This window comes from Salmo salar, chromosome ssa13 (assembly GCF_905237065.1).
Source record: "Salmo salar chromosome ssa13, Ssal_v3.1, whole genome shotgun sequence".
Lineage (NCBI taxonomy): Eukaryota > Metazoa > Chordata > Actinopteri > Salmoniformes > Salmonidae > Salmo > Salmo salar.
Window position 1 is genome coordinate 12,980,731 of NC_059454.1, and position 60,852 is coordinate 13,041,582.

At 43.5% G+C, this 60,852-nt stretch overlaps 2 protein-coding genes and 1 pseudogene across 2 annotated transcripts; all 3 read left to right on the forward strand.

Annotated features, from left to right (window-relative positions):
- The first annotated feature begins 33,027 nt into the window (after positions 1 to 33,027).
- On the forward strand, positions 33,028 to 34,256 carry LOC106566470 (DNA-binding protein inhibitor ID-1). The gene is made up of 2 exons (XM_014134538.2): positions 33,028 to 33,515; positions 33,679 to 34,256. Exons 1-2 carry the CDS (start codon positions 33,171 to 33,173, stop codon positions 33,712 to 33,714), a joined length of 381 nt encoding a protein of 126 aa, XP_013990013.1. The 5' UTR covers positions 33,028 to 33,170; the 3' UTR covers positions 33,715 to 34,256.
- A 3,918-nt stretch (positions 34,257 to 38,174) lies between these two features.
- On the forward strand, positions 38,175 to 42,779 carry LOC106566471 (MRG/MORF4L-binding protein). The gene is made up of 5 exons (XM_014134539.2): positions 38,175 to 38,427; positions 39,835 to 39,956; positions 40,073 to 40,154; positions 40,458 to 40,532; positions 41,493 to 42,779. The coding sequence occupies exons 1-5, from the start codon at positions 38,292 to 38,294 to the stop codon at positions 41,693 to 41,695; spliced, it is 618 nt and encodes a 205-aa protein (XP_013990014.2). The 5' UTR covers positions 38,175 to 38,291; the 3' UTR covers positions 41,696 to 42,779.
- Positions 42,780 to 44,474: 1,695 nt separating this feature from the next.
- Positions 44,475 to 45,414, forward strand: LOC106566488 (elongation factor 1-alpha 2-like; annotated as a pseudogene).
- The last annotated feature ends 15,438 nt before the right edge of the window (positions 45,415 to 60,852 follow it).

The following is a 60,852-nucleotide window of genomic DNA, read 5'->3' on the forward strand; positions in this document are numbered from 1 at the left end:
CTGCCTGCCTGCCTGCCTGCCTGCCTGCCTGCCTGCCTGCCTGCCTGCCTGCCTGCCATGTCTGTCTGGGTCTCATTAGGGGAAAGAGTAGGAGAGCAGTGTCCTCTGGGGAAACACCCTAACCTCTATACAAGCACCAACACCTCATGGAATTCCGTAGAACACCCGGGGTAGATTCTCCCCTTTCGAGCGAGCTCACAGCAATCTATTATGTTAAGATACTGTATGCAGGTAAATTACTGGCAGTCATTCTACTTAACCTCATTGCAGTTTTGTAGGTTGTTCTTCATCACCTGAGGGTTGACTAAAAGCACAGTGACCATGACCTTACTGACATATTCTGTGAATGACTGCACAGAGGAGAGTCCTGTAGCTTCACTCTCAAGACATCGTCCTGGACAAAGGAAGTTTGGTGTCCCCACTGTTGTGTCAACACTTGCTCTTTGAAGAGGGCCTTTCATTGTGTCGTGTGACAAATGACCTCATAATGGCACTACAGAGCAATCTCAACGTTCACATCTAATTCTGCCTTTGTTTGATGTTTTGCTGTTTGTATTCTTATTTTTAACCAGCCCTGGTAAGAATACAAAAAATAGCCTTGTAATTTGCAATGGAGTATAAATAAGAAAAAGAGGTTATAAAAAGAACAGGATGAAAAAAACCTGACAAAGGAAGAGTGTAGAGTAGATATTATCTCCCCAGTGCTGGCTGCGGCGGCAGCTGCCCACAGGAAGTGGACTCCGGGCTTCAGGAAGAGAGCTCTTTAAGGCCTAATCAGCAGGGCGTGGCAGGATGTCACACACAACAGGAGGAAGTGAGGGCCTGCTGCCTGGCTCCAGTGGGTCTGGGGTACTGGGCAGGGGCTGGGCAGGGGGATGGAGAGGCTTCCCTCCCACTCAGGGTGCCTCTCTCACCAGGGAAAGGTCTAATCTCTACCACCCCAAACAGCAGCCTCTGTAACCGCATGTCTGCCCCCTCCCCTCCTCTTCCTTCAGTCCAGCTGTGGGTCATTACTCAGCGCCTCTTGTTAAAGTTGGTTGGCACTGAGGCCCGGCACTGTGTCGCCACCGTCGTGTTCGCGTGGCTCTCTGATGTGCCACAGACAGCCCAAGCCCAACCCAGAACAACCCAGCCCAGCTCAGTGCCAGCCCAGAACAACCCAGTCAGGCCAAGCCCAGCCCAAAACAACCCAGTCAGGCCAAGCTTCCCTGCCACATACGGCCCACACATTTCCCATGGGCTTGCTTGTCTGCTCACCAATACGACACATGCCTCATATCACCCACAGTGCTTTGTGGTGCAGCAATGAATGAGTAGGAAAGTGTACTGATAGGCTTGTGTCGTTATTATTAGTGGCTTGGGTCTTTTTTTAGTATCAAGGAATATTTCACATTCTCTGGTCATAGGAGAAACAACACGAATTTGTGCATGAGGCAGAAATAATGCAGTGGGACTCGCCTTTCGTCATCAGCTGGAAGACGGTGTCTCTTTTTGGTCAGTGTCAGTGGAGGAAAGGGAGAGCGTAGGGACTTTGAGAGGCGAACCCTCAGTCTGTTGCTCTCTCCCTCCGCTGAGACTGGCCATCAGATGCAGTCACCAACAGCCCAGTAAAATGTAAAGAAAAGCTCATATAAAAGTATGCTTCCTCAGCTGTGAATCACAAGTAATACAACAACTGATCTATTACCAGTGTGATCATTTAGCCTTCCTCAAATGTTGAAGATGGTCTGACCACTGATGTAAAGAATAATCAACAACACTCTGTCCAGAACCTTGTAATCTCAAATATACGACAACAGTCAGATTTGACTAGTGATGTGTACGTGGGAGAGGATGATGTTCACTGGGCCAGATGTGGGTCCCCCTGGGTCCCCCTGGGTCCCCCCTTCCCCCTATCCCTCTTCCTCCCTCCATCTGTCCTTGGGTCTATTCTCCACAGAGCCCCACAGCTGGGCCATAAAGGAAGGATCGTGATGAGGCCTCTCCTCTCCACAGGTCTTGTAACGGTTATCTGTGTTTTAACGCACCTCACTGCCTCCTCACTCTAGCCCAGGGGTGTCAAATTCATTTTGCTCTGGGGGCCGCATTCGGTCTTCAACGAGGTCTGGAAGGCCACACTGGAAATGTGTTATATTTCCTCGCCGTCAAAATGCGCTAAAAATTGTTCTCAGTCCGTTTTTGGAATTTTCGATACTCCCTGACTGTCTAGAGTTCTTTTCAGTGATTATTAGTGAGCTGGACCCAGTCAATAAACTGTATGAATGTAGTGATTATTAGTGAGCTGGACCCAGTCAATAAACTGTATGAATGTAGTGATTATTAGTGAGCTGGACCCAGTCAATAAACTGTATGAATGTAGTGATTATTAGTGAGCTGGACCCAGTCAATAAACTGTATGAATGTAGTGATTATTAGTGAGTTGGACCCAGTCAATAAACTGTATGAATGTAGTGATTATTAGTGAGCTGGACCCAGTCAATAAACTGTATGAATGTAGTGATTATTAGTGAGCTGGACCCAGTCAATAAACTGTATGAATGTAGTGATTATTAGTGAGCTGGACCCAGTCAATAAACTGTATGAATGTAGTGATTATTAGTGAGCTGGACCCAGTCAATAAACTGTATGAATGTAGATCCATGATCATTTATACACTGTTTAGATTTGGTTTTAGTCATTTCAAAGTATATTGAGTTTATCCACCCCCCCCCCCCAATAAAAATGTTGGGCCCCCTTATATTTGACACTCCCGCCCTAGCCACGTCACGCACAAGCTCTCACATCAAAACCCTTGTGCATTCACACTGAACAATGCCCAATGCTTTTACACAAAACCTTTTCGCTGTGACAGTTTACAATTTTGTGGTACCATTTCACCATCTCTACAATTCATTACACTCTCATGAGGGACGACGACTAGAGAATTAAAACACTCTCAAGAGAGACGACGATTCTCGAGTCAAAACACATAGAGAAAGGATAGTATCTCCTAGAAAGCGTGTTGAAATGCACAGTAAAGGGAGGAGGCATTTAGAGGAGGTGTTAATGGGACATTGACAGATCTTTGCTGGGCGGTTAGGAGGTATTTACCAAAACAACAGGAAACACACAAACAACTAACACATCCATAGTCTCACCATAAGGGAAATGGTCTATCGCCTCACCCACTGCCTCACCCACCCCTCCTCATGTCTCCCTTCTTCCATGGCTGTGGGAAATGGTCTATCGCCTCACCCACTGCCTCACCCACCCCTCCTCCTGTCTCCCTTCTTCCATGGCTGTGGGAAATGGTCTATCGCCTCACCCACTGCCTCACCCACCCCTCCTCCTGTCTCCCTTCTTCCATGGCTGTGGGAAATGGTCTATCGCCTCACCCACTGCCTCACCCACCCCTCCTCCTGACTCCCTTCTTCCATGGCTGTGGGAAATGGTCTATCGCCTCACCCACTGCCTCACCCACCCCTCCTCATGTCTCCCTTCTTCCATGGCTGTGGGAAATGGTCTATCGCCTCACCCACTGCCTCACCCACCCCTCCTCCTGTCTCCCTTCTTCCATGGCTGTGGGAAATGGAGGTATTCCAGCATACAGCTCCAGTACAGATTTCTGGAATTCTGCTGGTGGCCTTGACATATTCATTGGTGCCAGATGGCTAAGTCTCAGCCAATACACCTTCACTGCTATAGTCATGCCCATAGTCAGGCAGGCACTAGCAGGTCCCTCCCTCTCTGCTGTGCCTAGCTTACTGGCTCTCCAGGCTCATTTGCTTTATTGTAAAGGACCGGCAGAGGCACCCCAGCCTCCTCCAAGGGCCTCGGAATGCTTTCACTCCACAGTACAATGAGGGGAGTTTAGGTCCACAACTTTCCCAGCATTGTAATGGTAAGAGCTTCTCGGAGGGAGGAAAAACCGCCCATTAGCATTTGAAGGAGTTCCCAACATCTGAGGAAGAAGGAGTTCAGAGACAGAAACACACACAGAGGAATGAGCAGGGTCCCACTTTCTCTTCTGTCTCTTCCTTCTTTCACTCCCTCGTACTTGCCAACTCTTTCACTCACTCACTGTAATTCTTTACCCCTTCTTCTCTTTCTCTCTCACCCTCTTGTCTGTTTCTTGTTGTTTTGGAGGCTTTGCCATCTGTTGAGGGCCCTGCATTGGGCCCAGAGAAGCAGGGAAATGAAAGAAAGAAGTGTTTTTTTAGAGGGAAGATTGAAGTGTCTTAAACTTGATTTTTTTTAAGTGTTCCCAGCTGCACCCCTGATAACCGTGGACATTTATGGTTAAACTAATTGGTTAATTATTGACTGTTTAACTAATACTAATACTCAAATACTGATAAATCAAGCCACTTAAATTAATGTTAAAAGTGACAGCCAGTAAAGCACATACGTGTGAGCTACAAACAGTACAGATACACAATACATTTATTTAACCAGGCAAGGCAGTTAAGAACAAACTCTTACTGTCAATGACGGCCTACCGGGGAACAGTGGGTTAACTGTCTTGTTCAGGGGTAGAACAACAGATTTTTACCTTGGCAGCTCGGGGATTTGATCTAGCAACTTTTTGGTTACTGACCAAACACTCTAACCACTAGGCTACCTGCCACCCCTAAGTGTAATGTATACATAAGCACATATATCCTTATAAAGGTAAAATATATATATATATAGAACAATGTAAAGGGTCAGATAAATAACTAATGTAACCTGTTTACATGACCCCATCAAGCCCAGATAGTCTTATCCAACAATAACAACCATCAGCCATACATTAGGATGGATTTTCTCCACAGAGACCTTAACCCAGATCCATTTCACTTATTATAGCTGAGGAGAGAGAAAAGGCCTTTCACACCGCATGTAGCTACATAACAGCCATAGTCACAACAGGGAGGGGGCTTATGGAGGGTTCATAACAGCCATAGTCACAACACAGAGGGTTCATAACAGCCATAGTCACAACTCAGAGGGTTCATAACAGCCATAGTCACATCACAGAGGGTTCATAACAGCCATAGTCACAACATGGAGGTTTCATAACAGCCATAGTCACATCACAGAGGGTTCATAACAGCCATAGTCACAACATGGAGGGTTCATAACAGCCATAGTCACATCACAGAGGGTTCATAACAGCCATAGACACAACATGGAGGGTTCATAACAGCCATAGTCACAACATGGAGGGTTCATAACAGCCATAGTCACAACATGGAGGGTTCATAACAGCCACAGTCACATCACAGAGGGTTCATAACAGCCATAGACACATCACAGAGGGTTCATAACAGCCATAGTCACATCACAGAGGGTTCATAACAGCCATAGTCACAACATAGAGGGTTCATAACAGCCATAGTCACAACATGGAGGGTTCATAACAGCCATAGTCACAACATGGAGGGTTCATAACAGCCATAGTCACATCACAGAGGGTTCATAACAGCCATAGTCACATCACAGAGGGTTCATAACAGCCATAGTCACAACATAGAGGGTTCTTAACAGCCATAGTCACAACATGGAGGGTTCATAACAGCCATAGTCACATCACATGGAGGGTTCATAACAGCCATAGTCACATACATTGAGGGTTCATAACAGCCATAGTCACAACATTGAGGGTTCATAACAGCCATAGTCACATCACAGAGGGTTCATATCAACCATAGTCACAACTCAGAGGGTTCATAACAGCCATAGTCACAACATGGAGGGTCCATAACAGCCGTAGCAGACCAGTGAAGTGAAGTCTCTGCTATTTTATTTTGTGTTATTCCAGACCAGTGAAATCTCTGCTATTTTATTTTGTGTTATTCATATTTTGTCATTTATACGCAAGTCACCAGACTTGGTTGTTGTTGTGACACAGTAAAAGTGAAAGCTCTCCCTCCTCTCATCTCGTTCCCATACACCCTCTTTAGCATAGAGAGCAGCTAGCTAGTCAGGGAGCCACAGTCAGACAGGCTGCCTTCCGTCTCCAGCATAAGGAGATTGTTTACAGAAGCACCCTTTACAGCCCATAATGAGGCCTCATCAGTGGCCTTCACACACACCGGACTGCCGGCTTTACTGCCGTGCTGCCTGTGTTAACTACGGCCTGTAACTGACCCCAGCCTGTCACCTTTTTTTCCACTCCCTAGTTCCCCCAAGTTTACTCTTCAACATATCAGGGTTCCCCTCCCTCTCCTTGTTAGAAACGTTATAATAGCCATCCACAGGTTTAAGGACCGGAGCGAGACCTGCGGGCTGCCCTGGGCTCCAGACATAAACACAACATATGTTCCAGAGTGGTGCAGCGGTCTAAGGCACTGCACTGCACTGCACTTCAGCGCTAGAGCCGTCACTATAGACACCCTGGTTCGAATCCAGGCTCTATCACAACCGGCTGTGATTGGGAGTCCCATAGGGCGGTGCACAATTGGCCCAGTGTCGTCAGGGTTTGACCGGGGTAGGCTGTCATTGTAAATAAGAATTTGTTCTTAACTGACTTGCCAGGTTAAATAAATGAGGTGTTCACCCCTTCAAATAGTGGACTTGGCTATTTCAGCCACATAAAATTGAGCCCATAGACAAGCAGTAGCATGGCCTTACTGAAGAGCTCAGTGACTTTCAATGTGTCGTAGGATGACACCTTTCCAACAAGTCAGTTTGTCAAATTTCTGTCCTGCTAGAACTGCCCTGGTCAACTGTAAGTGCTGTTATTGTAAAGTGGAAATGTCTAGAAGCAGCAACAGTGAATTGGTAGGCCACATAAGCTCACAGAACGTGAGTGCTGAAGCGTGTAAACATTTACTGTCTTCGGTTGCAACACTCAACTGCCTCTGGAAGCAACGTCAGTACAAGAACTGTGGGTTTCCATGGCCGAACAGCTGCACACAAGCCTAAGATCACCGTGCGCAATGCCGAGTGTCAGCTGGAGTGGTGTAAAGCTTGCCACCATTGGATTTGGGAGCAGTGGAAATGTGTTCTCTGGAGTGATGAATCAGGCTTCACTACCTGGCAGACCGACGGATGAATCTGGGTTTGGCGGATGTCAGGAGAACGCTACCTACCACAATGCATTGTGCCTACTGTAAAGTTTGGTGGAGGAGGAATAATGGTCTGGGGCTGTCTTTCGTGGTTCGGGTCAGCGCTTTCTTAATGCTACAGCATACAATGACATGCTACACGATTCTGTGCTTCCAACTTTGTGACAACAGTTTAGGGAAGGCCCTTTCCTGTTTCAGCATGACAATGCCCCCATGCACAAAGCAAGGACCATACAGAAATGGTTTGTTGAGATCGGTGTGGAAGAACTTGACTGGCCTGCACAGAGCCTTGACCTCAACCTCATCAAACAACTTTGTGATGAATTGGAATGCTGACTGCAAGCCAGGCCTAATTGCCCAAAATTAGCGATTAGGCCTGGTCTCACTCTTGTGGCTGAATGGAAGCAAGTCCCTGCAGCAATGTTCCAACATCTAGTGGAAAGCCTTCCCAGAAGAGTGGAGGCTGTTATAGCAGCAAGATGGGGGCCAACTCCATATTAATGCCCATGATTTTGGAATGAGATGTTTGACGAGCAGGTGTCCACATACTTTTGGTCATGTAGTGTATATACACAGTATATAATAATAATACATAGAATTTAGCAGGTCCTGTGTGGCTCAGTTGGTAGAGCATGGTGTTTGCAACGCCAGGGTTGTGGGTTCAATTCCCACAGTGGACCAGTACGGGGGAAAAAAATGTATGAAATGTATGCATTCACTACTGTAAGTCGCTCTGGATAAGAGTGTCTGCTAAAATGTAGTAGAATATTTTATCCAAAGCGACTTATAGTCATGTGTACATACATTTTACGAACTGGTGGTCCCGGGAATTGAACCCCTTATCCTGACATTGCAAGCGCCATGCTCAGCCAACTGAGCTACATAGGACTTGTAAGACTCGTTGGATAATATAGACAATTTTAATAATGGTAATACAATAAAATACAATATTTGGCATATTGTGTCATTCTGAAGTAACAGGAGGTCCAGTCCTGAGCGTAATAACTTGTTCTGAATAATGTTACTTTCACATTAATCATCATAATTATTTCTTCGTGCTGGCCCCGAACCACACACTTTTGCAAACACCATCTCTTACCGAAGGCTGTTTGGTTGAATGGAGAATTGGTTTGACTCGTATAGGCTATTCAGTTAGAGTATTAAAATGTGAATTACAATAAGTGAAATGTTATATATGTCCTGTGCTAATATCAAGCTATGTCAAGGAAGACAACTGACAGAGGGAGAAACATTATACTGAGTGTGGGTAGGCAGGGTCATAGAGTATTGCTTCATCATAGGAAATGTATAATGCTACAACAATGTCCTTCATTCATCAGTGGCAGGAAGTGATCCTAGCGGAGAGAACAGGACATCTAAGTGTATTTGTGTGATACAGGTGGTTTCTACTCAAGTTACTAATTTTAACACACTCTCATACATCTCGCCACCTCTCCAGCTTTACACACACATGTGAAGACATTTTCTAAGGTAGTTTATGAGAGTGCTGAGGCAAATCCTTTAAAAATGTTGTACCGAATAACAGCATGTCCATGCACATGACTGATGGTAGCACCTGCTTTAGACTGGAGGCTGTTTTGGACAGGACAAAAGACAGGGAGGGGGGTGGGGCTGTCCCAGACAGATGGAAACATAGAGCAAAACAATGCCAGCAGTGACAGCTAAACATGTGTACCTGATCTACAGCTGCAGTGTGTGTGTGTGTGTGTGTGTGTGTGTGTGTGTGTGTGTGTGTGTGTGCGTGCGTGCGCGTGCATTCGTGCCTGCTGAAAGGAACATAGTGATCATTCACACTCAAACAGACATCATATGCCACAGGTGTTCAGTACAGAATGCAGCATTATGCAAACTACAAGTGACACTGACTCCTACACGCTGAGAAAAAAGGTGCTATCTAGAACCTAAAAGGGTTCTTCGGCTGTTCCCCTGAGAGAACCCTTTGAAGAACCCTTATTGGTTCCAGGTAGAACCCTTTTGAGTTCCATGTAGAATCCTTTCCAAAGAGAGTTCTACATGGAACCCAAAATGGTTCTACCTGAAACCAAAAAGGGTTCTACCTGGAACCAAAAAGGGTTCTACCTGGAACCAAAAAAGGTTATCCTATAGGAACAGCCGATGCTGAAGGGTCATCAATCCAGACAAGAACGCTAATCTGACCAAGAGAGCAGACTGTCCCCATGTGGAATGCCAGTTCACCCTGACCACTGCACCAAATGCTCCAGGTGTCTCTCATTTGGAAAGAGTGCAGGATAGCTCAGTGGGATTTCAGGAGTCTTTCTGAGAAATCACATAACAGGAGGAGTGTAGTCTGATGTGAAGACTAGCCTCTTTGTGTGAGTCACACTTCAGCTCATATGATGGATGGAGATCAGCTGATCGTGCCCTGCAGGGAAGCCCAGGGGTTGATATAGATATAGTAAAGAGAGGAAGGTACTGGTACAGGGTTTACGACTAAGAATGTCTGGTTGTAAACTCTAATCATGAACAGGAAGCCTGTATAGCAATATAGGACAGTTGAAAGTGCCTGTTGTAGACATACTGGCTGAAGTGTTTTGGACTGGTTCGCAGCTGCCTTGCGACATTGCTGGGAAGCCCCAAATGTTCCAGGAATCAAGAGCCAGATGAAAGTAAGCTTTTTTGTGTATTCTTTTCAGCATTCAGCATTGGGCAATGAGAGTAATGCTGGTAACTCACTGCATGTGGCTTGCCCTATCTTTTGGGATCCAAAATCCCCCTGGGCTTGTTTTTCACTAAGTACATAAAGGACAAAACAAAACCTTTCTAGATTCATGAGCAAGCCAGCATAAAGCATTGTATGACAGAGCATTTTGGCCTGTCAACAGTGTGACGTTGGTCCCTTTGATGTCTGATGCTGTTAGCTCTGTCTATTGGTTTCCATAGCAATGAGAAGAGCAAGGTATGGTGCCCCAGCAGAATTCTGGTTCACCATAATCTCGGTTAACCCAGAACTAAATCTTGCATAATTTGGTCAGATAAGTAGTCTGTCCATGAGAGATTAGGTTCAACCATAGGTACCACCTGCAAGGGCATACGTGACATCATGGAATAGTCCCTGTCTGGCACAGCAGGAATAACAAGAGATATCTAATGTGATGTCCTCTGAGCTGAGCTGATAAACACAAAGTTATCACCAATGGTCCAGATGTTGTTGCTGTTGACTCATCTTGCTACTTTCTAATTTGCCTGTTGCCTTGGCAAACGTGTGTGTGTGTTTTGCCTCTGTCCTGTTACGACACAATACCTGGTTTTGGCTCAGCCTCTTCTCATCGTAGGCTGGTGTTGCTGAGGGCTGTGTGCCTCAAGGCCCAAGGCCAGTCCTCAGGCCAGGGCTCTCCTCTCCTCTCCTCTCCTCTCCTCTCCTCTCCTCTCCTCTCCTCTCCTCTCCTCTCCTCTCCTCTCCTCTCCTCTCCTCTCCTCTCCTCTCCTCTCCTCTCCTCTCCTCTCCTCTCCTCTCCTCTCCTCTCTTCTCCACTCCTCCCTTCTCCCCTCCTCTCAGCCAGGAGCTGTAACCCTCCACAGATAGCGTCACTAAGGACCTCTGGGCTGCTCTGCTGCTGGCTGATAAACAATGCATTATGCAGAGAGTCATTGGGAATCTGTGTTCAGCTGTGCTCTTATTAATAGTCAAAGAGAGAGAGAGAGGTTAAAGAAAGAACTTGCTCTATTTTCGGGCAGTGTGTCAGCATGTACTGTACGATCTCTGATTCTTGAAGTGTCTTGGACATCCTGTCAAAGCTCTTGCTCAACATTGCCAAAAACACACACAGCCAACAATAGTGATGTCGCGATAGCTTCTCATTGTAACTATTCCTTAGGTTTGACTGAATATTCCTTAGGTTTGACTGAATAATTATTAGGTTTGACTAAATAATTATTAGGTTTGACTGAATATTCCTTAGGGTTGACTGAATATTTCTTAGGGTTGACTAAATAATTATTAGGTTTGACTGAATAATTATTAGGTTTGACTAAATAATTATTAGGTTTGACTGAATATTCCTTAGGGTTGACTGAATATTTCTTAGGGTTGACTAAATAATTATTAGGTTTGACTGAATATTCCTTAGGGTTGACTAAATAATTATTAGGTTTGACTGAATATTCCTTAGGGTTGACTGAATATTCCTTAGGTTTGACTAAATAATTATTAGGTTTGACTGAATATTCCTTAGGGTTGACTGAATATTTCTTAGGGTTGACTAAATAATTATTAGGTTTGACTGAATATTTCTTAGGGTTGACTATTTAGGTTTGACTGAATATTCCTTAGGGTTGACTAAATAATTATTAGGTTTGACTGAATATTCCTTAGGGTTGACTGAATATTTCTTAGGTTTGACTAAATAATTATTAGGTTTGACTGAATATTCCTTAGGGTTGACTAAATAATTATTAGGTTTGACTGAATATTCCTTAGGGTTGACTGAATATTTCTTAGGGTTGACTAAATAATTATTAGGTTTGACTGAATATTCCTTAGGGTTGACTAAATAATTATTAGGTTTGACTGAATATTCCTTAGGGTTGACTGAATATTTCTTAGGGTTGACTAAATAATTATTAGGTTTGACTGAATATTCCTTAGGGTTGACTAAATAATTATTAGGTTTGACTGAATATTCCTTAGGGTTGACTAAATAATTATTAGGTTTGACTGAATATTCCTTAGGGTTGACTAAATAATTATTAGGGTTGACTAAATATTTCTTAGGGTTGACTGAATATTTCTTAGGGTTGACTAAATAATTATTAGGTTTGACTGAATATTCCTTAGGTTTGACTGAATATTCCTTAGGGTTGACTAAATAATTATTAGGGTTGACTAAATATTTCTTAGGGTTGACTAAATAATTATTAGGTTTGACTGAATATTCCTTAGTGTTGACTAAATAATTATTAGGTTTGACTGAATATTCCTTAGGGTTGACTAAATATTTCTTAGGTTTGACTAAATAATTATTAGGGTTGACTAAATATTTCTTAGGGTTGACTAAATAATTATTAGGTTTGACTGAATATTCCTTAGGGTTGACTAAATAATTATTAGGTTTGACTGAATATTCCTTAGGGTTGACTAAATATTTCTTAGGTTTGACTGAACATTTCTTAGGTTTGACTGAATATTTGTTAGGTTTGACTGAATATTAGTTGCAAAGTAGATGACATGCGCTCGGGTGCCAAGCAGTTGGCATGTGCTCGGATGACAAGCAGTTGGCATACCAAGCGATGATACAGCCCATCAAGATGCTCTCAATGGTGCAGCTGTATAACTTTTTGAGGATCCATGCCGAGTCTTTTCAGCCTCCTGAGGGGGAAGAGGTGTTGTTGTGCCTTCTTCACGACTGTGTTGGTGTGTGTGGACCATGTTAATTCCTTAGTGACGTGGACACAGAGGAACTTGAAGCTCTAGACCCGCTCCAGTACAACCCTGTCGATGTGGATGTGGGCGTGCTCGGCCCTCTGTTTCCTGTAGTCCACTATCAGCTCCTTTGTCTTGCTGATGTTGAGGGAGAGGTTGTTGTCCTGGCAGCACACTGCCAGGTCACTGAACTCCTCCCTACAGGCTGATGGTGTTGGAGTCATTAGGAGGGGACTAAGCATGCACCCATGAGGGGCCCCAGTGTTGAGGGTTAGTGTGGTGGATGTGTTGTTGCCTACCCTCGCCACCTGGGGGACGGACTGTCAGGAAGTCCAGGATCCAGTTGTAGAGGGAGGTGTTCATTCTCACGTAGGTTCCTCTTGTCCAGGTGGAAAAGGGCAGTGTGGAGTACAATAAACACTCACACAAACACCCATGACTCATGCCTGCAAACAAAGCAAGACACATGTATAACATGACATGCATGCAGTCAAATGTATAGGCTTTCCAGAAGTAAATAAATCTCCTGCGTTGTTCATCGTAGAACGATATTGGGGTTTAATGTGAGCCAAGCCTGGTCTTGCTCTGTATGACAAATAGAAGAAAACCACTAGATTACTAGGGGGTTAATTGTGCAACAATTACAGCTGGTGTGGAACCAGGTTTATAGGCGGTCGGTTCCTGAGAGCAGCTGGTGTGGAACCAGGTTTATAGGCGGTCGGTTCCTGAGAGCAGCTGGTGTGGAACCAGGTTTATAGGCGGTCGGTTCCTGAGAGCAGCTGGTGTGGAACCAGGTTTATAGGCGGTCGGTTCCTGAGAGCAGCTGGTGTGGAACCAGGTTTATAGGCGGTCGGTCCCTGAGAGCAGCTGGTGTGGAACCAGGTTTATAGGCGGTCGGTTCCTGAGAGCAGCTGGTGTGGAACCAGGTTTACAGGCGGTCGGTTCCTGAGAGCAGCTGGTGTGGAACCAGGTTTACAGGCGGTCGGTTCCTGAGAGCAGCTGGTGTGGAACCAGGTTTATAGGCGGTCGGTTCCTGAGAGCAGCTGGTGTGGAACCAGGTTTACAGGCGGTCGGTTCCTGAGAGCAGCTGGTGTGGAACCAGGTTTACAGGCGGTCGGTTCCTGAGAGCAGCTGGTGTGTGTGTGTGTGTGTGTGTGTGTGTGTGTGTGTGTGTGTGTGTGTGTGTGTGTGTGTGTGTGTGTGTGTGTGTGTGTGTGTGTGTGTGTTCGCTATATGAGGGAACGCAGCTTGGTTTATTATCAGTGTGTGTAACATGATGTCACCTCAAAACCAGTGGAGCAGGTTCAGAGGGAGGGATAGAAACACTTGACCTCTTCCCTTTGCAGCTGGCTGGCAGTTAAGACTTTAACGTCCTGTTGAGAGTTTCTGTTAGCTGGGATCAGTCATGCACTGTGCCATTTACATACTGTAAATTTATCACACAAATGTACAGTTCAACAACCAGCTAAAAGGTATGTTGTTTGAGAAGGGGAACAGGTATACTGTATAAGTTATAGGGTTAAGGTTCTGGAAAAGAGGGCTTACTTCCAAAAAGGAACAAAATCTAACTAATGTAACAGTCAAACAATCCCATGACAGCAAGCCAGACAGACAGCCAGCCAGCCAGCCAGCCAGACAGACAGACAGACAGACAGACAGACAGACAGACAGACAGACAGACAGACAGACAGACAGACAGACAGACAGACAGACAGACAGACAGACAGACAGACAGACAGACAGACAGACAGACAGACAGACAGACAGATCTGAGGTGCTGTAGAGGGGCTGGTGGTTCACGTTAACCAGGCAGCAGGCTGTACCCCACCAGGAGGCTGTATTGATCGCTGATCATCCACCCTCCTCTCTGTGTGGTCATCCTGGTCTCTGTCAGAGAAATGTGGAGCAGTTGCTAAGACACTGGGACTTGGGACGTTTTGCCGCTCTTTCTTTGATCTCAATGGTAAGGGAGGCCACGGCTTCACTATGGAAAGGTCCATGATCCCTCCAACCCAGCAGCCCAGACAGAGAGGGAGCCGAGGCATATGGGCAGCAACAGTGTCACTATGAGGCAGGGGGTGGGTGTAGGGGTTGGGGGAGGGGGGGGGGGGTCTAAGAATGATAGGTTCTCTCTCTCTCCGCTCCTAGTTCCCAGAATTCACATGATAATTAAGCCATTCCTCTTTACTCTCTGTGGGGCTTCAGCTGGGCTGAAGTGCTTTTGATCGTCCCCACAGCCTTTGGGCCAGCCCTACCGCTGGCCACAGCAGCTTGCCAGCCAGGCGCAAACCACCTGTTTGATTTTCCCAGGGTGAAAAAAGGCGGGAGAAGTACTTCAATAGGGCAGAGGCAGGAATTGTTATATGTCTTCCCCGCTACCCTCCTGTCCGTACCTCCCTCTGGGCTATATATCCACCCTAAGTCCTGCTCTTCTATATAGAGCACAGAAATAAGGCATATTTTCTCACAAAGGAATGGCAAATGAATAATTTCTATATGACACAGGGGGTTCTAACTCACAAAGATGCACTGCCTCTTCAGAGAGAGGGGCTGAGGGGGGTAGAAGGACATACACAGACCAGAGGGTAGTAATGCCTTTATTATGAGAACGCAAGGGGCGGTGCACATGGGAACGCTGAGCGGGAACACACTGGGACAGATGGCTCTTCCCTTGTTGCCAGTGGACACTGTGTGTCCTGGTAATAAAACACCAGGTTAGGTATTGACATCATCGTAGATGTGTTTGGATGTGCAGCAGCAGTACAGATGCCACTTGCTAGAATGGAATGTCGCTGCTGTTCAACTGTCATTGAATGGTCACTCTTTTATATCAACATTCTAGCTCTCTGTTCCTCTCCTGCCGACTATGGTCTGTATCTCTCTCACTGGCCCTGTCCTCTCTACCTTCTCTGTACTGTACCTCTACCTCTCTCTACCTCACTGTACCTCCCTTCCTCCATCCCTCTATGTGCTGTGTACCCATGATGCAGGCGGCTGGCCAGGACTGAACACCTGTTCCCTGTTATCAGGGTTTGTATGGCGGGTGGGGCTTTGTGCATGTTGTATTAGTCCAGTCAGCTCACAAAGCATCCCATACAGCAGCAGGACAGGTGGCCCTGCACCAGCCTACAAAAGCACAGCGTTTTCCCATGGCCTCATTATTAGAGGGTTTCAGCTTTGTTTTTGTGTGGTGGCAGTTTTAACTCTGCACAGCCAGGTCATGTTAAAAAAGACAGGTAAAACAACAAAACAACAGCAGTGACACTCCGAGTAACAAATAGGTCCAATGTGGGTGTATTCTCAGAGAGCTGCAGCATACCCAACCCACTCACACCTGCAGCCTCACCACATCCTGGGACACACCCCAGTGTACCTGCGGCTGGTTTCACTCTTTTTGTTAGGAGGAGTGTGTGTGTGTGTGTGTGTGTGTGTGTGTGTGTGTGTGTGTGTGTGTGTGTGTGTGTGTGTGTGTGTGTGTGTGTGTGTGTGTGTGTGTGTGTGTGTGTGTGTGTGTGTGTGTGTGTGTGTGTGTGTGTGTGTGTGTGTGTGTGTGTGAGAGAGAGAGAGAGAGAGAGAGAGAGAGGCCGTCCCGGAAACAGGAAGGTCAGACTGCATGCTAGATCACAGAGTGTGATCTGTATGGCTGCCAGAGCATCTGAGACCACAGAAAGACTACAGTACACAGAGAGAGAGACTACAGTAAACAGAGAGACTACAGTACACAAAGCGACCTCAGAGAGACTACAGTACACAGAGAGAGACTACAGTAAACAGAGAGATCACAGTACACAGAGAGACTACAGTACACAGAGAGACCACAGTACACAGAGAGACTAGAGTACACAGAGAGACTACAGTACACAGAGAGAGAGACTACAGTAAACAGAGAGACTACAGTACACAGAGAGACCACAGTACACAGAGAGACTACAGTACACAGAGAGAGACTTCAGTAAACAGAGAGACTCCAGTACACAGAGAGACAACAGTACACAGAGAGACGACAGCACACAGAGAGACCACAGAGAGACTACAGTACACAGAGAGACCACAGTAAACAGAGAGACCACAGTAAACAGAAAGACCACAGTACACAGAGAGACTACAGTACACAGAGACTACAGTACACAGAGACCACAGTACACAGAGAGACCACAGAGAGACCACAGTACACAGAGAGACTACAGTACACAGAGAGACCACAGATAGACCACAGTACACAGAGAGACTACAGTACACAGAGAGACCACAGAAAGACTACAGTACACAGAGAGACCACAGTAAACAGAGAGACCACAGTAAACAGATAGACTACAGTACACAGAGAGACCACAGTAAACAGAGAGACCACAGTAAAGAGAGAGACCACAGTAAACAGACAGACCACAGTACACAGAGAGACCACAGTAAAGAGAGAGACCACAGTAAACAGAAAGACTAGAGTACACAGAGAGACCACAGTACACAGAGAGACCACAATGAGACCACAGTACACAGAGTGACCATAGTACACAGAGAGACCACAGAGAGACCACAGAAAGACCACAGTACACAGAGAGACCACAGTACACAGAGAGACCACAGAGAGACCACAGTACAGAGAGAACACAGTACACTGAGAGACCGCAGTACACTGAGAGACCGCAGTACACAGAGAGACCACAGTACACAGAGATACCACAGAGAGACCACAATACACAGAGAGACCACAGTACACAGAGAGACCGCAGTACACAGAGAGACTGCTGTACACGGAGAGACCGCAGTACACAGAGAGACCACAGTACACAGATAGACCACAGAGAGACCATAGAGAGACCACAGTACACAGAAAGACCACAGTACACAGAGGGACCACAGAGGGACCACAGTACACAGAGAGACCACAGAGAGACCACAGTACACAGAGGGACCACAGTACACAGAGGGACCACAGAGGGACCACAGTACACAGAGAGACCACAGAGGGACCACTGTACACAGAGAGACCACAGTACACAGAGAGACCACAGAGGGACCACAGTACACAGAGAGACCACAGAGAGACCACAGATAGACCACAGTACACAGAGAGACCACAGTACACAGAGAGACCACAGAGGGACCACAGTACACAGAGAGACCACAGTACACAGAGAGACCACAGAGGGACCACAGTACACAGAGAGACCACAGAGAGACCACAGAGAGACCACAGTACACAGAGGGACCACGGTACACAGAGGGACCACAGAGGGACCACAGTACACAGGGAGACCACAGAGAGACCACAGTACACAGAGAGACTACAGAGAGACCACAGTACACAGAGAGACCACAGAGAGACCACAGAGAGACCACAATACACAGAGAGACCACAGAGACCACAGTACACAGAGAGACCACAGTACACAGAGAGACTACAGAGAGACCACAGTACACAGAGAGACCACAGAGAGACCACAGAGAGACCACAGAGAGACCACAATACACAGAGAGACCACAGAGAGACCACAGTACACAGAGAGTCAACTGACTACCTATCAGCCTTCAGCAAATTGATTGTCAAAGTATTTTCTCAAGGGCTTTTTTGTGGCTAAAACATTGACACACCTGTTCTACGGCCTAACTAAACACTTGGGGTCATCTCCTTCATAAACTGGTATATGGACCACTGATTCCCATCCCAGATGCGGTACATAGTGCTCTTTTTAGAGGCGAGGTCATCTGAATTTCCTCAGTGTATGTGCCCAGCTGTGTAAAAATGTAAGCTATGTAGATTGGCCTGGATAAAGGTTGTTTGCTCAGCGTGGGATTGAGCAGATCAACTGTTGGGTTTTAAGGGTGTTTGTTCAAAAGTTTCCCAGGTGCCTCTCATCTGAACATCAAAATACAATGGTGTTGGGAACAGAATGCAGAGACAGTTCTAGCTTATTGGTGTTGTCCACATGGACAGAGGAGGACTTGGTGTTTATGTGATAAGAGGATGAGCTCTCTCTCTGTGTCTTTCTCCATCTTCCCCTCCCCGTCTCTTTAGGGAATGACAGCTGCTGACTGACTGTTCATCTCAAAACGGTTTAGGATGGAGCGCTGTGGTGCCGCTGGCCAGCTGTGAACAGCTGGTACCGCTAAAGGGAACCCCTTGCACCCCCCTGCACCCCCCCCGGGGACTTTCTATGGGTGCAACAGAAAGACACAGCCTCATTGTTGAGCTCAACTGGGGGTGTTTGGGGGAAACAGTTGTTTTAGAGGGGGCTTGTTAGACCAGTGTCATTGTCTCACTGTAAATGAGTTACCATGTCTCCAGAGTCACTTAGCACCGACAAATCTGTTGTCCCATTGCCTCACTTTCGGAAGCCAAGACTAGTCTGGTTTTGGAAGCCATTTTTTTATTTAAAGCGGAATTTGGTTTGAGTTTTTCTTCTGACCTAATAAAAAGAAGAAGGACTTGAAGCTTCTTGAGTAGGTTTTGTGCAAATTTCTAGCTAATCTCTCTCTGAGCTCTATGCGATTGTCAAAACTGATTTTAAAACCTCTCCTCTCCCACTTCACATCTTTGGATATTGAAAAGGGGGATGCTTCGAATTCAAAGCAGCGGTGGATGAAAAGGAGAATTTTGAGAAAAGGATTCTATTCTTTACCTCATTTTTCAACTCAATGGCGGTAGGAATTAGCATTTTCAGCAGTAGGGCTTAATAATGGACTGCAAGCATCAATGGAGGGGTACCCCTTTCCAACTCACCCACACATCTAATATATAATAACATAAGTCATTTAGCAGACACTTTTATCCAAAGCGACTTACAGTCATGCGTGCATATAGTGGCAAGTAAAAGTATGTGAACCCTTTGGAAATACCTGGATTTCTGCATAAATTGGTCATACAATTTGATCTGATCTTCATCTAGGTCACAACAATAGACAAACACTGCTTAAACCAATAACACACAAACACAATTATAGGTTTTCATGTCTTTATTGAACCCACCGTGTAAACATTCACAGTGCAGGATGGGAAAAGTATGTGAACCCTTGGATTTAATAACTGGTTGTGTCAGTGTGCTCAAGGAAGCAGGAGGGTCGAAGTCAGGCGCAGGAGACACAAGTCCGTGAACACACGTCATTTAATAAATAATCCACACGTTGCCAAGAAAACAGGTAAGGCAGGGCAAAGCAACACAAATGCCCAAACAACAGCCCGGCGTGCAGCGTAGGGACGCAGCCCAAAACACGCTGCCACAAAACCCACAGGCAGAGGGGAAAAAACACCTGTACCTCGGAACAAACACATGACGAAAAAGAATCACGCACAAAGAACAAACCTACACAGAACGACTAAATAACCCTCCCCCACTAATGAACTAATACTAAACAGGTGCCAACTAAACTAGACCTGACCAACAGAAAATAACAGAGGATCGGTGGCAGCTAGTAGGCCGGCGACGACGACCGCCGAGCGCCACCCGGGCGAGGAGGGGCGCCACCTTCCGTCAATGTTGTGACAGGTTGACCCTCCTTTGGCAGCAATAACCACAACCAAACGTTTTCTGTAGTTGCGGATCAGACTTGCACCACGCTCAGGAGGAATTTTGAACCATTCCTCTTTACAAAACTGTTTCAGTTCAGCAATATTCTTGGGATGTCTGGTGTGAATTGCTCTCTTGAGATCATGCCACAATGAGATGTCATTCGGGTTGAGGTCAGGACTCTGACTGGGCCACTCCAGAAGGCATGTTGATTTACTTCTGTGTTGTGGGTTGTTGTCCTGTTGCATCACCCAACTTCTGTTGAGCTTTAATTAGTGGACAGATAGCCTTACATTCTCCTGCAAAATGTCTTGATAAACTTTGGAAATCATAATTCAATTGATGATAGCAAGCTGTCCAGGCCCTGAGGCAGCAAAGGAGCCCCAAACCATGATGCTCCCTCCACCATATTTTACAGTTGGGATGAGGTTTTGATGTTGGTGTGCTGTGCCTTTTTTCTCTCTTCACATAGTGTTGTGTGTTCCTTCCAAACAACTCAACTGTAGTTTCATCTGTCCACAGAATATGTTGCCAGTAGCGCTGTGAAACATCCAGGTGCAGTTTTGCAAACTTCAGACATGCAGCAATGTTTTTTTTGGACAGCAGTGGCTTCTTCCGTGGTGTCCTCCCATGAACACCATTCTTGTTTAGTGTTTTACGTATCGTAGACTCGTCAACAGAGATGGTAGCATGTTCCAGAGATTTCTGTAAGTCTTTAGCTGACACTCTAGGATTCTTCTTAACCTCATTGAGCATTCTGCGCTGTGCTATTGCAGTCATCTTTGCAGGACGGACACTCCTAGGGAGAATAGCAACAGTGATGAACTTTCTCAATTTATAGACAATTTGTCTTACAAATCAAGGCTTTTAGAGATACTTTTGTAACCCTTTCCAGCTTTATGCAAGTCAACAATTCTTAATCTTAGGTCTTCTGAGATCTCTTTTGTTCGAGGCATGGCTCACATCAGGCAATGCTTCTTGTGAATAGCAAACTCAAATTTTGCTAGTGTTTTTTATAGGGCAAGGCAGCTCTAACCAACATCTCCAATCTTGTCTAATTGATTGGACTCCAGGTTAGCTGACTCTTGACTCCAATTAGCTTTTTACAACCTACACTGTGAATATTTAAATGATGTATTCAATATAGACAAGAAAAATACAATAATTCGTGTGTTATTAGTTTAAGCAGACTATGTTTGTCTATTGTTGTGACTTTGATGAAGATCAGATCAAATTTGATGACCAATTTATGCAGAAATCCACGTCATTCCAAAGGGTTCACTTCATACTTTTTCTTGCCACTGTACATTTTCCACATGGGTAGACTGAGCGGGAATCAATACCTACAACCCTGTTGTTGCAAGTGCCATGCTCTACCAACTGAGTCACAGATGACCTGCTCGTAAGACAACTCCCATACACAAGGTTAGACCTGTTGATTCAAACTCCTTATCCACCAGTTGCTCGTTAGCGACTGGAACGAGCTGCAAGAAACACTGAACCTGGACTGTTTTATCTCCATCTCTTCATTCAAAGACTCAATCATGGACACTCTTACTGATCGTTGTGGCTGCTTCACATTGTTGTCTCTACCTTTTCGCCTTTTGTGCTGTTGTCTGTGCCCAATTGTGTTTGTACCATGTTTTGTGCTGCTACCATGTTGTTCCACTTGATATCATAAGGTGAATGCACCAATTTGTAAGTCGCTCTGGATAAGAGCGTCTGATAAATGACGTAAATGTAAAATGTAAATGTGCTTCTGCCATGTTGTGTTGCTACCATGTTGTTGTCATGTTGTGTTGCTACCATGCTGTGTTGTCATGTTGTGTTGCTACCATGCTGTGTTGTCATATGTTGCTACCATGCTGTGTTGTCATGTTGTTTTGCTACCATGTTGTTGTCATGTTGTGTTGCTACCATGCTGTGTTGTCATGTTGTGTTGCTACCATGCTGTGTTGTCATGTTGTTCTGCTACCATGCTGTGTTGTCATGTTGTGTTGCTACCATGCTGTGTTGTCATGTGTTGCTACCATGCTGTGCTGTCATGTTGTGTTGCTACCATGCTGTGTTGTCATATTGTGTTGCTGCCATGCTATGTTGTTGTCTCTCTTTATGTAGTGTTGTGGTGTCTCTTGTCGTGATGTGTGTTTTGTCCTATATTTTTATAAAAATATATATTTTGAATCCCAGCCCCCATCCCCGCAGGAGGCCTTTTGCCTTTTGGTAGGCCGTCATTGTAAATAAGAATTTGTTCTTAACTGACTTGCCTAGTTAAATAAAGGTTACATTTTAAAATTGTAAAAGCACAATATTACCAATGGATTTGAAGTGGTATCTGATCCATTCGCTGCAGTGGAGGAACTGGTTACAACGTATCAACATGCAGATGGGGTCAAAGGGCAGGTCTGTCTGACACATTCCACTGCATATAATGTGGTATACACTGACTGAAGGAAGAGTCAGTGCTTTAGCTAATGCTGGGGTGATGGAGGAGGGGGTCAGAGGGGAGTAGCAGGGGGTTGGCTTGGGCAGGGTTGTCCTGAGCACTGTAAAGGCTCCAGGCTATAACAGTGTCTCCTATTGTGTGGACCTCCCCCTTAGAAAAGGCCCTGAATGAGCCACAGGTCCTAGGCTTCTCCAAGCATTCACCATTGAAGTGGAAAGGATCCCACCGCACAATGTCTATGCTCTCAATAGATCTTTGCGTGCCATTGGTGCACTGGCACTAGCAGATGACGAGCTAATTAGAAGCTATTATGTGTGAGAACCAGGCTGGTTGTAGGAGCCCGGTGCTCAGGGCCCTCAATTGCCAGACAAGCTGTTGCCTCTGCCTCAACCAAAGTCTCGCCCTGCTGGGTGTGGGAGAGAGGGGCAGCCCTGTGGAATCAGGCATCATGGGGAGAGAGGGGGCACCATGGGGAGAGAGGGAATGCCCTGGGAAGACCAGGGGACACTGTTAAAGGACAATGTATGATTGAGTGAGTGCCATAGTGTTGGCAGGAAAGCCAGGGAGGGGCACACTCATTCAAATGCTGGGACAAGCAACAGTAGTCTACAATGGGGGGGTTAAAGTTGGGCCTGCATACTTTCACATACCTAAGCATAATACACCCTCCAACATGCAACTCTCAGGGGGTGGGGGCGAGGCGCTGTGTGGGTCTAAACTGGGCTTGACCCGCTAACACAGCGTCAGTGAGATTGGTGGCAGGGGTCAAAGGTCAGAGCACAGCCACAGGAGGATGCTCATTAGCTGCCTGTCATAGGGCTGCAGTCTGCCTGCATGGTGATCCTCAGGGCTCAGTGGAAACCTATCAGCTATCAGCTGGCAATGGCATTAGCCTGAAATCCAGAACTTGTTTTGATAACATTCCACTCTGTATTACAGATGTAGGATCTTAATTTGATACAGCTGGAAAACAATCCCGCAGCAAAAGGAAATGTTAATTATTATGTGGATTCTAATTAATGGACATTTTTTTAGTGATTCATCCTTTTTTTTGTAAGGGAAAATCAAGTTTGAAACATCAAATTGGAAATTGCAAACTTCAGAAGCCTAATAAAAGCTCAAATATACATAAACGTTTTAAGGAAAGTTCTCCTGCAACAGGGTGATCAAAATTAAGATCCTACATCTGTAGGTTCATATCCTGTCCTATACTTGCAGGGTTTAACTGTTATCTTTCTCTATTAAAAAGAAAAGAGAGCCCCTCACTAAATTCAGCCTATTTGAGATCTTTAAAGCCCTTATAATCTGCTGACCCTGACCTAAATTACCATCACAATGTGTTTCTGACACCAGAGGTCAATGATTGGTGACCATCGTAGCTTGTCCTGTGGAACATAGACCCCCCAGGATGACACAGGCCTTCCATTCCCTTCCCTTGAGCTCCAGTGACACACCCCAACCAAAATGAGACATCTGAAATCAAAACATATGTGGAATTTAAAAAAATTCTGATTTTTTTTCATCACATGGGCTACATGAAAAATGTTTAGCCATATGGGCCAAATGTCAGAGTAATATGACAAAAGTGAAGAGCATAATACCAAGGTCATTTTCACAGGGCCTACGTTAGGACATGGCCCCGACCCCTCGGAACACTCAGCACACCTGCTCACAGGTGATGTTATCAGTCAAACAGGAATGGTGATGTTATCAGTCAAACAGGAATGGTAATGTTATCAGTCAAACAGGAATGGTAATGTTATCACAAACAGGAATGGTGATGTTATCAGTCAAACAGGAATGGTGATGTTATCAGTCAAACAGGAATGGTGATGTTATCAAACAGGAATGGTGATGTTATCAGTCAAACAGGAATGGTGATGTTATCAGTCAAACAGGAATGGTGATGTTATCAAACAGGAATGGTGATGTTATCAGTCAAACAGGAATGGTGATGTTATCAGTCAAACAGGAATGGTGATGTTATCAGTCAAACAGGAATGGTAATGTTATCAGTCAAACAGGAATGGTAATGTTATCAAACAGGAATGGTAATGTTATCAGTCAAACAGGAATGGTGATGTTATCAAACAGGAATGGTAATGTTATCAGTCAAACAGGAATGGTGATGTTATCAGTCAAACAGGAATGGTAATGTTATCAGTCAAACAGGAATGGTGATGTTATCAGTCAAACAGCAATGGTGATGTTATCAAACAGGAATGGTAATGTAATCAGTCAAACAGGAATGGTAATGTTATCAGTCAAACAGGAATGGTGATGTTATCAGTCAAACAGGAATGGTAATGTTATCAGTCAAACAGAAATGGTAATGTCATCAGTCAAACAGGAATGGTGATGTTATCAAACAGGAATGGTAATGTTATCAGTCAAACAGGAATGGTGATGTTATCAGTCAAACAGGAATGGTAATGTTATCAGTCAAACAGGAATGGTAATGTTATCAGTCAAACAGGAATGGTAATGTTATCAGTCAAACAGGAATGGTAATGTTATCAGTCAAACAGGAATGGTAATGTTATCAAACAGGAATGGTAATGTTATCAGTCAAACAGGAATGGTAATGTTATCAGTCAAACAGGAATGGTAATGTTATCAGTCAAACAGGAATGGTAACGTTATCAGTCAAACAGGAATGGTGATGTTATCAAAAAGGAATGGTGATGTTATCAAACAGGAATGGTAATGTCATCAGTCAAACAGGAATGGTGATGTTATCAAACAGGAATGGTGATGTTATCAGTCAAACAGGAATGGTGATGTTATCAGTCAAACAGGAATGGTAATGTTATCAGTCAAACAGGAATGGTGATGTTATCAGTCAAACAGGAATGGTGATGTTATCAGTCAAACAGGAATGGTGATGTTATCAGTCAAACAGGAATGGTGATGTTATCAAACAGGAATGGTAATGTCATCAGTCAAACAGGAATGGTGATGTTATCAAACAGGAATGGTGATGTTATCAGTCAAACAGGAATGGTGATGTTATCAGTCAAACAGGAATGGTAATGTTATCAGTCAAACAGGAATGGTGATGTTATCAGTCAAACAGGAATGGTAATGTTATCAGTCAAACAGGAATGGTAATGTTATCAAGCAGGAATGGTAATGTTATCAGTCAAACAGGAATGGTGATGTTATCAGTCAAACAGGAATGGTAATGTTATCAAACAGGAATGGTAATGTTATCAGTCAACCAGGAATGGTGATGTTATCAGTCAAACAGGAATGGTAATGTTATCAGTCAAACAGGAATGGTGATGTTATCAGTCAAACAGGAATGGTGATGTTATCAGTCAAACAGGAATGGTGATGTTATCAAACAGGAATGGTAATGTTATCAGTCAAACAGGAATGGTGATGTTATCAAACAGGAATGGTGATGTTATCAGTCAAACAGGAATGGTGATGTTATCAGTCAAACAGGAATGGTAATGTTATCAGTCAAACAGGAATGGTAATGTTATCAGTCAAACAGGAATGGTGATGTTATCAGTCAAACAGGAATGGTGATGTTATCAGTCAAACAGGAATGGTGATGTTATCAAACAGGAATGGTAATGTTATCAGTCAAACAGGAATGGTGATGTTATCAGTCAAACAGGAATGGTGATGTTATCAGTCAAACAGGAATGGTAATGTTATCAGTCAAACAGGAATGGTGATGTTATCAGTCAAACAGGAATGGTGATGTTATCAGTCAAACAGGAATGGTAATGTTATCAGTCAAACAGGAATGGTGATGTTATCAAACAGGAATGGTGATGTTATCAGTCAAACAGGAATGGTAATGTTATCAGTCAAACAGGAATGGTAATGTTATCAGTCAAACAGGAATGGTAATGTTATCAGCCAAACAGGAATGGTGATGTTACCAGTCAAACAGGAATGCTGATGTTATCAAACAGGAATGGTAATGTTATCAGTCAAACAGGAATGGTGATGTTATCAGTCAAACAGGAATGGTGATGTTATCAGTCAAACAGGAATGGTAATGTTATCAAACAGGAATGGTGATGTTATCAAACAGGAATGGTAATGTTATCAGTCAAACAGGAATGGTGATGTTATCAGTCAAACAGGAATGGTGATGTTATCAGTCAAACAGGAATGGTAATGTTACCAGTCAAACAGGAATGCTGATGTTATCAAACAGGAATGGTAATGTTATCAGTCAAACAGGAATGGTAATGTTATCAAACAGGAATGGTGATGTTATCAGTCAAACAGGAATGGTAATGTTATCAGTCAAACAGGAATGGTGATGTTATCAGTCAAACAGGAATGGTAATGTTATCAGTCAAACAGGAATGGTGATGTTATCAGTCAAACAGGAATGGTAATGTTATCAGTCAAACAGGAATGGTAATGTTATCAGTCAAACAGGAATGGTAATGTTATCAGTCAAACAGGAATGGTAATGTTATCAGTCAAACAGGAATGGTGATGTTATCAGTCAAACAGGAATGGTAATGTTATCAGTCAAACAGGAATGGTGATGTTATCAAACAGGAATGGTGATGTTATCAGTCAAACAGGAATGGTAATGTTATCAGTCAAACAGGAATGGTGATGTTATCAAACAGGAATGGTAATGTTATCAGTCAAACAGGAATGGTAATGTTATCAGTCAAACAGGAATGGTGATGTTATCAAACAGGAATGGTAATGTTATCAGTCAAACAGGAATGGTAATGTTATCAGTCAAACAGGAATGGTAATGTTATCAGTCAAACAGGAATGGTGATGTTATCAAACAGGAATGGTAATGTTATCAAACAGGAATGGTAATGTTATCAGTCAAACAGGAATGGTAATGTTATCAGTCAAACAGGAATGGTAATGTTATCAGTCAAACAGGAATGGTAATGTTATCAGTCAAACAGGAATGGTAATGTTATCAGTCAAACAGGAATGGTGATGTTATCAGTCAAACAGGAATGGTAATGTTATCAGTCAAACAGGAATGGTAATGTTATCAGTCAAACAGGAATGGTAATGTTATCAGTCAAACAGGAATGGTGATGTTATCAAACAGGAATGGTAATGTTATCAAACAGGAATGGTAATGTTATCAGTCAAACAGGAATGGTAATGTTATCAGTCAAACAGGAATGGTAATGTTATCAGTCAAACAGGAATGGTAATGTTATCAGTCAAACAGGAATGGTGATGTTATCAGTCAAACAGGAATGGTGATGTTATCAAACAGGAATGGTAATGTTATCAGTCAAACAGGAATGGTAATGTTATCAGCCAAACAGGAATGGTGATGTTACCAGTCAAACAGGAATGCTGATGTTATCAGTCAAACAGGAATGGTAATGTTATCAGCCAAACAGGAATGGTGATGTTATCAGTCAAACAGGAATGGTGATGTTATCAGTCAAACAGGAATGGTAATGTCATCAGTCAAACAGGAATGGTGATGTTATCAAACAGGAATGGTGATGTTATCAGTCAAACAGGAATGGTAATGTTATCAGTCAAACAGGAATGGTAATGTTATCAGTCAAACAGGAATGGTGATGTTATCAGTCAAACAGGAATGGTGATGTTATCAGCCAAACAGAAATGGTAATGTCATCAGTCAAACAGGAATGGTGATGTTATCAAACAGGAATGGTAATGCTATCAGTCAAACAGGAATGGTAATGTTATCAGTCAAACAGGAATGGTGATGTTATCAGTCAAACAGGAATGGTAATGTTATCAAACAGGAATGGTAATGTTATCAGTCAAACAGGAATGGTGATGTTATCAAACAGGAATGGTAATGTTATCAGTCAAACAGGAATGGTGATGTTATCAGTCAAACAGGAATGGTAATGTTATCAGTCAAACAGGAATGGTAATGTTATCAGTCAAACAGGAATGGTGATGTTATCAGTCAAACAGGAATGGTAATGTTATCAGTCAAACAGGAATGGTGATGTTATCAGTCAAACAGGAATGGTAATGTTATCAGTCAAACAGGAATGGTGATGTTATCAAACAGGAATGGTAATGTTATCAGTCAAACAGGAATGGTGATGTTATCAGTCAAACAGGAATGGTAATGTTATCAGTCAAACAGGAATGGTGATGTTATCAAACAGGAATGGTAATGTTATCAGTCAAACAGGAATGGTAATGTTATCAAACAGGAATGGTAATGTTATCAGTCAAACAGGAATGGTGATGTTATCAAACAGGAATGCTGATGTTATCAAACAGGAATGGTAATGTTATCAGTCAAACAGGAATGGTGATGTTATCAGTCAAACAGGAATGGTAATGTTATCAAACAGGAATGGTAATGTTATCAGTCAAACAGGAATGGTAATGTTATCAGTCAAACAGGAATGGTGATGTTTGCAGTCAAACAGGAATAGTGAGAAATTGGAAAACACAATGAATCCTTCAGCTAAATGGGACAGGCCTAAAAAAACACATCTTCATGCCTACAGCTCTGTCACTGGCTGTTGAGTCGACTGAAATGTTGATATGCTGTATACAGAGAAGTTAAACTGTGGTAACGTCTCTGCTTGTGTTGAACTTTGACCAACAAACATTATGGATGGCAAGAGAGACAGCAGTCCACAAAAAATGATATGCAGATATACACACTCACTGGACTCTACCCAGACACTCACTGGACTCTACCCAGACACTCACTGGACTCTACCCAGACACTCACTGGACTCTACCCAGACACTCACTGGACTCTACCCACACACTCACTGGACTCTACCCAGACACTCACTGGACTCTACCCACACACTCACTGGACTCTACCCAGACACTCACTGGACTCTACCCAGACACTCACTGGACTCTACCCAGACACTCACTGGACTCTACCCAGACACTCACTGGACTCTACCCACACACTCACTGGACTCTACCCACACACTCACTGGACTCTACCCACACACTCACTGGACTCTACCCAGACACTCACTGGACTCTGCCCAGACACTCACTGGACTCTGCCCAGACACTCACTGGACTCTACCCACACACTCACTGGACTCTACCCACACACTCACTGGACTCTACCCAGACACTCACTGGACTCTACCCAGACACTCACTGGACTCTACCCAGACACTCACTGGACTCTACCCACACACTCACTGGACTCTACCCAGACACTCACTGGACTCTACCCAGACACTCACTGGACTCTACCCACACACTCACTGGACTCTACCCAGACACTCACTGGACTCTGCCCAGACACTCACTGGACTCTGCCCAGACACTCACTGGACTCTACCCAGACACTCACTGGACTCTACCCACACACTCACTGGACTCTACCCACACACTCACTGGACTCTACCCAGACACTCACTGGACTCTGCCCAGACACTCACTGGACTCTACCCACACAGTCACTGGACTCTACCCACACACTCACACATACTACACTGACACTTCAACACACACATACACACACACACACACACACATGTATGCATATTGACGCCACACACACTTTCACACTCTTCACAGACGCTGCTGCTACTCTGTGTATGATCTATCCTGATTGCATAGTCACTTTTACCCCTACCTACATGTACATATTACCTCAATTACCTCAAATACCTCGTACCCCTGCACATTGACTCGGTACTGGTACTCCTTGTATATAGTCTTGTTATTGCTATTTCATTGAGTTACTATTTCCTTTTTTTATTTTATGAAATTGTTCTCACTTTTTAACTCTGCATTGTTGGTTAAGGGCTTGTAAGTAAGTATTTAATGGTAAAGTCTACACCTGTTGTATTTGGTGCATGTGACAAATACAATTTTATTTAATTATATTTTTAACTTATTGTATGACCTCAAGCACCCTCTCATCCCCAGATACACAGTGACAGCGGACATCCATGCCTGGACCATGTCTGGGCCACCAGCACAGTACTCATTACATGTCACTCATAAGGAGCAGGATTAGTCTATGTAACAGCATAGACCTCTTCTTAGATTCCGTCCACCAGCAAAGCATCACTAGTCTACAGTAGACTACAGCACAAAAATAAAGAATTTCAGCATTCTGTGGAAAAAGCTTTAATTTCAGTGAAAAGTAATACAATGCAATGTTAGAGATAGAGCCAACAGAAACTGCTGTGGTGGGAGAAGATGGTAACAGGAAAAACATTCCTGGAATGTTCTTCCTTCCTCCTTATCATCAACCCGTCGTCCAGCGTCTCCCTCTCTGTTTCCTGTCCACAGTCTGCAGCCGTGCCGGGATAAGATTACAATAAAAAAATGTTTTAACCAAATTCATTTCTTGAAAACGAAAACATGAGTTGCAGAGGTTGAGTGAACAAAAGGCCCCACATTCTATACCACTGCCAGTTCATGTCAATCAACTAACAACCAACTGCCTTCAAACCAGCTTATGTGGTGTCACTGTCACAACTCAGGGAGGATCTAACAACAAGGGAGGGAGACGGAGCGAGAAAACATTTTTACAACTCAGTTAGTAGCTAGTTGTAACAAACCACAACAGAAAGAACCTCCTCTCTGTCTTAAAATCAGGAGCTAATGTGTTTCACTTTCCTCCGTCCCCCTTCCCCTGCCCCTCCCCTCTCCTTGATGTTGCAGTAAACAGGATTAAAAGGGCCCAGCTGTGTGGGGTTATTGTTGGTGTCAGTAGGAAGTGCTGATAGCTTCTGCAACTGAACAAAAGCTGGATGAGAGAGCAGAGGGGCGCTCCAGACTCACTGGCTCCAGACAAGATTTTCTCCCACAATACTTGCTCTGCACTCCCATTGTTTCAGACCACTGGCTCTCCCCATCCCCAACATGACCTGTGAAAGAGGATGTCACTCTTCTCACACAGGAACATCTCCCTCTGGATGCTGGAGAAGAACATGACTTTTGCTTAGCAAGTATAAGTAAAATGCAGGGATTTTTTAAATTTTTTTAAAGAGGGCTAATTGTCCAGTTAAGAAATGCTGATTTAATTCCACTTGCATAATCAATTCCATGCACTTTATTATAATACATGCTTTGATCAAAAATTAAAGCTCCACATGCCGTATTTCCAGTGCATTATTTGAGTATTTCACATAGGCCAACTGAATTACTCATTCAAACCACATATATTTTGGGGGGGAATACCAGATGCTAACAATTACATTCTTCTCAGTTTTCACTTTGTGTTTTCATGCCTTCTCTTGTTTGCTTCTCTGTCTCCAACTGAATTGCAAGTTTGTTGCAAACTCAGAACAATTTTACAAGTCGCAACATTTATTTGAATATATTTACTAAGTAAAAAGAAAACCGAATGGAAATCTAATTCTGGTGGACTACAGCCAGACAGACAGGCACTGAAATTGCAACATTGTAAGTTATTTTATATCCGTGTCAAATATACAATGTTTTTACTTGAGGAATTTTCTTATGAAAAAAGAAGGGGAAGGAATTCACGAACTGTCATTATACATTCAAAGCCCTCTGTCTTTTTTCCCCTTCTTTTACAAGCCTTTGGAGCTTGAGTGAGCAAGCTAGAGACAATGGCAGTTTGCAGGTGTGTGGGGCAGTAATCTCTTCACTGAGTGGTTTAACGTGATAAATGAATAACGATTTTGGGCAGACAGTTTGTTCTCAGGGTTTGTGCTGTGCAGGTGAATGGGGGGATTGTGAGCCCCGTTGTTTGAGGTCTCCATGGACACCGCCCGCGCGGCGCCGGGCTGACAGCCGTCAGGGTCGACATGAATGGGTGACGTCACGGAACTGGCGCCTGGCAGTCTGCGTCAGCTTGTTTGGACTATCAGGGGAAGATTCAAAACAGAGCAATTCACATACCGCACAGCGCACAGTGGGAACATGTGAACGAATCTGTGAAACTATTCATTGGAAGATTTAACGCTTAATGTGTGTAAACTATGAGATTGGTCAATGTGAATCCATGAGAATCTTCTACTAATGAAATGCAATTGTAAATACATTTAAAGTTTTTATACCATAATGCAAAATCTATAGCTGATAAATAACTGCCAAATTAATTGATGCTATTAAAACATTAATTTGGATAGGATTTGTTGAATGGTCAAATGCAGAATGATGTATTTAGTTTATAATAAAATGTGATATGCACTTTTCAGTTGATTAAAACATAATAGTTATAAACAAATACAAACATGTATTTGAGGGTAGGGAAGGATTCTGCAGAGCTGGGATGTGCAGAATGCTTAGTTCTGCTACTCTATTTTATCGAGATTATAAATGGACTGGCATTTTTTCAGTAAGCTATAGACATCCCCAATAAAAAGCTATATTGATGTGGCAGGTCCGGTTATTTACCGAAAGACTGAGTTCCAATCGGTCTACAATTAAAAGCCTATTAATCTAGTTATTGCAGCGTTCTTCATGACTAAACTCCACACCCACGTCTCCGGGCGGTCTCTACACCTGCAGAGTCCACGGTCAAAGGACAGCTGGGAAATTTGTTTCCATTTGTAACACCATCATTTAGCAGATTGTAAAGATTGATAAACACCCTGTCACTAATGGTAGCGCAAGGACTGGAAGACCGACCCTCCGTTGCAGGCGGGAGCTTCTCATTGGTCCAACGCTTCAAAATGTGCCCGCTTTAGTCACTCCCCGAATCCTGCTGGAAAGATAAATGCTGCGTGAGTTCCCTTCACAGCCACAAACTGTCAACATTCGCTTGACAGAGTCTGAGAATTCTCACCAGGATACCAGAACTTTACCTCTTTTTAGTATATTGCTCTCCACTCTTCAAGACGTCAGAACAAGAGAAAATGAAAGTTGTCGGATCTACCTGCACCCTGAAGAACACCGAGGACATGGTCCGGTGTCTCTCTGAACAGAGTATGGCCATCTCCAAGTGTAAGATCCCACTGCTGGACGAGCAGATGAGTGCATTTCTGCAGGACATGAACAGCTGCTACAGCAAGTTGAAGGAGCTGGTGCCCACTCTGCCAGCCAACAAGAAAGCCAGTAAGATGGAGATTCTGCAGCATGTCATCGACTATATCTGGGACCTACAGGTCGAGCTGGACGCACCCGGCAAACAGCAGGCCGCAGATGTACCTCGGACCCCTCTGACAACCCTCAATGCAGAAATCGCCAGCATCTCTGTGGAGGTATGTGTACAGAACAATTCCATCAACGCAAGTTCAGGAAAATATATTATTGCCATGCATTACATATTCAAGTGTAAAAAGGACACCACTGCATAATCCTGTGCTAAAACCAAGTTGTTATGTGTTTGTTAAAATGTACCGTTATCCCTCTTCCTTTTCACAGAACGGATGCTCCGATGACAGAATTCTCTGCCGCTGATCAAGCCACAGACATAACCATTAACCGAAGCAACATGAAGAACGACGTTGGCCAGCCATGGATGACATTTCGTCGCATCTTATGTCTTGCATCAAGCAGTGAAGCGACGTGAAAATCCATGATATGCGTAGATAAACATTCTGAGTTGAAACTACGAAGTGTCAGGTCAGGGGAGCTGTCCCCACGCAGTCACAGGTGTCCTGCTGTCACCAAGAAGAGCGGCGGGCGCGGTGACAGACACGCGTCCTGGTCGAGCTGAGACAGGATCGGCATCATCAACATAGCATCCTAACCCAACAAGCTCTCTTAGATGTTGATACATGTTGGACTTTATGTGAAATAATCTTTCATTCCTTATTATCTTTTCTGTATTTTGAGCAATTTACATGTAGAAAAGATTTATATTTTAAAATGTCAATTTCTCAGATTGCTGAGCTATATTTGTATTGTATATTACAATGATTCAGATGTGATCCCCAATATTGTTTTTATAACAATGTACTTCTGGTGTTTTTATTAAAACAATGTATGTTAGGTGAGAATAATGCCTTCGCTTTTCATTCTTTGAATCTTGCTTGTTTATACACAACACGCGTTGTTCGCTGTAGACCTACTGCCTTGGTTTGAACTGAGGGTCAGACATTCACTTGTAACGGTTAGATTTCCAGACAGAACATCGTTTTGGCAGGCATGGAAAATTACAATTAGTTCAATGAACAGAAGCATGTCTTTGGATCTACTAAGTAACCAAACTATGAGAACTATAGTATTTTGTTGAACAATCACTACAATAAGGTGATCACAATACTTGTAATAATATTCTATGACAAGTGACGATTCACTGCCATATTGAATAGATGGATTTTTACTTCCACTCATTCACAGAGCATGAAAACGTCAATGAGGTTAATATATAGTTAGTAACCTACACAGCTATTACACTAGAATGTTACCCAAACTATTATCTAATTAACAAGAGCCATTTAACATAGGCTAATCCAGTGTTTTCATAATAGACCTTTACCATTGTGTACCATCATTAGCCTACTCATTTAAATATAAAACCGCCCCCTAATTGAAATAACCTATAGTCTTAGAAAAAAAGGTTATTTGGCTGGATAACCCTTTGAATAACTATTTTTGGTTCCAGGTAGAACCCTTTTAGGTTCCATGTAGAACCCTTACCTGGAACCAAAAAGTGTTATCCTATGGGGAGAGCAGAATAACCCTTTTTTTTAAGAGTACCAAGGCATTCAACACAGACCTAAAAGAGGTTCATGAATATTCATGATATACAATATTATTTTGGTTTAGAGAATATATGAGAATCATTGATTTAGGATTTATTTTCTCATGTTCACAGTTTCAAAGTTGTTCTAACTTTTCCTACTATTCTCTCTCTCTCTCTGTCACACACACAGACTCACACACACAGCGAGTCTATTTTCTTGGCTGCGATGCCGACCCATCTGCAGCCTGGCTCACGGATTTGTGTTTGTTAATGTTTCAATCAGCTGTGCGCCGAGGAATGTGAGGCTACTTAACCTGAACTTCGCCAGGTGTACGGCGGCGCCACTCAGTCTGGGCCCGTCTGCCCTTGGCACTACGCTATCACACAAACACAATCCCACACTGACTCGGCTTTAAAACGTTAGCGCCGCAGCTGTGCGTACTGCACTGCAGGGGATTTAGAGCCACTTTACATCTGGGAATGGAAATAAATACAACTGTTGAACAGAGCGCTACTATCTATCATAGCTTTGTCCTGCACTCTCCCGACTTATGTTGAGCTATTTTAACTTCTGTTGGAATACCATTATTGAGCCATGAACATTAAACTAATGGGTTATAACACGCTGAGGCCATGTAAAACAGTGAAAAAGAAACCGTAGCTTGTCACATCTCCTATCATAGTAGGTTATACTGGTCAGGTGAGCGACACAAGAGTTCACTTTGCTCATAAACTTGTCTAATCAAGATAGGTAATTCTTTTCAAATGTGGAAATGAATGTTCATTTTATAGTTGGCATAACTCTCTACTCTTTGTAGACTATAATAATATTACTCTGTTGTATAAGAACATAACTAAGAAATGTAGCCAATTATCAAAATAATATATAAAGCAATGTGCCATCAAAACGTTATACATGACTATATATTATTCAATGCATCTGAAAGAGGTAACGAAGATGGTCAAAAAAAGATTCCATGCAAATCTTCTGTTCAATAATCATTTTTCTCATAGCCTACTTTATCATGATGAGTAGTGTCAATTCCATTGTATTTCATTCTACTGCACTAAACATAGGCCTGCTGAAGCAAGCAGACACACGGTCGATGGCGCCCTCTTGTGGTGGTACACGGATAGTACAGACAGCCGTTTACATTCTTTTCATAGCCAATCATTTGGCGATGAAGTGACAGAACGTTAATCATGATTGTAGACTCTAGACTGGACACAGTGCAACAATGTAACCCTAAGCAGTAGCATGGGGCTAGACACCTAGACACGCCCTCTGTCCACCGTTTATGCATGAGGAGGGCCACCAAAATGGAATGCCCTGCTTAAATGTATCCTTGTGTATCCAAGTCACAGATATACAGTACATTTACTTCAGTGTGTGTGCCTACAATAGATGGAATGAAAAAACAACTATATTATTCTAGCCTGTCAAAGTAGGATGGCTATCAAACCTTTCTGGATGAAAAAGCATCCCAGTTAGCTAACAATTTTACCAGAGTGATAGGGGTGCTGTTCTCTGTTTGGCTGTGCTGTTTGAAGCACAGATAGAACAAGGAGCCATATGTTTCACCTGATGCATTAATCTGAAGCCTCCAGTTGGAATTTCCACTCGAAACAGCTTTAGTGGGGGCAGCTGCTGAGGCTATACCTAAGAGTTCAGGGAGGAGGAAAGCAGTCCCATGGTGGACGGAGGAGTGTGGGGCAGCAGTGAGCAGTAGGAACAGGGCATTTAGAGTACGGAAAAGGACACATAACTTCCAACATCTGATTCAGTATAAGCAGGCCCAGGCTCTGGTGAGGAGAACTGTCCGTCAGGCAAAGAGGTTGTGTTGGCGTCGGTTCTGTGACACCATTGGACGACACCTGTGGGAGAAGTGTTCCTCATTGAGGACCATGTATGTTGCATTGATCTGATCTGTAATAGACTATGGCAGTATAGCGTATGGTTGGGCAGCCTGGACCTCATTGGAAATGCTAGATGTCATACAGGGGCAAGGATTCAGAATATGTAGTGGGGTGTTTCAGACCTCCCCTGTGTCTGCATTACAGGTGGAGATGGGGTATATGTCATTGCATATTAGGAGATAGCAGATGGCAATTCATTAATGGGTCAACCTACAGGGACATGAGGTGTCTCATCCTGCAAAATAGATTTTACAGGCATGCTGGGAACATGAGCGAGGACAGCACTCGAGCTTTGGGTGGGTGGGTAATACCCAGGCGAAGGAGACGGGACTGTATGGAAGGGAGTTTAGTCCAAAGGTAGATATTCCTGTGAACCCATCATGGCTACTCCCACCTCCAGTAGTTAACCTCAAAGTGTTGGAGAGACCTTGAAGGAAAGGGAGGGTGTTGATCCATCTGATTGGTTTAAGAGACGTCTGGATACTGTGTGTCAGGATTTTGTGGCCATTTACACAGATGGTTCAAAAGATCAAAGGACAGGATATACTGGGTCAGCATTTGTAATGCAGGAATGTGGGGTGGCAGTCAGGAAATGTATTACAGATCATCTGGCTGTATATACGGCGGAGCTGATGGCCATACTGTTGGTCTGGCAGTGGGTGGAGGAAGTCAGGAAACGTATTCCAGATCATCTGGCAGTATATACGGAGGGGCTGATGGCCATACTGTTGGCCTTGCAGTGGGTGGAGGAAGTCAGGAAATGTATTACAGATCATCTGGCTGTATATACGGAGGAGCTGATGGCCATACTGTTGGCCTTGCAGTGGGTGGAGGAAGTCAAGCCTGACAGAGCAGTTATTTGCTCTGATTCATGTGCAGTGTTAATGATTCTGCAGTCCTTTAGCTCACGTAGCAGACAAGACCTGCTTTATGAGGTGCTACAAACCCATGGCAGGATGAGACAGATGGGTATACAGATAACATTTACTTGGGTCCCAGCCCATGGGGCAAGCTGGGGCAAGTTGTACTGTTAGAGGGGCCAGTTACATTAGACGTTATTGTTGTCATATCGTTTTCTTCACTGCATTGCAGGCATTAGCAAGCAAAAGACCATGTTCATAATCATTCAACAATTTATTTGCATTTTCTGTCTAATAACGGATGTAAAAAAAGAACGATAGCAAAAAATACATATATTTTTATTATATTTTTTCTTTTTCCCGGTTCCCCTTTTCTATTTCTGTATCACAAAGGGTAATGGATCTATACTATAATTCAGTAGGGGGCGGTAATGCAACATATTGGATTCCCACCGTCATTAAACGTAATCGAAGAAGAAGACAGGCTGCTGTGGTGTTTCTTGTGTTCATTTGGGTCAGTTGTTAAAATCTTTGATTGCAGTGTTTTGTTATTGGAGAAGGACAACAGCATGGGGGAAGCCGAGCTCGTTCCAGCTGACGGTAAACAAGCAGAGTCGGGCATCAGTACCATCGAGGACTCGGTCGTATGGAGTCAAGAAGTCGAGGTGTGCCTGTTCCATGCAATGCTAGGTCACAAACCCGTAGGTAAGAATATAACGTTAGCTAGCTAGCTAGCTAACGAGCTAGTGTGTTAATCGTGTAGGCCTGAAAAATCCCCGGGCTGTAGTGGAGACCCGACGCGGAGGACGAAAGCCTGCCACCCGTAACAAGTTAGCTAGCCAGCTATGAATATATATATATAGTCAGACAATTACACATATTAATGAACTCACACAGTTGATCATTTTAAAGGATGGGTATAATTTGTGTTACGTTCCAACAGGAATCTGTTCCCCAAAAACCTAAATAACAATGTTGCCAACAGACAACGCATACAAAGTTGTATAGCGTCAGAATAAGGTACCACGTTTATTCCGAAAAATGTCTGTCCCTCTGGAGAAACATTAAGAATAAACTATGTGGTGAGTTGATGTCTATTCGGCAGATAGTTAACTTGGTGAATCGATCATGCTACTTTGTTTGAACGTTACACAAATTATACCCACCTCAATTTGAACTTGTTAAACGTTAGCTAACTAATCAAACGTTGCATGTTTCTGTCTTAAAGTGTTGGCCAACATGTATTCAAGGAGGTGACTAGCTAGCTTGTTACTGAGCTGACATAAATCTGAAAATCCTAACACAAGCAGCTTCTTGTGACAAATTCAAGTGTATGTCTTTATTTTATTTTCTTCATGCTGTTAACTACTGTAGTATCAAATTGTATTAGTCACGTACACAGTTTACTGCAGGTTTAAAAGGTGCAGTGAAATCTTTGCTAACTCCATCAACAGAATAATCAGTCAAATAAAAAAAGAAGCATTAATAGAAGTACTATCCATGGTAATAGCGGGATGTGTATTATTATAGTAAATAAACCAGCTAGCTTGCTACCCTAAATTTACCTTTGTGCACATAAAGTTCGCTAACAATGCAGCATCATTATCCGTCAGATTGTCATCCTAAATCAAATCAAAATGTATTTATCACTTGCGCCGAATACCGTGAAATGCTTAGTTTACAAGCCCTTAACCAACAGTGCAGTTGAGTAAAGAAAATATTTACCAGATAAACTAAAGTAGAATAAAAAGTAACACAATAACATAACAATAAGGAGGCTATATACAGGTGGTACCGGTACAGAGTCAGTGTGCAGGGGTACAGGTTAAAGGTAATTTGTACATGTAGGTAGGGGTGAAGTGACTATGGATAGATAATAAACAGCGAGTAGCAGCAGTGTACAAAACAAATGGAGGGAGGGGGGGGGGGGTAGAAGCTGTTAAGGAGCATTTTGGTCCTAGACTTGGCGCTCCGATACCGCTTGCTGTGCGGTAGCAGAGAGAACAGTCTGTGACTTGGGTGACTGGAGTCTTTGACAAATGTTATTTTGTATTTAATTTTTTTCCTCCCACTTTTTGAAGACGTAGCTTTACACACTTATTTTCTCTGCAGGGGTAAATCGCCACTTTCACATGATCTGCATCCGGGATAAATTCAGTCAGAATATTGGGAGGCAAGTGTCATCAAAGGTAATCTGGGACCACCTGGGAACTATGTACGACATGTTGGCCTTGGTGAGTAGAGCATCTTAATCTTTCTCTGGCCGTTTGAAATAGAATGTTATACATTCAGTCAGCCGCTATCTTTCCTCTGTAACACTGAATACTGTCACACATTCTGTCCACTGCAGCATGAGTCAGAAATATTGCCATTTCCCAACTCAGAGAAGAGCTTCAATCTTCCAGAGGAGATGATTGAAGAAGTAAAAGAAGGTAAACCCTCTCTCTTCAGAATCCACCATACTTACAAAAATGCTGAGCTACTACTAGAAAGTCCATATTTGGCTTGAGGATGGAAATTAGCTGCTAGCTAAATTTGGTACAACTCATCTTTTCTCAAGTTTACTGAGACATTCGTTTTTTTTTGTACATTGTCCCTGTTCAAATAAACGTAATTAATACAAATGTATACATCTCTCTTCCACCCGACTGTACATAAAATGTATGCACACATGACTATAAGACGCTGTTAGACTGCTAAATGGCATATTATTATATTATTCCTGCCCTGAACAGGTAAACTGGTGTCTGAGGACGACATGAAAGACGAGTTGAAAGAAGAACGAGACTCCCCAGCCACGCATGAAGAAGGTTCTCTCCCTCATTCAATTACATTAGCTGTATTTCACCTCGTGCTCCTCCTCTTTCTATCTGATGTGAGCCTTATTTGGACTACGTCCGTACACATCTTCTCCTCTCTGGCACACAAAGCGGCATCCCTAACTCTGGTCATTTGGCTGGTTTTAAAGGTCTGAGTCCCTGTATGGCTGCTGGCCAGGATTTTGAAAGGTATGGACAGAAGAACTCGTTTGCTCTGTTCCAAAACACCAGCTTGACCTCGGTATAGAACAGATCAGAACCAGAGGTTCTTTAGAGCCACCGCCCGCCTAGTGCATAGAACATGTGCGTCTGTCTTTATTTCAGTTTCTCTTTTTCTCTCCTTTTAACTTAGGTTTGAGAACATTTTCAAGCATGGCATGTCCATTTTTTTATTTATAATTCTATATTGTTTTGATGGAGTTTTATGACTTAAGATATAAAGAAGATATAATGGCAAGCTTCAAATGGGCGGTGATCTTGAACAAGCTTTTCCGCTCTTCTGCCATTCTTTTCTTTATACTATTTGAATGTCATTTGTCTGTTGAACTCAGCTCTGGTCCTCTGTATTCTCCCATGTGACTCTGCTCTAAGGTACATGATATTCCCATTGGATGAACACAGCAAACACTAGCCTATCGCCGGACACTAGAATAACAACTGGCTTAATTTGAGTCGATCATACCCCACAAAGTCACAGTCACTGTAGCAGCAGTCACTTACTGTTTTCTTCACTGATCTGAGAGAGCAGTCACTGCTGCCTCCTTCACTGATCTGAGAGAGCAGTCACTGCTGCCTCCACTGATCTGAGAGAGGATCTAAAGCATTTGGTTTCACAGGTCGACTTTCAGAACTTGGAGTGAGTGATGCAGAATCTTTTGAACCTTCAATCATTTCCAAAACCCCTTTACCTGACAACTCAATCTTTTCTAACTCTCTCCTCCTCTCTCTCAGGCAGCAACTCCTCGGTGAAGATGACAGAGAGGGCCCTCAGCAAAGACAAGGAGAGAGAGAGAGACAGAGAGAAGGGTTCCACTGAGGGCGGCCCGGGGAAGGAGGCAGCAGACAAGAGGAAGAGGAATCGTGCCACTGAGAAGGTGCTCAACTCCAGCAGCAACCCCTCCAGCCCCGGTGGAGCCAAACGGAGAAGGACGTAGGCCAAGCCACCAGGAGGCGCCCTCAAGATATCAGCCACTGCAGAGAGCAGGAGACCTCAGGGGGAGGAGGAGAGACCTGGGACTGGAGAGACTCATCTGTGAAGCCTGGAAGCAAGAGGGAGGAAGGGGGAGAGACCTGGGACTGGAGAGACTCATCTGTGAAGCCTGGAGGGAAACGGGAGGGAGGGGGAGAGAGTGGCGTTTGAGTCAGACAATAGAGAAGCTATTTGGACAATGCAGAATTTGTGCACAGGTATCCAGGAGACGAAATGAAGAACTTTCAGCCCCACAGAAGCTGCAATTTTAGACTAAGTTATGTTCTCAGAACATCTAGAAAGATGTAGCACACAATCTCTGAAAACAACACCGCAATAGCAATGTGATGACAACTGAATCGTATTGGTCATGATTATCAATATACTGTCACAGCAGCGGAGGTTTTTGGACAATCCCTTCTCTCCAGTCCTCAGCTCTGGATGAGAGGCCAGCAGCCATGTTTGGTAATATTGACACAGTTCAGTCAGACACATCAATGAATCGGCTCTGACATCAGAATAAGTGTAATGGTTCTAGTGCTTGTGTTTAGGCTTGTGTTATTGTGAAGTTATCCTGTTTGGCTTTGAGAAATGCAGGACTACTAATTCACAGCAATACACTGTTACTGGCTGGACGCTTGCGCTAATTGTCATTTTTTTTGTGTGTTCTGATTTGTTGCAAGTGGTTGTAAATACATACATGTAGCGTAGCGTACCTCGTCCATCTCTTCCAGTAACTGCCAACCAGATTGTTATTGTACCTCATCTGTATAAAATGTAGTTGCCATTTGTGCAAAATGTCAGTCATTGTCCCCTTTTTTTCTACAGTCATAGTCTTATGTATTTTGTCCTTGGGGATTATTGAATGTGCATGTTTTGGTAATTGCTAAAAAGTATTTTTTTGTCCGTGTCAAAGGACAGACTTTTCCGAATATAATAAACATGTGTAGCTGTAGTCTCCATCCATTTGAGATACATTTTTTTATTCTCTATTTATTGGACATGTAACATTTTTAAGGCCTAAGTCCCATTAAATTAGTTTTGATGAAGTTTGTGACTGGTTCATTAATTTAAAGAACAGTATATTCTAATGGAGTGTGATGATTTGCAGCATTTGTTCATTAAAATCCCGTGGGGCTGAACTTCCCAGTTCCTACTTGGCAGGCAATTACTAAGCAACATGTCTGTTTGTATTAAGCCGGTATCTCTGAGTGATATGTAAGTTACTATGTACTCTCTGGTGACACATACATCTTTGATACCAAATCACCTTGCAACAGAACTTCTAAGTAGCTTTGTCAGTCGTCCAGTTGATTGTTGGGACTCTAACTGCAGCGCTCCATACCAGTGTAATTAGTTGATACTAACTCAATTCTTATGACTGATAAGGATTACTTTACTAACACTGTTTTGAGTTACTTCTCAGTATGATATCTGGGATCAGCCCATCTCTTTCCATTCTTGCTGGCTGGTTCCCCATCTAATTGCTTCACACACACACACTCGCACCACACACTCGAAGCTGCTGCAGACAAGTGCCTCACTGCAGGCTGTGCCTTTCCCTCCATCCTACTGCACCCAAAGGAGGGGGTGCCGAAATCGAGCCGGCAGCGTAGCCCGATTCCGCTACAGGCAAGAGTCCGTACAATATGGGTATACCTGCCTTTCAGCTCACTGTTGAGCTGTGTATTGAGAGCTGCCATGTCTTCTCTTGTGTTTTCATTTGCATAAAGACGAGCATAACAGTTGGAATGTCTAGGTGAAATGCTCAAATGTTTTCTTCCAATAAGACTACAACATGCAAATTATGATGTCTGATATTGTGCAGTGGTGTTTTATAAAATAAATACGTAATTGCTTTTGATGACAGTTCCAGCCTTAAGATCATCTGAGGCCACTGACGCATGAGCCTGTTTACCATCTTGCATGATTTCTTAACCTCACAACGTCCTGATATGACCTACTGCACAGCCAAATGAGGTTTAGGAGCACTGCGCTATCCATTGAATATGAAAGACATCACCAAAATCTGTTTTAATGCTACGTAAAATATCTCAGAGCCTGATTGATATGTGGTAACTTTGGTATTTAAGAACACAAGCTGTTTTACTAGTAGTTTGTGAGATCTCAGTGAATAAATCTATACCTTTATTAAACATTTTGTAACATTTTATATGCTCAGTGTAGCAATAAACTGTAGCCAGGGGATAGACTGTAGCCAGGGGATAGACTGTAGTCAGGGGATAGACTGTAGCCAGGGGATAGACTGTAGTCAGGGGATAGACTGTAGCCAGGGGATAGACTGTAGCCAGGGGATAGACTGTAGTCAGGGGATAGACTGTAGCCAGGGGATAGACTGTAGCCAGGGAATAGACTGTAGCCAGGGAATAGACTGTAATCAGGGAATAGACTGTAACCAGGGAACAGACTGTAGTCAGGGGATAGACTGTAGTCAGGAATAAACTGTAGCCAGGAGATAGACTGTAGTCAGGAATAGACTGTAGTCAGGGAAAAGACTGTAGTCAGGGGATAGACTGTAGTCAGGAATAAACTGTAGCCAGGGGATAGACTGTAGTCAGGGGATAGACTAGTCAGGAATAAACTGTAGCCAGGAGATAGACTGTAGTCAGGAATAAACTGTAGCCAGGAGATAGACTGTCATAAATCATTTCTCTCTAATAACTGAGGCGTTTCTCATTCTAACTGTTAATATACAGTATCTTTACCTTATCTCTCTGCACTAGATGGGAAGAGGCCCCTTCAAGTATGCATGGGTGCTGGACAAGCTGAAGACAGAGAGGGAGCGGGGCATCACCATAGAGACATCCCTGTGGACGCCCCAGGGCACAGAAACTTAATCAACAACATGATCACGGGGACCTCCCAGGTAAGTAGGGACATCTCCGGTAAGGAGGATGAAACCTTCACCTAAATGTTACCATTCCTCAACGTAACCCGTCATCGAAACCTTAATTGTTAACCATTACAACAAGCATCGCAAACCATCACAGTATTCCCACTGATGAACGGTCCAGAAATGTAGCCATTCCTGCTGTGTTGTGTTGTACGGGCGGACTGTGCCATGCTGATCGTGGCAGCTGGAGGGAGAGAGTTTGAGGCAGGCATCTCCAAGAACGGTCAGACGAGGGAGCATGCCCTCCTGGCCTACACCCTGGGGGTCCAGTAACTCATTGTAGGGGTCAACAAGATGGCCTACAGTGAGAAGAGCTATGATGAGATGGTGGTGGTGGTCAGAGCCTACATCGTGAAGATCGGTTACAACCCCAACGCTGTGCCCTGTTGGCATGGGGACGACATGCTGGAGCCCTCCCCAACGTGATTATCTTCTTTTGGCCTGAATAACATCACATTGTTTAGCATTCAAAATAGATGTGTTCTTTCTCAAAGCTTTAGTGCCACGATGCCCCTGGACACTGTGTAGTTCCTCAACTCTCCACCAGATGTCCTCTTGTCCATATAAAATGCATTATTTACCTGTTGCTCAATCAACTGACGTACATATTCAGCACCCAGATGTCCATGTTGTTACTCTGTCCAGATGCCCTTGGTTCAAAGGCTGGAAGCTGGACAGACGGGAGCACCATGCCAACAGGGTGAGTCTGCTAGAGGCTCTGGATACCGACAGCCCACAGACAAACTTGCCCACGCAGGACATCTAAAAGATAAGAGGTAGGGTTACTACTCTAACACTAAACAAGAGTAATATTCTCACAAACAACATAAACAGCACAGAGAACTAAAACCTGATGTAACATATTGCCTTATTACTTCAGAAGAGAGTGATGACTAGAAGTCTCTCTTTTGTTTCCCAGGAATTGGAATGCCACCGGTGGGGTCAAGTGGAGAGTGGTGTCCTCAGGACCCAAGAGGCCGCTGGGTTCACTGCTCAGGTCAGGGTCAAAGGTCATCCCTCTGGACATCTCAGACAGATACTGTACTAAAGCCTGGTAGAGGTTCTTCATTTACATATTCATTTTCTCTCTCTCTTTTCTGTCTCTGTCTGTCTCTCTCTCTCTCTCTCTCTCTGTGTGTGTGTGTGTGTGTGTGTGTGTGTGTGTGTGTGTGTCAGGTGACTATCCTGAACCACCCTGGTAAGATCATTGCAGGCTACTCCCCGGCCACTGACTCCCACATCGCCTGTAGGTTTACTAAGCTCAAAGTGAACATAGACCCCCGCACGGGGAAGAAGCTGGAAGTCAACCCCAATTCCCTGAAGCCTGGGGACGCTGCAATTGTAGAGATGGTTCCTGGGAAGCCCACGTGGGTATGGAGCTTCTCCAAATACCCTCTACTGGGAGAGTATTTACACCTGGTAACCCTCACTAACATCCACTCTCCTCAGACATCTAGTGGTCCTCTGTAGCTCAGTTGGTTGAGCATGGCGCTTAAAACACCAGGATAGTGGGACCACTCATATATAAAATATGTGCACGGATGACTGTAAGTCACGTTTGGATAAAAGCGTCTGCTAAATGGGATTTATTATGATATAGTTATATTTACCTCACTCTTCAAGACTTGCCTGGCTAGCTGCCCTCTGATTCCTTCACGTCCATCTGCAGCCCATGTGTGGTCAATTCATTGGCTATAATCAAATCTCAGGGACTGACGTACTTGTAAGAATCCCCCTTTTGTGTGTGAAGCTGGCATGCTGTCTTCCACATCTTGCTCTAGTTCCATAAGGGTGGCTGTTTTGGTCACTCACAAACAGACAAGTCACTAAGCTGAAGCCCCCCTTGGACAGACATCTGGTTCTTCTGAAACACTCTCTCTCTCTGATGATGGTGAGGTTTGTAACATGGATGCACTATTTACCCATTACACAGTCCAGGGAGAGGCTTTGTTGATTTCTCTAGACCTGATTTTGATTGGGAATATTTGTCAGAGGTTCTGTGTGCAATCAATGGAGGAAGTAATTGCATGTGTTTTTGAAGTGTGAAATCCTCTGTGACACCACTAGGCCTTGGCCTCCCATGTGTGCTGGGCCCAGAATGGCGGAGTGAGGGAGTATTGTTTGTGAGTGGTACCCAGGTACAGGCAGCATTTTCCATGGCTACGTTTCAACATGCCTGCTTAGTATCAGAGAACTCATGCAAGACGAGCAGAATACTGAAACAACATTAAATACTAAGAATGAGGAGCCAATAGAATCCTTGTGAGATGTTAAACAACAATATGAAACACTGTTTCACTGTGTGTGTCTGTATGAAAGCACCAGCTGTTCCGGAAGACTGTGTGATCACGCTCTCCGTAGCCGATGTGAGTAAGACCTGTAAACAGGTCAACATTCACAAGGCCTCAGGGCCAGACGGATTACCAGGACGTTTACTCAGAGCAGGCGCTGACCAACTGGCAAGTGTCTTCACTGACATATTCAACCTGTCCCTGACAGAGTCTGTAATACCAACAGACCACCATAGTCCCTGTGCCGCTACTGTATATAGCCGCGCTACTGTTATTTTTCACTGTCTTTTTACTGTAGTTTTAATTTCTTTACTTATCTATTGTTCACCTAATACCTATTTTTTACTTAAAAATTGCACTGTTGGTTAGGGCCTGTAAGTAAGCATTTCACTGTAAGGTAACCTGTTGTATTCAGTGCACATGACAAATAAACTTTTATTTGATTTGCCCAAGAACACTAATGTAACCTGCCTAAATGACTACCGACTCGTATCACTCACGTCTGTAGCCATGAAGTGCTTTGAAAGGCTGGTCATGGTTCACATCAACACCATTATCCCAGAAAACCTAGACCCACTCCAATTTTCATAAAGCCTCAACAGATCCACAGATGATGCAATCTCTATTGCACTCCACACGGCCCTTTCCCACCTGGACAAAAGGAACACCTATGTGAGAATGCTATTCATTGACTACAGCTCAGCATTCAACACCATAGTAACCTCAAAGCTCATCACTAAGCTAAGGACCCTGGGACTAAACACCTCCATCTGCAACTGGATCCTGGACTTCTTGACGGGCCACCCCCAGGTGGTAAGGGTAGGTAACAACACATCCGCCACGCTGATCCTCAACGCTGGGACCCCTCAGGGGTGCGTGCTCAGTCCCCTCCTGTACTCTCTGTTCACTCATGCCAGGCACGACTCCAACACCATCATCAAGTTTGCCGATGACACAACAGTGGAAGGCCTGATCACCGACAACGATGAGACAGGCTATAGGGAGGAGGTCAGAGACCTGGTCGTGTGGTGCCAGGACAACAACCTCTTCCTTAACGTGATCAAGACAAAGGAAATTATTGTGGACAGAGCATACCCCCATTCTCATCGACGGGGCTGTAGTGGAACAGGTTGAGAGCTTCAAGTTCCTTGGTGTCCACATCACCAACAAACTATCATGGTCCAAACACACTAAGACAGTCGTGAAGAGGGCACGACAAAGCCTATCCCCCTCAGGAGTCTGAAAAGACTTGGCATGGGTCCTCAGATCCTCAAAAGGTTCTACAGCTGCACCATCGAGAGCATCCTGACTGGTTGAATCACTGCCTGGCATGGCAACTGCTCGGCATCCGACCGCAAGGCACTACAGAGGGTAGTGCGTACGGCCCAGTAAATCACTGGGGCCAAGCGTCCTGCCATCCAGGAACCTCTATATCAGGCGGTGTCAGGTGAAGGCCCAAAAAATTGTCAGACTCCAGCCACCCTAGTCATAGACTGTTCTCTCTGCTACCGCACGGCAAGCGGGGTCGAGGTCCAAAAGGCTTCTTAACAGCTTCTACCGCCAAGCCATAAGACTCCTGAACAGCTAATCAAAGGGCTACCCAGACCCCTATTTTACACTGCTGCAACTCTCAGTTTACAATCTATACATATTCACTTTAACTCTACTTACAGTCATTGCCAAAGGTTTTGAGAATTACACAAATATTAATTTCCACAAAGTTTGCTGCTTCAGTGTCTTTAGATATTTTTGTCAGATGTTACTATGGAATACTGAAGTATAATTACAAGCACTTCATAAGTGTCAAAGGCTTTTATTGACAATTACATGAAGTTGATGCAGAGTCAGTATTTGCAGTGTTGACCCTTCTTTTTCAAGACCTCTGCAATCCGCCCTGGCATGCTGTCAATTAACTTCTGGGCCACATCCTGACTGATGGCAGCCCATTCTTGCATAATCAGTGCTTGGAGTTTGTCAGAATTTGTGTGTTTTTGTTTGTCCAACTGCCTCTTGAGGATTGACCACAAGTCCTCAATGGGATTAAGGTCTGGGGAGTTTCCTGGCCATGGACCCAAAATATCGATGTTTTGTTCCCCGAGCCACTTATTTATCACTTTTGCCTTATGGCAAGGTGCTCCATCATGCTGGAAAAGGCATTGTTCATCACCAAACTGTTCCTGGATGGTTGGGAGAATTTGCTCTCGGAGGATGTGTTGGTACCATTCTTTATTCATGGCCCTTGGCTGAGAAGCAACCCCACACATGAATGGTCTCAGGATGCTTTACTGTTGGCATGACACAGGACTGATGGTAGCGCTCACCTTGTCTTCTCCAGACAAGCTTTTTTCCGGATGCCCCAAACAATCGGAAAGGGGATTCATCAGAGAAAATGACTTTACCCCAGTCCTCAGCAGTCCAATCCCTGTACCTTTTGCAGAATATCAGTCTGTCACTGATGTTTTTCCTGGAGAGAAGTGGCTTCTTTGCTGCCCTTCTTGACACCAGGCCATCCTCTCCAAAAGTCTTTGCCTCACTGTGCGTGCATATGCACTCACACCTGCCTGCTGCCATTCCTGAACAAGCTCTGTACTGGTGGTGCCCCGATCCCGCAGCTGAATAAACTTGCTGGACTTTCTTGGGCACCCTGAAGCCTTCTTCACAACAATTTAACCGCTCTCCTTGAAGTTCTTGATGATCTGAAAAATTGTTGATTTAGGTGCAATCTTACTGGCAGTAATATCTTTGCCAGTGTGCCTGTGTAGCCCTTTTTGTGCAAAGCAATGATGACAGCACGTGTTTCCTTGCAGGTAACCACGGTTGACAGAGGAAGAACAATGATTCCAAGCACCACCCTCCTTTTGAAGCTTCCAGTCTGTTATTTGAACTCAATCAACATGACAGAGTGATCTCCAGCCTTGTCCTCGTCAACACTCACACCTGTGTTAACGAGAGAATCACTGACATGATGTCAGCTGGTCCTTTTGTGGCAAGGCTGAAATGCAGTGGAAATGTTTTTTGGGGGATTCAGTTAATTTGCATGGCAAAGAGGGACTTTTCAATTAATTGCAATTCATTTGATCACTCTTCATAACATTCTGGAGTATATGCAAATTACCATCATACAAACTGAGGCAGCAGACTTTGTGAAAATTAATATTTGTGTCATTCTCCAAACTTTTGGCCACGACTGGACATGTACATATTACCTCAACTTACCGGTGCCCCCGCACATTGACTCTGCACCGGTACCCCCTGTGTATAGCCTCGCTTGTTATTTTACTGCTGCTGTTTAAGTATTTTTATTTTTTAACTTCTTAAAGCATTGTTGGTTAAGGGCTTGTAAGTAAGCATGTCACTGTAAGTTCTACACCTGTTGTATTCGGCCCATGTGAAAAATAACATTTGATTTGTTTTGATGCTGGTGTGCATACAGGTCATTATGCTGTCCGAGACAGGCGGCAGGCAGTGGCTGTTGGAGTCATCAAAAACGTGGAGAAGAAGACGGGTGGTACTGGCAAGGATCAGTGCTATCCTGGATCCTTGGGATGTCCCTACCCTAAAACCTAGCCCCTACCCTAACCCTTTTAAATGTCAAATTCAATGGGGTAGCGACGTCCCTAGGATCCCGGATAGCACAGACCTACTGGCAAGATCACCAATTCAGCCCAGGTCACCAAGTCAGCCCAGACCGCTCATAACCCTTACCTAACCCTAACTGTTTTAAATGTAAACTTCAATGTTGTGTGCCCCAAAGTCAGCCCAGATAACTCAGAAGATCAAATAAACCAAGCTGTGGAACATCCCGGTGACTGGTATCTCAATCTCCACTCTGACCTGCTTTTCCACAATACAGCCAAAATGGAAGCGTCATCATCACCTATCCTCTGGCCATGATTATTAGGTTTACCCATTAAATAACGTTGGTTAGGTTGACCTATTAAATAACGTTGGTTAGGTTTACCCATTAAATAACTTTGGTTAGGTTGACCCATTAAATAACGTTGGTTAGGTTTACCCATTAAATAACGTTGGTTAGGTTTACCCATTAACGTTGGTTAGGTTTACCCATTAAATAACGTTGGTTAGGTTTACCCATTAAATAACGTTGGTTAGGTTTACCCATTAAATAATGTTGGTTAGGTTGACCCATTAAATAACGTTGGTTAGATTTACCCATTAAATAACGTTGGTTAGGTTGACCCATTAAATAACGTTGGTTAGGTTGACCCATTAAATAACGTTGGTTAGGTTGACCCATTAAATAACGTTGGTTAGGTTGACCCATTAAATAATGTTGGTTAGATTTACCCATTAAATAACGTTGGTTAGATTTACCCATTAAATAACGTTGGTTAGATTTACCCATTAAATAACGTTGGTTAGGTTTACCCATTAAATAACGTTGGTTAGGTTTACCCATTAAATAACGTTGGTTAGGTTTACCCATTAAATAACATTGGTTAGATTTACCCATTAAATAACGTTGGTTAGGTTTACCCATTAAATAACGTTGGTTGGTTTGCTCATTAAATAGTCGGGACAGGAACATGTATAGTGTGTAAATGGGTAAATCTAACCAACGTTATCTTTTTCTACAGTTTACTCTCTGTTAGTCAGCACCTCTACTAAATGTTTTTGGTGTGTGTCAGCTCATGCTTTTTACCACAAACAAAGTAGTTACACACGATCTGTCAGCAGCGTGTCAACGTCTGTAAGGTCCATTGTGAACTGTAGCCAACCAATCAACGACTGCATTAGGCACCATAAAGTTGGACTAATCCCCATGCTTCTCTTTCCAATGTTGTTCCAGATAAATAAAAAGCAGACATGGACTCTACAGGTCTTAAACATGAGGCGGGACTCTTAGCTGTACAAACAGTTCGGTGGGAAAAAGGCGATAGGCCTAGTCTATTTACTGTATGTTGACGGTGTCAGTCAGAGTAGTGCAGTGTGTTAGTGTGACCAGTAGAGAGCAGGCCTCACCAAGGTATCACCATTAGGTTTCACATGTTGTACTTGATGGCAGAGCCAAGTGATGTTCTTCATTTGTCTATTAAGTGACATTAGTTGTTGATTTACTTGTGAAACATACACTCACTATACCAAACATTAGGAACACCTTCCTAATATTCTTCTTTGGGTGGAGGACCATTCTTGATACACACTGGAAACAGTTGAAAAACCCAGAAGCGTTCATTCCGGATTCAAAGGCACTTAAATATTTTGTCTTGCCCATTCACCCTCTGAATAGCACACAATCTATGTCTCAATTGTCTCAAGTCTTAAAAATAAATATTTTTTACTTGTCTCCTACCCTTCATCTACACTGATTGAAGTGGATTTAACAGGTGACATCAATAAGGGATCATAGCTTTCACCTGGATCCACCTGGTCAGTCTATGCCATGGAAAGAGCAGGTGTTCTTAATGTTTTGTACACTCAGTGTACGTCTTGACACACCATTGAATGAGATATTGTACAAACCCCTCCAGCAGACCTGATGACCTCATTGGTAATGTAATATTTGTATTTCTGGGCACAGTTCACAACCTTAATCAATCCAATACTAAATCAGTTTAGTGTGTTTTCACTTTTCTTTTCTAGGCCTACATGAGGACTAGGAGTACATGTGATTTCAGTGGAATAGTGTACAGTCATTGCACTTGTAGTTTATCTTCACTAGCAATAAACAGTGGGTTTATTGATCACTGATCGACTTGGACTTGATGAAGCTATCTTAAGTACATGCAACAAAGCAGATTTGTAATGCAGCACTTTGCTGATCATATATCATAAAAAATATATTGTACTTATCTGGTGGTTACACACATTTTAGAACCCCATTTAAACGTTTGTAAGGTTGGCCTAAGTGTTAATAAATTGGTGCAGAACTCATACCTCATCGACAGCCATAAGGGATTGTAGCCTGAGTGAGGATAACCCATATACTTTGGTCTAAAATGTGACTATTTTGGCCGCATATTCTCCTAAATATTTAGCTGTGCGACCTGGTGCTTTGATTTGGGAGCAACAGTACGCCTAAAAATATTGAACCATGAATAGCAAAATTCTATTTGTGCTGTTGGAAGTAAGCAAAATTGTTACATTTGTATAATATTTTTGTGTCCGGTGTGCTCCGGCTGTTGTTACATGTGTCATTATTTGGAGGCCATCATTATTTGAGCGGCGCACATTGAGTCGACATGTTATGGTATAATTTCACCTCACCTGTGAGTGTGGAGAGGCAACTCTTGGAGGAGACTGGAAGTTGATAAATGTGCTTTAGGCTATTGTTAAACGTAAGAGAGCATTTCCTTCATTAGAGTTTTACAGATCGAAATGTGAACTGAAGGAAGCTTTTATGTATTTCAAAATGGCCTCCTATTGTAGTGATGCGCGGGTTGACTCATAACCTGCAGTCCCCTTGGTTATATCCACGGGGCTGATGGGTTTAGGGTTATTAAATATTGTGTGGATGAAGGGTGTGTAGATGAAGGGTGGGTGGGTGGCGGGCGGGTTGAATAAAGAGAAAACAATTCCTTAAAAAATTCCATAAATGTATAATTGTTGTGCAATTTATATCTATATTCTACATTGAGGTTTTTCTCTCCTTATTTTAGGCTGTCTGGTATTAGTGCATAGGGCTAAACTGTATACCAGCCAAGTAGCGTACACAGCCAATCGCCAAATAATGATTTTGGGAATGGGCAGACAAAGTTAACGTCAATCCACGGAGGCAAAAAGGTCATTGTCGAAGTTTACTTCAATAAGACAAAAGCTGCTGAAGGAGAGTTTATAATAAAGAGAGTGGAGGGCCAGAAAGGTCATGTTTGGGAAAGATCAGGTGAAGTGGTTAAAGAGGATGATAGCAGTGGTATGTTATGTGTGATGAATGTTAGGCACTCTACAAATTAGACAGTCACAAGATGGGACTTCAAATAGGCCTATAGCACGTCAAGGGAACTGTAGCCTACTGTTCAGATGGGTTAAATGGAAACTGAAGTCTGGACACTGACTGTAGGTCTATAACCTCTCACAGCCTTAATATTAACTCCTGCAGAATGAAGCATTTCTTGATACACTAAATGTAGGCAAAATATGGACTTGAGGAACAGGAATGGAGAAATATGATTTCTTTCTTTCTGAATCTTGAGAGAACGCAATGCTCAGCTAGATACCGTCTGTAGAGGTGCTGTCTTCATCATTAAAGCATCATAAAAGCTGATAGCATTTCAACCACATAAAATATGCATCGAAGCCAAACTGAAATCTTATCAGAAACACGTTGGGTAGTTTTCACAGCTTTCTATTTCCTTACAATCGGACAAACTGATGTCATTTGGACTTTTCGTACAGAAAATTGTTCCTGTTCTTTTTTTGCATTGTTGTATGAAGCATTCATTCTATCGATATGACATTATTCTGTTGAGTAAGGATTTATTTAGTCTTCTAGGGCAACATATAATGACAGAAGAGAAGCTGCATGGATCTAATTATAGACAAGTTGACTAACAAATAGCCTACCAAAATGTTGGAAATTACAACAGAAACACATCTAAATTAGGCAAAAACCAAATCAGGCACCCCCTGTTGTGCATTTTCTATATTAGCGGGTTAGGGTTGGGTGCAGGCCTCAGATTTTCACATCTCGTCGGGTGGTTGCGGATGGGTTATTAGCAATTGCGGGCGGGTGTGGGTGAACAAACTGCTGACCCACTATCCTATTGGTTAATTATTTTCAACTCATTGAGCATTCACATCATGTTTTGTTTTGTATTCCCAGTGTGATTGGTCCCTGAACCCATGAGCCTATTTGAAATATATAAAAGCCTCCTTCACTGATGATAAGCAGAACAACTTCCATTGTTCTCCCGTAGCTGTAGTGCTAACTTTCCTTTGCAGCTCACCTGTGAGAACCATGAGCACAAGCATGTCTGAATAGGCTTTGTTGTACCGCTGTTTCTGAGTATGACAGAGTAAAAACAGTTCTATATTGTGGAGCTCCGCCCCGTAGGGGAGCTCTGCTCCTATTGGTTTACCCTAGCTGCCTAGGCAGCAAACAGCCAGAGAAAATGTATGTCCACGTGCCCCTATATATTGGGACGCGTCCCCACAATCAGTCTCCCTTTATCTTCAGCGAGACTTGGACTGAAGAAGCCAGAAGAAAAGAGAGATAAGACTCAGGATGAACCCGCCGTCGATCGAAGCCTCTCCGTCATCCTTCATAATGAACTCGTCGTCGATCCAAGCCTCTCCGTCGTCCTTCATAGTGAACCAGCGGTCGATTCAAGCTACTCCGTCATCCTTCATAATGAGCACGCCTGTAGTTTCTCCACCCCCAAAAGCTTTTTTAAGAGCTGTGTCTCTGTTTCTCCATGTTGATGGCTGTGGAGTCACATGACCTGTGTTCTGTGTGTTTGGGATCACAGTGGCCTCACAGATTCCCCAGAACGCACCAGCTGGCCCTTCTTCCTGTAAAGGATAGGAAGCAGCTTTGGGCTTTCTTTTTGAGGATATTCCCCTAGAGCAGTGGTTCCCAAACTTTTTATAGTCCCGTACCCCTTCAAACATTCAACCTCCAGCTGCATACCCCCTCTAGCACCAGGGTCAGCGCACTCTCAAATGTTGTTTTTTGCCATCATTGTAAGCCTGCCGCACACACACTATACGATACATTTATTAAACATAAGAATGAGTGTGAGTTTTTGTCACAACCCGGCTCATGGGAAGTGACAAAGAGCTCTTATAGGACCAGCGCACAAATAATAATATAATAATAATAATCAATAATTTTGCTCTTTATTTACATATAAAACCTTATTTATTCATCGATAATTGTGAAGAGGTCTTGAAAAAGAAGGGTCAACACTGCAAATATTGACTCTTTGCATCAACTTCATGTAATTCTCAATAAAAGCCTTTGACACTTATGAAGTGCTTGTCATTATACTTCAGTATTCCATAGTAACATCTGACAAAAATATCTGAAGACACTGAAGCAGCACACTTTGTGAAAATTAATATTTGTGTCATTCTCAAAACCTTTGGCCACAACTGTATACACACACCACCTCACACAATTTACCACTGATTTCACACACACACACACACACACACACACACACACACACACACACACTCAGTGCCATCGAAGACCTAGCAGATGTTTTGGGGCATAGTTTCAATGTGCAGTCCCGAAAATAACTGCACAGACAGAGAATAGAAGCTCTGCTCTCTGAGGGAGACTAGGGCCTAGATTCAATCTGGTCTGCTGAAAATAGTTAGATTGACAATTAAAGGTCATTTCCAATTGAGCTGACGTATGCATCGTTTACTGTGAATGCGGTCTCCTCGAATGGACATTTTACATTTAATAGGTGCATGGCCTGAAAAGGGGCGATGGGATTGAATCTAGCCCCAGGATAAGGGGCAGCGGTCATCTGGTTGGACATAGCTCTCTGCCGATGTAACTGGATCTGGGCTTCAGTCATCCGCGTGTTACTGCGCATGGAAAGACACACAGCTGCAGCTGGAGACAGAACCTTCATGGCATTTGTGTCATTCTCAAAACTTTTGGCCACGACTGTAAGCACTTCACTGTAAAATTTGATTTGATTGGTTATGGGTGGCTCTGCACCTGACCTCAATGTCTGACACATGATACAGTCCTGGGCCTCTATTGGGCAGAGACAGTCAGTCAGGCACATTAATGGAATCCTGATCTGACAGCCAGTCTTTATTAAGTCCAGTGACCTTGCCCTGCCTGTGTCTTCTGAGATGAACGGAGGTCATTTAAACAACAGCAGACAGATTGTACTATACAGGAATAAATAAAAACCCCTGTGGCCAGAAAACAGATTTTATGTTTCTCAGATTGGGTTCAAAGACTAGACGTAACATAGTAAACGTGAATCGGGGACACTTTAATTAGTATGATGTGTTACGCTTGGTATGGTTCCATAAGATAGAAAGTTACTTAAGGAGGGTGGTTGGTCGTGGGCCTAAACCCAACCTGAAGGTTGTTCAAATCTCATCACGGACAACTTTTCTGTCTCTACTTTGCAACTACTTAGCATGTTATCGAATCCTTCCCCTAACCCTAACCTTAACCCTTTAACCTTAACCTTAACCCTTTAACCTAACCCTAACCTTAACCCGTTAACCTAACCTTAACTCTTTAACCTAACCCTAACCTTAACCCTTTAACCTAACCCTAACCTTAACCCTTTAACCTAACCCTAACCTTAACCCTTTAACCTAACCCTAACCTTAACCCTTTAACCTAACCCTAACCTTAACCCGTTAACCTAACCTTAACTCTTTAACCTAACCCTAACCTTAACCCTTTAACCTAACCCTAACCTTAACCCTTTAACCTAACCCTAACCTTAACCCTTTAACCTAACCCTAACCTTAACCCTTTAACCTAACCCTAACCTTAACCCTTTAACCTATCCCTATCATAACCCTTTAACCTAACCCTAACCTTAACCCTTTAACCTAACCCTAACCTTAACCCTTTAACCTAACCCTATCCTTAACCCTTTAACCTAACCCTAACCTTAACCCTTTAACCTAACCCTAACCTTAACCCTTTAACCTAACCCTTAACCTTAACCCTTTAACCTAACCCTAACCCTAACCTTAACTCTTTAACCTAACCCTAACATTAACCCTTTAACCTATCCCTATCCTTAACCCTTTAACCTATCCCTATCCTTAACCCTTTAACCTAACCCTAACCTTAACCCTTTAACCTAACCTTAACCCTAACCTTAACCCTTTAATAACCTATCCCTATCCTTAACCCTTTAACATAACCCTAACCTTAACCCTATAACCTAACCCTAACCTTAACCCTTTAACCTATCCCTAACCTTAACCCCAAACCCGAACCCCTAGAGCTAGCTAACCACCTAGCTAACGTTAGCCACAACAAATTGGAATTTGTAACATATCATATGTTTTGCAAATTTGTAACATAAAGTAAGAATTGTAATTCGTAACATATCGTACAAATTGTCATTCGTAACATGTCATACATATTGTAATTCATAACATATCATGCATATTGTAATTCATAACATATCATGCATATTGTAATCCATAACATATCATGCATATTGTAATTCATAACATATCATGCATATTGTAATTCATAACATATCATGCATATTGTAATTCATAACATATCATGCATATTGTAATTCATAACATTTCATACATATTGTAATTCTTAACATATCATACGAAATGGATGATGGACATCCACAAATGAATACATACTATACGAAACATAACATATCATATTAAATCAGTGGTGGCTGCTGAGGGGAGGACAGCTCATAATTATGGCTAAATGGAGTCAATGGAATAATATCAACCAGATGGAAACCAGGTCTTTGAAGTGTTTGATTCCATTCCATGTACTCCATTCCAGCCATTATTATGAGCCGTCCTCCTCTGAGCAGCCTCCACTGTATACTACATGGAGTGCCTCGGATTTACGTACAAAATAATACGAAGTGCTCTGAGACCACTTTGTGTTTGTACCCATCGAACACTGTGTACTATCCTCTGGCTTGCTGCAACAGTAATTAGCCTAAATGCTACAGCTCCTGGCTTTGATTTCTGTTTCCAAGCTGGCTCATAAGCAGCTCAGTCATGGGGCAAATGAGTTTTCATGGTAATTTTACAGGGCTGCTTGCTGGCATGTTGCTCCTCTTTATAGCTGTCAGGTTGGAGCAGGTAGGTAGTGGTGGCAGGGCCCGAACAGCCAGGAAACATTTCTGATGGTATGACCATGACACTAGACCGGCGGCGACTTGAGGCCTCTACTTTCTCTCTCTCTTTCGTTCTTTCTCTCTCGTTCTCTCTCTCTCTCTCTCTCTCTCATTCTCTTGTTTTCATGTGCTGCTGCTTTGTGTCCTTCTATTTTCCATTACAGCAGTTCAGCCATTAAAGGTGTCATTCAGACTCAGAGCTTGCTGTCTGGGAAGCTTGTAGAGGAACACCGTGCAAAATTGGCCAGGTCGCAGTTGTAAATGAGAACTTGTTCTCAACTAGCCTACCTGGTTAAATGAAGGTGGAATATATATATATTTTTTTAAATAACATAAATAATGAACTAAATAAAAGTGAACCGATGGGGGCAGGAAACTTGGATCTGATGAGAGTAAACAATAAAATAACACAGGGGGTCAGGATGGTGGCTGATACCTCTGAGAGACCTACTCTCCCTCTTACTCTCCCTCTTACTCTCCCTGTCTATTAAAACATGCCTGATACCTCTGAGAGACCTACTCTCCCTCTTACTCTCCCTCTTACTCTCCCTGTCTATTAAAACATGCCTGATACCTCTGAGAGACCTACTCTCCCTCTTACTCTCCCTCTTACTCTCCCTGTCTATTAAAACATGGCTGATACCTCTGAGAGACCTACTCTCCCTCTTACTCTCCCTCTTACTCTCCCTGTCTATTAAAACATGGCTGATACCTCTGAGAGACCTACTCTCCCTCTTACTCTCCCTCTTACTCTTACTCTCCCTGTCTATTAAAACATGGCTGATACCTCTGAGAGACCTACTCTCCCTCTTCACTCTCCCTCTTACTCTCCCTGTCTATTAAAACATGGCTGATACCTCTGAGAGACCTACTCTCCCTCACTCTCCCTCTTACTCTCCCTGTCTATTAAAACATGGCTGATACCTCTGAGAGACCTACTCTCCCTCTTACTCTCCCTCTTACACTCCCTCTTACTCTCCCTGTCTATTAAAACATGGCTGATACCTCTGAGAGACCTACTCTCCCTCTTACTCTCCCTCTTACACTCCCTCTTACTCTCCCTGTCTATTAAAACATGGCTGATACCTCTGAGAGACCTACTCTCCCTCTTACACTCCCTCTTACACTCCCTCTTACTCTCCCTGTCTATTAAAACATGCCTGATACCTCTGAGAGACCTACTCTCCCTCTTACACTCCCTCTTACTCTCCCTGTCTATTAAAACATGCCTGATACCTCTGAGAGACCTACTCTCCCTCTTACACTCCCTCTTACTCTCCCTGTCTATTAAAACATGCCTGATACCACAGCAGTATATAACACACAGCATTATAGATCACACAGCAGTATTAAACACACAGCTGTATATATCACACAGCATTATAGATCACACAGCAGTATTAAACACACAGCAGTATATAACACACAGCAGTATAGATCACACAGCAGTATAGATCACACAGCAGTATAGAACACACAGCAGTATATAACACACAGCAGTATAGAACACACAGCAGTATAGATCACACAGCAGTATAGAACACACAGCAGTATAGAACACACTGCAGTATAGATCACACATCAGTCCTCCTGTTTGTTACGATTATATAACTGAATAAAGCATAGAATATTATTGAATTGAGCTGGTCCATCTCTCTCTCTTTCTCTCTCTCTCTCTCTCTCACACACACACACACACACACACACACACACACACACACACACACACACACACACACACACACACACACACACACACACACACACACACACACACAGTCAGTCTTCTGTGTTGAGATGGAGGCGCCAGTCTCTCTCTGTGGTTTCACACAGCTCTGCTGGCACCTGACTCCCTGGTTGCTTAGTCCTGTCTGGCACCTGAGTCACTCTTGCTGTTTATGAGCCAGGTTACTAGTTAGGGCAGGTCTGGGGCACAAGTCAGTCTGCGCTGCACTGTGAGGTTACGACAGGGGGAATCAGGGGGCTCGTGTTACATAGCTTTGCAGAAGTGTGCAGGAAGACTAGAGTCGTTAATAGTGACGTTTTTAAAACTGGCATGATTTGACTGCACCCAAATGCCACATAACCACTTTTGTTGTAGCTAGACTTGATAATGACTCTGGGGTACTCCTGA

Excerpts from the sequence above, each read along its gene's own strand:
- LOC106566470 (XM_014134538.2), top strand. The coding sequence starts at position 33,171 with ATGAAAGTTGTCGGATCTACCTGCACCCTGAAGAACACCGAGGACATG. Across the intron at positions 33,516-33,678 it reads TCGCCAGCATCTCTGTGGAG|AACGGATGCTCCGATGACAG; the intron begins GTATGTGTACAG and ends TCCTTTTCACAG.
- LOC106566471 (XM_014134539.2), top strand. The coding sequence starts at position 38,292 with ATGGGGGAAGCCGAGCTCGTTCCAGCTGACGGTAAACAAGCAGAGTCG. Across the intron at positions 39,957-40,072 it reads TGTACGACATGTTGGCCTTG|CATGAGTCAGAAATATTGCC; the intron begins GTGAGTAGAGCA and ends TGTCCACTGCAG. Across the intron at positions 40,155-40,457 it reads GATTGAAGAAGTAAAAGAAG|GTAAACTGGTGTCTGAGGAC; the intron begins GTAAACCCTCTC and ends TGCCCTGAACAG.